The sequence below is a fragment of the Myxine glutinosa genome, chromosome 12 (assembly GCF_964187855.1).
Source record: "Myxine glutinosa chromosome 12, kmMyxGlut1.1, whole genome shotgun sequence".
NCBI classification, from domain to species: domain Eukaryota; kingdom Metazoa; phylum Chordata; class Myxini; order Myxiniformes; family Myxinidae; genus Myxine; species Myxine glutinosa.
In genome coordinates, this window is record NC_136272.1 from 29,528,644 (window position 1) to 29,600,732 (window position 72,089).

Sequence of the window (72,089 nt, forward strand, 5' to 3'; positions counted from 1 at the left end):
TTTCCCTGCGAGAGCGGGGGTTAGCCTTGCGGTCCCCATGACAATCTTCTCCATTTCGCCCTATTTTCTGCATCTCTCCTTTTTAACCCCCTTGCACATATTTCTTCTTCCACCATCTTCAACCAAGTCTTTCTCGGTCTTCCCCGGCCTCTACTTCCTTCTACATTCATTTCCATCACTCTTCTCAACCAGTCACTTTCATCCTTCCTCAACACGTGACCAAAACATCTCAACCTGTTCCTCGTTCACAGCATCAATCACAGGCTCTATTCCCATCATCTTTCGCAATTCATCATTTGTCTTCCTCTCTCTCTCTAGCCTGGTGTTGGCTTAGCGGTTAGGGTGCCGGCTTGGGATCCTAGGATCCTGGGTTCGAATCCCGATCGATTCGCTGAATTAACGCCAGGGGGGGTGACAGCCTGTCATCCTTCCGAGGTCGGCAAATTGAGTACCAGCTTGCTGGGATGAATGATCTCGGTGTGTACCCCAATTTAGAATAGGTACACTGTATCCCTGCATGTCGTTAGAGGCGACTGAGGGTTGGCGTCAGGAAGGGCATCCGGCCATAAAAAAAACAATGCCTCAAACAGGGAACCATGATTGTCATGGGGCCCGCAAGGCTAACCCCCGCTCCAGCGGGGAAAATGGCCTTAAAACGATCATTCATTCATTCATATTCTCTCAACGATACTCCACACATCCACCAAACCATTCGCATTTCCACCCTTTCCAGCGTTCGTTGCTGCTCTACATTCATTACCCATGTCTCGCTCCCATAAATCATAACACTTCTCACACATGCAGCATACACCTTTCCCTTCAGCTTCAACGACACTCCCCTCCTTGTCAGCACGCCACTCAGTTCCCGAAACTTCTTCCATGCACATCTCACTCCAGCAACCGTTGCCGAGTCTGATCCACCTTCTCCATTCAGCATGTCTCCAAAGTAGCAAAATGTTTTCACACCTTCCAGCTTCACGCCGTCTCCAAGATCCAACTCAGCATTTCCTCCATCTGCAGCTCCCTCTGTGCACACCTTACATTTGAATGTAGCTGCCACACTGGTTGATGACCCTCTCAGATAAATGGTATGCACGTGAATGCCACAGGATAAATGTCACAGGACTGCCCTTCGCGTTCAACGTAGACAACTCTTGTATGGTGCTGTTCTCTATTGCGTTCTCATCTTGTGTAATACTGCGCATTGTTATTTGCATATTCTGTATCTATTATCTTATTCTAATATCTACCATCGCTTTCTTTGTCTTGCAGATTGATTGTTCATCGTTGTTGCTAATGAACCTGCATTCAATTGATACATTCTTGTTTATGAACAATCAATCTTAATTGTTTATACTGTACTTGGCAGATGCAGATCGACGTCTTGGTGCAACTTGGTGTACCTGAACTCATCCATTTTAGAATACTTTCCCTTCCGTGAACACCTCTACACTATTGATGGCATAGTGGTCTACAAGGGGAGGATTATCATCCCACCGAAGCTACGGAAGCTTGTCCTTGAGAATCTTCATGCTGCTCACCAAGGAGTCAAGGCTATGACCACCCGGGCCAGCAGCTCGATCTTTTGGCCTGGAATCACTCCCCAGATTCATGAGATGCGCAATCGCTGCTCACACTGCAATCGGATGGCCCCATCGCAACCAAGCGCTCCACCTACAGCCTCAGCTGAACCTGCCTACCCTTTCCAGTACGTTTGTTCAGATTACTTTCATCACAAGGGTCGGAGTTATTTGGTCACCGTTGATCGTTACTCTAATTGGCCAATCATTCAGCTAACAACTGGCGGGGCACAAGGCCTAGTGAAATGTCTGCGGTCGAACTTCGCCACTTATGGTATCCCCGACGAATTGGCATCTGACGGTGGGCCAGAATTCACGGCACATGACACCCAAGACTTCTTGCGTCGGTGGGGCGTTAACCATCGATTGTCATCCACTGCCTTCCCACACAGCAACTGTCGTGCCGAGATCGCAGTCAAAACATCGAAAAGAATGATCACCGATAACACTGGTTCCAATGGTGAACTAGACACTGATCGGTTCCAACGTGCAATACTCCAGTACCGGAATGCACCGGATCAGGACACTAGGTTGTCTCCAGCCATGATCATCTTCAAGAGGCCAGTCAAGGACTTCATACCGATCATCCCAGGCAGATACTTGCCATCGGACACCTGGCTGGAAACACGCAACAATCGTGAGGAAGCTTTGCGCATTCGGCATGCCAGGGAGATCGAAAGACTCTCTGAACACACGACAAAACTACCTCCACTGGCCGTTGGGGACCATGTCCGGATCCAGAACCAGACCGGCCTGGAACCACGAAAATGGGACCGGACCGGAACCGTGATTGAGGTAAAACAATTCGATCAATACGTTGTCAAGGTGGATGGCTCCGGAAGAATCACTCTCCGGAATCGTAAGTTCCTGCGACGTTTTACGCCTTTCAGCATGACAACTCCCACTACGACTGGTAAAAGTGGCATGCTGCCAAGCGTTATGCCAAGTGTTATGCCAATCGTACCGAAATACTTAATGTCTGGTACCCAACCCATCGCCGCTCCAAGAGTCTGTCTCAATCCTGTTACCACTCCCCAGAAGGGTGAACCCCAACATGTCATTGCGCCGGGCTTACCATCACAGACATTCCGCTCCACTACCGCGATGACACCACCCGCGAGAGTCGCTAACCAACCACATGTGCAGACCACCGCCACACCTCCAGTCACTGCCTATTTCTGCCCCCTTGACGGTTCGGGTGATGATGGACCAGCTGGAGGGGACTCCGGCGTCGGACAGGGCGATAGTGAACCACCCACCGGAGACTCCCACAATGGACCAGGAAATCACGAACTGCCCTCAGAGGACTCCGACGATTGATCGGGTGGTGACGGGCCGCCCGAAGCGAATTATCAAACCACCAGCCCGATTCAATTCAGAAGAATATCAACTATAAACTCGTGTGATCCTTTTTCTCGGTCTCCAGTTTTCGTTCTATTCTGTGTCACAATTGAACGTTTTTGGGAAAGGGAGATAGACAACTCTTGTATGGTGCTGTTCTCTATTGCGTTCTCATCTTGTGTAATACTGCGCATTGTTATTTGCATATTCTGCATATTCTGTTCTACCATCGCTTTCTTTGTCTTGCAGATTGATTGTTCATCGTTGTTGCTAATAAACCTGCATTCAATTGATACATTCTTGTTTACAACGGACAAGTTCTTATAATAGCATCGTGTAGTGGGCAGATGGTGTTACTGCACCTGGGGTTATAGCTTGGATGGCTACGTTTTACTACATTCCTCCCAGAGTATAAAACCTTGCTAGCAAGCGATGTAGCAGTATGCATGTAATGCACGTAACACTAATCAGCAAACGGTTATGTAAGATGCGGAGGGTCGTAGGACTCCTGGCAGGATATTACAACCAGCCGAAACGATCGGGGCGACCGGGGATCGGGGCGATTGACGTCGACGACGGAGGATGCCCAGTCGGCGACTGGCTTTGGAGGCCAGATTTGAAATGTGGTTTTCCCAGGAAAGATCATGGCAGATAGTGAGACCCAAAAGCTTGAGTGACAGAACTTATTGGAGAAGATTATTCAGAAAGTGGATGGGAGGGTTGTCCAGTCGGTCTTTTCGGAGAGACGTCGTAAGAGTGTGAGATTTGTCAGGATTGAAAGACATGTTCCACTTGTTTGACCAGTCAGTGATTTTGTCCAGGTCTGCAGAGAGTGAGAAGGCTGCAGACTGCCGATCTGAGGGATGAGGAATGGAGCGACAGAGAGTAGAGTCGTCAGCAAAGAGATAGAGAGGATTTTCAAGAGAGTCAGAGAGATCATTGATGAAATGAAATGTTGGCCTCTGTTGACCTTTTGGCCGATGTTGACCTCAAATATACTTGGTGGTTGAATTCAGTGACCAGATATGCAAGTCCCCTTCAAATTTCAAGTCAATCGGATGAAAATTGAGGATTTTAGAAATTTCGCAAAGTTGGTGACTTTTGGCATATGTTGACCTTTTGACCGCAAAAACAATAGGCTTCTCAATTGGGACGACCTATACAACTTGGTGAAGTTTCGTGATGATCGGTTTGGAATTGTGACCTGTAGGCCGGTGACAAACAAACAGATTGTTTGTTGACCTTTGGCCTATCTTGACCTTTTGGCCTATGCTGATCTCAAAAATAGTTGGTGGTTGAATTCAATTCGCCGACATGTATATCCTATTCAAATTTCAAGTCAATCGGATGAAAATTGAGGATTTTAGAGATCAGAAAAAAGTGGTTGGCCTTTGGTCTATGTTGACCTTTTGGCCTATGTTGATCTCAAAAATAGTTGGTGGTTGAATTCAGTTCGCCGATATGTAAATCCTATTCAAATTTCAAGTCAATCGGATGAAAATTGAGGATTTTAGAAATTTGAAATGGTTGTTGACCTTTGGCCTATCTTGACCTTTTGGCCTATGCTGATCTCAAAAATAGTTGGTGGTTGAATTCAGTTCGCCGATATGTAAATCCTATTCAAATTTCAAGTCAATCAGATGAAAACTGAGGATTTTAGAAATTTGAAAAAAGTGGTTGACCTTTGGCCTATGTTTACCTTTTGAACTTTTGACCCCAAAAATATATTGGATTTTGTCGGACCACGAACTCTACTATTTGGTAAAGTTTCGTGAAGATCGGTTTAAAATTGTGTCCTGTAGGCAAGTAGAAGTGAGCGGACAGACAAACAAACAAACACACAAACAAACAAACACACAAACAAACAAACACACACACAAACACACAAACATGAGTGAGCTTGCTTTTGCAAAAATTGCAAAAAAAATTGCTTGCAAAAAAAGAAAATTTTTTGCCAAGTAACAAATAGACGGAACCACAAACGCAACCGACCAATATACTTGAAAAATCTTCGATTTTGCAAGTAACAAACGGACTCAAATGCAATACCCTCTCAGGCGAGGGTGATAACATAAACCGATGACAACACACGTTTGCTTTGGATTTCTCGATCACAAAACCGGATTGTTTTCACGTTCGAGCAATGTCTGACGGCCATGGTAGTAAGGTTAGTAGCAGTTGAGCGGAGTATGGTCCTTTTAAATTAAATGTACCACTTGATGTGTTTGTTTTATGTCTTAGTTTAACGAGTTTGGCCCTTTAAAGGAATATTGCATCTGAAAAACTGATCTTTAAAGAACGATGTATAAATAGGACAACCATGTTCACGGTGATGCGGAAGCCGGAAGCGGCTCGCAAGCCGAGACAATGGCTGAGGTGAGGTTTACCAGAATCCGTGGTCATCAGTCATTGACATCAAGTTATTGTTTGTTGAACACGTAGCTTGTGGATTAGTGCTGGTTGAGGGAATGCAACCTTAATAGTTAATGGCGCACTTTGTTCTGGCTGGCAGTAGGAATGGCGGAGGCTGTTTGTCTTATGTCTAACTATATTACTATAAATATAATTATGTATATCGTTGCACAGGCTCACGGCATGGACGAGCTGTCCTCGCAAGCTTTTCTGCTCACTAAAGTGTTCGTGCAGCGCGATTTCTCGCAGGGCACTGCCTGTCGGTTCCAGCTCAAACCTATCCCTGAACTCGAATCCCGGGTAAGTGGGGATATTCCATGCTCATTTCTAATCCATCTACCTGACTTTTTGATGATTATGGATAATAAGTAGACGAGGAAAGCTATGTTTGCCTTGTTCCGATGGTCGTTACACAAGTTGTTTGTAACAGGCTGGGCCAGGCATGACGTTGGACAATGTGCTAGGAATTAGTCATTTGTTCAGAATGCCGGCGATAACTTGCCTACTTCTCCATGAGACGATGTGGGATACGTCCAACAGCAACTACACAACACAACATGCATTTTAAAGTCCATTTTCCCTGCGAGAGCGGGGGTTAGCCTTGCGGTCCCCATGACTATCTTCTCCATTTTGCCCTATTTTCTGCATCTCCCCTTGTTAACCCCCTTGCCCGCATTTCTTCTTCCACCATCTTCAGCCAAGTCTTTCTTGGTCTTCCCCGTCCTCTACTTCCTTCTACATTCATTTCCATCACTCTTCTCAACCAGTCACTTTCATCCTTCCTCAACACTTGACCAAACCATCTCAACCTGTTCCTCTTCACAGCATCCATCACAGGCTTTATTCCCATCATCTTTCGCAATTCATCATTTGTCTTCCTCTCTCTCAACGATACTCCGCACGTCCATCGAACCATTCACATTTCCACCCTTTCCAGCCTTCGTTGCTGCTCTACATTCATGACCCATGTCTCGCTCCCATAAATCATAACACTTCTCACACATGCAGCATACACCTTTCCCTTCAGCTTCAACGACACTCCCCTCCTCATCAGCATGCCACTCAATTCCCGAAACTTCTTCCATGCACATCTCACTCTAGCAACCGTTGCCGAGTCTGATCCACCTTCTCCATTCAGCATGTCTCCGAGGTAGCAAAATGTTTTCACACCTTCCAGCTTCATGCCGTCTCCAAGATCCAACTCAACATTTCCTCCATCTGCAGCTCCCTCTGTGCACACCTTACATTTGAATGTAGCTGCCACACTGGTTAATGACCCTCTCAGACCACTACACTTTTGATGAACCCACTCAGCGCACATTGTACATTGAATGGAGTTCACTCCGACACCCTTCCTGCACACAGCACATGGCCACTTCCCAGTTCTTTCCACCTCACCACATACTTTACCACTTGCCATCACCTTCGTCTTTCCGATATTCACCTTCAGACCTTTTGTCTCCATACATTCCTTCCACTTGTTCATCTTTTCCTTCAGTCCATCCATACTTTCCGCAATCAACACCAGATCATCTGCATACAACAACTCCCACGGTAAACCCTCCTTTACATTCTGAGCCAGCACCTCCATCACAGCTACAAATAGTAGTGGACGTAGTACCGACCCCTGACGCACTCCCACCTTCACCTCAAACTCACCACTGTTCCCATCCTTCGTCCTTACAGCTGTGCGCGCTCTTTTGTACATTGCCATCACTACTCTGATCAACCATTCCTCCACTCCTAACTTCCTCAATGCCCATGTCAATACTTTGCGTGGAACCCTATCAAATGCTTTCTCCAGATCAACAAACCCAAGAAACAACTTCTTCCTCTTCTCCATGTACTTCTCCTGCAACTGCCTCACAATGAAAAGCGCGTCTGTCGTTCCTCTTCCTGGCATAAATCCAAACTGCATTTCGTCAATCTTCACTTTCTTCCTTATCCTCCTCTCCAACACCCTTTCCAATACCTTCATTCCATGCTCCAATAACTTTATCGCTCGGTACGAGCCACACTCCAGAGGGTCACCTTTCCCCTTGGGTCCAACAACGTCCAACAGCAACTGCCAGCAGATTTTACTTTTCTTGGCAATGGTTATCCTGGGTAGTTTGCAATTGCCTTCCTCGTAGTAGTTGGGGGCAGGAATTTGTAATTTGTTCAGGATGCTGGTAATATCTCTCACCCACTCTTCAAAGGATACTGTAGGTGTCGGACCTTTAACAACCACAAGGTAATGCTGGCAGGTGGGCCGCCTGTTTAACGCCAATTCGGATTGGGTCTGGATTCAAACCCAAGATAGATTGCTTGGAGACAATATATGGCTCATGGAGGAGCTAGAACGGTTCAGGACATGAGAACAAGGGGATCCATTGAAAGGGGTGGGGAGGGGGGAACAGTGCACCATCAGCAGGGGTGAGACAAAATGGAGGGAGACGGCGAAGTAAGGTATGAGGAGAAGAATCCGCACTGTGGCCACGCTAACTGTTTCCCAAAAACAATTGATACTGGAATTTTTTTTTGCACAAGCTTTGTTGCTTGAAACAGCACAAACCACCCACATGGCCCAACCAAAGAAATTCCAAGATTAACCCTAAAAACCCTTCCGAGCGAAACGGACTCACAGACACATGGTCACCAAGCACCTCATCGTCAACGATGTTCACAATAACCCAACAATGGTATGTCTTTAATACATTTTGCAGATAGATAAAAACCTTTTTGAGGATACCATCAGGACTTTGAACAAGCTATACGCAGAGGCGGAGAAGATTGGAGGGCGATCGTATCTGGAGAGCATTCTGGGTTGCTTGACTGGCTACACCATCTTCATGTGCATCGACACGCATTATGAAAAGGTGTTACTACTTGTAGAATTGAAAGTGGCTGACAACATGCATGGCATGCTGTTGCAATTCTTCATGGAGCCATATCACTGCTGTCACTTCCAGGAATTCCATATTTGTGTGTTTATTTTCTTCCTAACCTAGGTTCTCAACAAGATTGCGAAGTACATCCAGGATCAAAATGAGAAGGTGTATGCTCAGCGAGGTCTTCTGTTGACAAACCCCATTGACAGGGGTCTCCGAGTTGTATCCTCTTGCTGTTTGATTGGAAATTGTTACTTCAAATATATATACATATACATATATATTGTTACGGATCTCGGGGGTCGGCACTCCCCTTATCAAGGGGGGATTGATCCCCTTGTCCTTTAAGCTGGCCGTCCCGAGTCCTGGAGCTATGACGTCACTTCCGGTCAGCGCTGAATAGGGTGGTAGGCCGAATTGTTCCTATTACCTAATTACCAGCGCCTTCCGGGAAGCGAGGAAATGAGCCCCGCCCGAGCCGCGGCGTTGGTGGACACGCCGAGCGAAGCGAGCCGCGACTCAGGCCGTTAACAATGACTAACCCGATTCTGAGCGGTTCCTAATCGTGCCACAGGTACTCAATTGATAGAAAGGACGGATGCGATCGGATTAGGGAAAACCAAGAAAGAACAAGGTAATTTATTTACAAACCAAAAAGAAGAGGAAAGGAAAGAATGTACAGGAAGAAGAAGGACACAGGGCAGGCTAAACTACACAGTCTTAACTTACGACCCCAGACAAACATAGACACTCACACGGGGGTTGTAGCTGGTCGGGTGGAAGGTCCAGGTAGATGGTCCAGGCTCCAGTCGACTCCGTCCAGGCTCCGGTCCCGCGGGCGAAACCCGGCAGGCAGCTCTGCGTATCGTTGGACGCGAGCGGACCTTACATATAGCGGGGGGACTGGGATGCTTCAGCGTACTTAATAAATGGATGGTCGTGCTAAACGCACCCCCTCCAAGTCCTTTCAATGCACGCGCCTCCAACAAGTCCGTGAAAAGAAGAAGTCCCGGTGCGCAGTTCGTTTGTAGTGCGCGCTTCTCAGCAAGTCCTTTCACCAATCCTTTTCGCGCGAGTCCTTTGAAAGAAGTCCGTAAAAGGGCTTTGCGCTCGCGCTTATATAACGCGCGCCAAGATCACTCCGCGCTCCACAAAGGCCACGCCCGTCGGTGATCTTCCCTCAGCCCTGGTTGGCTGGTGGGGGCTTACCGGCCACGCCTTTGATGGCTGGTTGACGGGCCACACCTTGTTCTTGGAGTTCCGCCCCCTTTTTCCTCGGGCCGCCCGCATGGGTAATGGCGGTGCTTGGAGAGGGAGGTCGCAAAATGGCCGGAATGGATTGGGGACCTACTCTTATTTAATTGATGCAACGCAGATTCAACTATTGGAAACACGGCCTTAACTAAAACACATAATAATGAAATAACTGGAATTTCTAAGGTGGCCGACGTGTTGCTGTGGCCTAACTAAGGGTGCAACCTTTAACCTTTGTCATATTTAGGAGTTATTTATTTACAACAAGTGTGGGTTCTAAAACCACAACAATATATATATATATATATATATATATATATATATATATATATATATATATATATATATATATATATATATATATACATGTATGTATATATATATAGTAGGGTGGTCCAAAAATTTGAAGATTGGATTTTCATTTCTCCACAAGCATGGTGTTGGCTTAGCGGTTAGGGTGCCGGCTTGGGATCCTCGGATCCTGGGTTCGAATCCCGGTCAATCGCTGAATTAACGCCAGGGGGGTTGACTCAGCCTGTCATCCTTCCGAGGTCGGCAAATTTTGAGTACCAGCTTGCTGGGATGAATGATCCCGGTGTGTACCCCGATTTAGAATCGGTACACCGTATCCCTGCGCATCGTAAGAGGCGACTAGGGGTTGGCGTCAGGAAGGGCATCTGGCCGTAAAAACATTGCCTCAAACAGGGAACCATGATTGTCATGGGGCCCGCAAGGCTAACCCCCGCTCCAGCGGGGAGAAATGGCCTTAAAACGATCATTCATTCATTCATTCATTCACAAGCCTGCCCCTATTCCTATTGAAGAAAGTAGTTTGTGGTGAAAATTTGAGGTTGATTGGACAATATTTAGAGGTTGCTCAAAATGTTGACAAATTTTAATGAATAATGAGATACAGAATTTTTAGCATCATACATCAATTCATAGATAATTATCTATTTTCAATTACTCAAATTATTTATTATTGTTATTGTTTGTTTGTAAACTAATAAATAATTTTGTACATTGTACAATGTACATGTATGTTCATCGTTCATTGTTCATTCATATAGTCAAATTAAGATTAAAAACAAAACAGTAGATTAAACATTCATGTATTAATTTGACAATAAATCATTTATCGGAAAAAATAAATCATCCATCAGAAAATATAAAATATCTATCAGACGATAAAACAAATCTATCAGAACAATTAAAACAAAGTAAACATCAGAATACACATAATTTGAATGATTTTACGTAACATTGTTTTCAGAAACTTGTGTTTCAAAACATTGCCTACTTCTTTGACGAGATGGCTTTGGTTGACACTGGAAAGTTTTCACGATGAAGTTTCACGACTCTCAACACATTGCTTCTGCTCTTCATTCTTGGTCAGAGTGTCATGGAAAGTTTGGATGAGAGCAACACCTCGCTCAGCACAGTCATTGATAACCTTCATGCTGCGTATCTTCTTCTCAAGCTCTTGGTATGAGTTGTCTGTGTTCCAGAGGTGTGGCTCCTTTTCCAGAAAACTGAGTGATACTTCTTTGTCAGACTCTGAGATGACAACACCAAATAATTCAAGAGATCGACTTGTGATGTAGGTGTCCACTGAGTCAGAAAGCCTAAAGGCTTTAGCATCTATCCTATGAAGATTGTTTGGCTTTGGAGCCCGCTTGAAGTTCTTCACCATCTTTGCCTTTGTCTCATCATCCACCCAGCTATCAAAAAGAGCTAATGCAGCAAGGTGATCTGACAAATACCAGAGGTGTCTAGTGAATGCTTTGACAGCAGTCTCACGGACAACCATATCTGGGTAAGAATCAAGGGTTGAAAGAAGAAGCAAATCATTGAGAGGTGCCTTTGTGGGTAGCAGCGCCTCATGCCAGAATCTCGCATACACAAGTGCAACAAAAAGAGCAATCTGAGATTCCCTTCAATTCACGTGATGTTAGCTTTATTTGGTCTTTGAAGAGAACCATCTTGAGAGCATATATGGCTTTCATCATCCAGCGGGCATTGTGCATAGCTCCTGGGGCATGGAATTTCACCTCTCTGGCCTCGCATCCACCCAGAAATGTATGGCATAGTCTCAGAAGTTCTTCATAGTGTTACGTGCTCCTCCCCGACTCCCTGGTCACGGTGTACCTCCGAGCCCCCAGAGGAGTCACGGCAGAAAAATGTGTTATTCTGTGTGTCAAAGATCAACGGAGAAGCCACCCCAATTGTTACTCACAAACAAATATTGTATTAAGATCACACAAGAATAACAGTACAACAACAATAGTATTCAAAAGTACAATCAATATGTCCTATGATGGTACCATCAGTTTTGTAATATATAACTCACGGTGCTCCAAGTGAGTGAAACAAGAACATTCCCCAAAGTCTCTTATTCCCGGCTTCAAGACGAAGTTGATTCGCTCCAGCAATCGCCAGAACGATGTCCAATCGAGACCAAAATCCCGTGCGGATGGCAAGTACAGTCACACCGCCGAAGCTGTACAAAGGCGCCCTCAAGGCGACGGAGAGATCACACCCTCTGGTATGGACGAAGTAACCTTCTAAAAGCCACGTCACACACACGCCCCAGATCGACGTCTGAATGCGGTGAAAATGGTCGAAAAGAGACGAAACCGCGAGCGAAGCACAAGTCCTGCACGAGTCAAAATGGCCGACGACCCGCTCTTGAGACGTAACGGCCCGGCGTTAATTCTCCTCGGAATCCACCGCCAAAAACCTGACACACAGGTTGATCGGTCACAGCGATGTCAACTCGCAGGAATCCCTTTCCCGGAAACCCGAAAGTTCGCCAGTGACTCTTGCTCGCCAACGTTCGCTCCAGACCAAGAAGCAGCTATGCTTATTGTCCGACTCCACTTGCTCCGCCTTCTTTTCTCCCTCTTCCTCTTCGTCGTCCGGTTCCCGATCCGGTTTCCTGTTTCTTTTAACATTAACTTTTTAACCTTTTGAAAACAGTTCATGGACAATAAACCTTTTGAAAACAATAATAGTACATGGAATCAGAAATATTTACAGTGGATGCAAACCACCACAATGGAAGTGACGAATCCGTAACAATAGTCATCATGTTGGTGTTGTTCTTCGAGTGCAGCTGCATAAAAATGTATCGTATTCTGACGTTCAACAAGATTATCGGAAAATATTTTATCTTCTCCTACATGGAACCTCTTCCTGTCAATTAAAGGCCACTGTTTTTGAAACCTTGAACAGTCTGATCTCAGGTCCGCTAGTGGGTCGTATGACTTTAGTTGTAACATCAGAGAGCATTACTTCAAACACATGATGACGACATGCAATCCAGACAAGCTTAGCATCCAAAGCTGCTTCAGTGAGGGTACATGCTCCATATCTCAGCCCTGTGTTGGATGCATTGGTGTCAAACACTATGCCTTTCACCAACTGTTTGACATTCCACTCCTCAAGAAGTTGTATGCATGCATTTGCTTGTGCTTCACCAGTGCCTTGGGGAATTTTTGGGACTCCAAGCAACTTCTCGGTATTCATACCAGTTACAAGTATCGCTACCCGATCAACAGATTCTATGTGATTGCCAGTATAATCAGGGAGCAGTTTCCCATCCCAGTGTAGTAGGAGTGGGCTATTAAATGAGAAATTTGCCTTTTCTTCAGTGGCCATTATTTCCCTTCCACGAATTCGAGCATGATGAATTCCACTGCGTGACAGAGAAATGTCTTCAATGGTATGACTAGGAGATTGTGCAAAAGTACTGGCCACAAACATAGCATGCCAATCTGAGAGATTTACTCTGTCCAGAGTTACCACTATTGCTGGAGTGATCACATTGATGGGAGCCTTTTTCGCCTGTTTGGCAAAAGATGGACTTTGGAGTTTGAATTCATTGTCCCCTGAATCGGAGCTTTCAATCTCAGACTCATCATCATCATCATCAACCACAGCCGATGTTGATGGAACAGATTGCATTGCTGTTAGAGTCTCAGCAGCATGTTTCTTCTTTCTTTTATCTTCATTCTCAAGCCTGATATGCTTTCTGTTCTCCTTCACTGCCAGTGTGTTGTCCACAGATCCCATACGTGAACTTGAGGGATCCTCAAGCTGCATGATAAGGAATGCTTTGCCTTCTTCATTCGTCATTTTCTCAAGCGCATCATTTGGTGAGATATCAAAGAGGGATTGAAGATCATCTTTGAACATCTGCTCCTTCACTCTATAGTTTTCGAATGTCTTGGTTCTATTTTTCTTTACCAGTTTGTAGGCATCATACAACTTCAAAAGTTGGCGCTCACAGGAATCTACTCTCTGCACTGGAATTCGTGCTTTCTCCCAGTATGCACACACAGCTTGTACACTAAGTTTGGCACTTTCACGAACTGTATGGTGTTCTTGTATGTGATGGTACACCATTTTCTGCAATGTGTGTCCTTTGCTTGGTAGTCCCCCACATATTATTTCCTTTTCAGACTTGCCCAGCAACCAAACTGTGGAAGAGCTGCGAGTTTCTGCCATCTGAAAAAAACAGGATAAATTTAAAATGTTATTTTTTGAGCAACCTCTAAATAAGTTCCAATTGACCTCATATTTGGTTGATATGATCTTTATAAACATAGGAACAAGGGCAGGCTTGTGGAGCATGGATTTTTAATCGTATTAAATATTACATATATCTGTGGACCACCCTAATATATATGTATATATGTATATATATATATATACATATATATATATACATATATATATATACATATATATATATATATATATATATGTATATATATTGTTACAGACGTGGCTTGGATGTTATTTACCGAGCGGTTTTATGGTATGACCACGTCTGCACAAGTTACCCGATTGTGCCCGAACGTTGACTAGTCGCGCGATGCTGGCTCAATAAGAAAAAGAAGACACCCGGCTGGATTACAATAACACAATACGACACCAATGTTTCAATTCTCAAGACCTCCGGAGGAGATTATATTCGTACGGAAAGGTCAGATTACAGGGGCTAGAGGTATAATCACAGAAAGACAGGCACTTAGACACACTCTTATATTAACCCCGGACAGACGACAGACAAACGGGACAACGGCTGACTCACACGGGGGTTGATGACAGGAAAGCGGGTATCGATGGCTCCAGGTCCTCCTGGGCTCGGGGCAGGGTACAGTACGGTCCGGTCCGGTCCAAAGATGCGGGGAGGTCTCGTCGCGCTGGGGGTGGCGGTGGCTTCTCTCTCCAAGCTGAGGCGCATCTGACGTCACATCCGGCGCGGGGCCGCGTATATCCGGCGGGGAGTGACATGCCCTCGGCTCGTTAGCTCCGCCCCAGATGGAATCGGCACGTTGCTTCTCATTGGGTGCGTGGGGGGGTTCCTGGCTCCGCCCCTGACGAGGAGCTGACAGCCAGCCCCTTCGGGGTAACGCCGTGGAGCGCATGGTCATGGCGGGTAACCGAGCCGGTGTGAGGACGCACACTCCCCGCCCCTCTGTTGTTGTAGTCGTAGTTGTAGTTGTAATTGTTGTTGTAGTTGTTGTTTGTTGTTGTTTGGGGAAGAAGATGGGAGGAGGTATGGGAAAGGTCCTAAACTCACTACTGATGCCATATAATCACATTCTGGTGCAACGAAGAGTCATAATTAATGGAGACGAGGCCTTAACTGACATAGAATAAGAATAGCTAGGAAGATGTCCGAAAGTTGTCTACGTGTGGTGCGGTGGACCTGGGCACGACATTTAATGGGGGAATAAGGGGAAGGTCGGCTCTACTGATTGTTATTTACATGCAATGGGACTAGGGAATGGGGGATTGGGGAAAGTTGGGGAGTATTGGAGAAAACAGGGGAATATTTACAAGCGGATATGGAGGCCAAATTCCATATTCGCAACAATATATATATGTATATATATATATATGTATATATATATATATATTGTTACTGATCGCGGTTTAGGATGTTGTTTGCCGAGCGAAAGCTCCGCGACCGAACAGTTGTTCCCCGATTCACCCAGAACTTTGGCCGTATCGCACCGCAGCTGCCCAATCTGGAAAAGACTAAAACGACGAAATGCAAAGAGGAAAAGGAATAAGACGAGAAGACGGACAGAAGAGTAATTGGATTTATTATACAGACAAGCAAAAAGAAAGCAGTCACGTTTATTTACAACACATAAGACGCAGGTGACACAGTGCAAATACTAGCTTATACAGACTTAATTAAATACCCAGGGACAAGACACACAGAACAAACTCACGTACACAAGAAGGGTGGAAAGGCAGGAGGTGGATGGCTGGAGGGAGAGGAAGGTCCAAGGGGGTCCTGCAGCACGATCGGCGCGTTTAGCAGCCGCCGTTCCTTCGCGGCCCTGCTCAAAACCGCCGTCCAGGCCCCAAGCGGCTGTTGGGTGTTGTTGCTGCTGTGGCCGCCGCTTGCTTTGCCAGGACTCGTCTGACTCGTCTGGTCCAAACCCTCAACTCAACAACACTCTTGCACGTCTCCCTGTCCAACCACTCTTTCTCTCTTGGTCCAACCACTCTTTCTCTTTCTTGGTCCAACCACTCTTTCTCTCTCTTGGTCCACTCACTCCTCACCACCGACCCCCACGCTTCTTGCGCGCGCGCCTTTATAGCGCCTCCGGCGATCAAGCCGCCGGCCTTCAGGACACGCCCATCGGTGTGCTCACCTTGGCCCTGGTTGGTCACGCGACCCTCTGGCTCCGCCCTTGATGACGACGGGCGGGCACGCCCCTCTTCCCCGACCCGAGCACATGTTCAATGGTGGTTTTGGAGGGGATGTAATTGGCAATCGAGGCTTGGCAATGACGAAAGGGGGATGTGAAAGGAAATGGAGATTTTGGGGAGGGGAATGAAAGGGGATCTATTCTCTTTCACTGGTGCAATGGAGTACTTCAATTAATGGGAGACACAGCCTTACCCTAAAACACAGAATAAGATATAACTATCGAACAGGGGTATTCTATTATTGGCTGACGTGTATGCTTGTGGACTAATTATGGGATGCCCTTTCACCTTTACACAGCTCCAGAGGCAGGGGGCGCAGAATAAACAATAATAATAATAATAAAGCACACAATCAAAAAAATACAGTCCTCATATCTGCAACAATATATATATATATATATATATATATATATATATATATATATATATATATATATATATATATATATATATATATATATATATATATATACCAGCTTGGCTCAGCTCGCTACACTCGCCTCATTACAGGGGCTTGTTTTAGCTGAGGATAATGACTGTACCTGAATTGCTATGTTGTCATGATTTACACCAATCATAATACAAACAATTATTTTGCACAAATTTATTTGTAGTGTTTGTGATATTACATTTTAAAAGCAATTTAGGTTGAAGATTTAGGTTGAAACAAGAGTAAAATGACCACAGTGTGGTCACCAGCTGCGACGTGTAGAATCATGAGGATATCCGTTGCAATATGCGCTACCAAATTCGACCAGTCATTAAATTATACGCATGCACTAGCGTCTTTTTGTCTTTCAGTTCTGGTCTTGTCCTTTGTTTTGCGACGCAACATGCTTCATCAACTGATTACATATAATGTATGGACGTGAATGTTATTTCTGTTAATGTTAATTCATTAATGTTATTTATTAATGTGAATTCTGGGTGGCAGAGGGATAATTTGAAACGGGCTTGGTCGGTAGGGGAAGTCCGAGTGTATGCACATGCGCTATTCGATAAAGGCACCCCAACAACAAGAACAACAACGCGGTCCTCAGAGCTGCTCGTCGCAGCTAAAAATGCAAAAAAGAACCCCTTAGCACGTACATACGGGAGGGGTGCGTGCAGACTGGAAGTTTGGGAAGATTACACCTCACCACCAAGTAATTCAAAACACCTCACCACCAAGTAATTCAAAACACCTCACCACCAAGTAATTCAAAACACCTCACCACCAAGTAATTCAAAACACCTCACCACCAAGTAATTCAAAACACCTCACCACCACGTAATTCAAAACACCTCACCACCACGTAATTCAAAACACCTCACCACCACGTAATTCAAAACATCTCACCACCACGTAATTCAAAACACCTCACCACCACGTAATTCAAAACACCTCACCACCACGTAATTCAAAACACCTCACCACCACGTAATTCAAAACACCTCACCACCACATAATTCAAAACACCTCAGCACCACGTAATTAAAAACCTCAGCACCACGTAATTAAAAACACCTCACCACGTAAATAAAAACACCACCACCATATAATTAAAAACACCTCAGCACCATACAATTAAAAACACCTCAGCACCATGTAATTCAAAACACACCACCATGGAAATAAAAACACCTCAGCACCATATAATTCAAAACACAACAGCACCACATAAATAAAAACACCTCAGCACCACATAATTCAAAACACCTCAGCACCACGTAATTCAAAACACCTCATCACCACGTAATTCAAAACACCTCAGCACCACGTAATTCAAAATACCTCAGCACCACGTAATTCAAAACACCTCAGCACCACATAATTCAAAACCTCACCACGGAAATAAAAACACCTCAGCACCATATCATTCAAAACACCTCAGCACCACGTAAATAAAAACACCTCAGCACCATATAATTCAAAACATCAGCACCACGTAAATAAAAACCACCTCAGCACCATATAATTCAAAACACCTCAGCACCACGTAATTCAAAACCTCATCACCACGTAATTCAAAACACCATCACCACGTAATTCAAAACACCTCACCACCACGTAATTGAAAACACCTCACCACCACGTGATTGAAAACACCTCACCACCACGTGATTGAAAACGCCTCACCACCACGTAATTGAAAACGCCTCACCACCACGTAATTGAAAACGCCTCACCACCACGTAATTGAAAACGCCTCACCACCACGTGATTGAAAACGCCTCACCACCACGTAATTGAAAACGCCTCACCACCACGTAATTCAAAACGCCTCACCACCACGTAATTCAAAACGCCTCACCACAACGTAATTCAAAACGCCTCACCACCACGTAATTCAAAACGCCTCACCACCACGTAATTCAAAACGCCTCACCACCACGTAATTCAAAACGCCTCACCACCACGTAATTCAAAACGCCTCACCACCACGTAATTCAAAACGCCTCACCACCACGTAATTCAAAACGCCTCACCACCACGTAATTCAAAACGCCTCACCACCACGTAATTCAAAACGCCTCACCAACACGTAATTCAAAACCACAATTACGTTCTACTCGTGCAGTATTTATTTGTTTGTTTGTTATTTAATAATAGCTTATTATTTTATTAGTTAGTTATTTATTTATCTTATTTTTATTATTATTATTAGAATTTTTTTGTTTTTTTTAAAGTGATTCCTCACCTTTGAGAGATGTCGTCAGGCAGCTTAGCAGCATATTTATCGAAAATGGGGAACGGCTTGACAAAAGCGCCATTTTTATTTTGGTGTTCCATTAGACCATATACAATAGATTTAGGACCGGAGGCAAGAAATATACAGTGTTCTTCACCTTTTTATTGGACAAAAACCAATTATGTATATATTTTCAACAAGGAAGCTAACTTTTATTTCATTACATTCAGTGTTATTTGTAAAACTTATGCACGCCTGCATAATAAATCTAATGCTTCCATGTAATAATAATTAGTAATATAATACCGAGTGTTTATACAAATGTGTTATACTTGTGACTCGCGCACCTCTCATATATCTAACATGTACGCAACTACAAGGATGTAATGACAATATAGCTTTAGAACAGACAACATGTTGTTCAAGGTAATTTGTCCAGCAATTTATGTATTTACGATTTTAGTCTAACTCCAATAGTTGATGATTTATTTGCATAAATGTATTGCTCGATATTATGCTGTGCGAGTCGTATTTGCGCAAAAGTCAAACACTGTATAATGTATATGTCTTGCCTCCGGTCCTAATTCTATTGCATATGGTCCAATGAACCACTAAAATAAAAATGGTACTTTTGTAAACTCGTTTCCCCAAAAATTGCTAAGCTGCCTAACTAATGGGGCCAAAAACGATATATAGCATGACATTTCAAAATGTGACAAAATGTCATAATGAGTTATGACAAAACTAGGTGGATGAGTTAGTCAGGTTATAATAAGCTGATTAGATTTTGATGCAGATCCGTGGGGTATGAAACGTAAACTGTGTGTGTTGAACAGAGTGCCGTTCTCGTATCCATCTTGTCGACCCCATGTATCCTTTCCTCCCCACTACCCATTGTTTGTTCAAGTCTCCCTCTATCTTGTCCTTGAACTATGCTGTTCATGTTTTCCCCCCTCTCTCTGCTGTTCATGTTTTCCCCCCTCTCTCTGCTGTTCATGTTTTCCCCCCTCTCTCTGCTGTTAATGTTTCCCCCCCTCTCTCTGCTGTTCCGTTTGTCCTCTTCCATCCTGATGCATTCAGCGTTCTAGCTTTTCCATGAATCTTGACTCGTATGATAAAACACGTATGAGACTGCTTCCTTGAACAGGTATTTTCTCAGATTGAAATTTCCATTTATGAAGACAAGAATGCGAGCGGACCACGATGAACGAGGCTGGAGGATGTGTCAGTGTGTGTGTCATTGGCTCGTACGTGTAGATTTTGCTTTAACCATTCTTACAACTCGCACTTTCTGTGGAGCCCCAGGCCTGCAGCACCCATTTTGTTCCTGGTGTTGGAGCATTGGTTTTGGAGGGTATAACTGAACACCCTTGTGTGTTGGCAGTTTAATTTGCTGTCTGTGTTCATTTTTCGGGGAAGGGGGGAGGGGGGGGGGTGCATGGACGCTTCAGTTAAATTCCAAGATAATACATGGGAAAGTCTGCGGTGGTGGGTGGCTGAGGAATGCAGCATGCAATCGGAATACTTTATGGACGTTGGTGGCGATTGCTGCTTGTTGGGGAAGGGAGGGATAGTCGTCCGTTGATCAAAGCATGTGATTCACTCTGTATTTTTCACTCTGATGATCCATAACATTAGATGTGAGGAAACTGATTTGGGGAGGGGGAGGGTTGTAGTATTTCAGAGATCGCATGATTAATCTTGTTTTTCTATGGTAGTTTCACAATTGCATTATTTGGGATTGGGGGCAGTGGGGGAGGGAGGTGGGCTATGTTCGACCTTATTTTCTAATTATTTTTTATATTTGATTGCAGCTTTAGATTACCACATAGTATTTTATGCACAAGGATGTTAAGCTGAAATAAAATCTCACTGGACGTAAATTTAAATTTTCAGTATTTTTGTTCCTACCGAACGAAGGTGGACGGAGGCCGTTTTCACCCGTTTGTCTGAGCAGGATATCTCAAGTTATGGACAGGATCAGTGTGTGACAGGAACAAGCTGATTAGATTCTGGTTAAGATCCGGATACACATCTGGCCTATCTGTGGGATCCAAGATGTAAACTGTTAAGCCTGGCGGAGGTATGCGCTCTACCAGGTGTCCTAGTTACCCTGCACAAGCAAAGCAAAAAGCAGGTTTGAGCAATTGGTTTACTCCCATCTGTCTTCAAATGCCAGTTTATGATCGAGCATCAACATCTATCTATAATTCCAGTAATCTCTGTTTGTACGTTTGTCTGTGACCGCTGTTTCTCGACAACCACGGGTCCGATATACTTTTAACTTGCCAGGTATATTGCTGGGGACCCGAGGATGTGCCTTTTCAAGGTGTCATATTAATCGGACAATTACTTACCGAGCTATGTCCAAAAAACGATTCAACCAATCAGAGAGCAGCGAACTATCGCGTGTGCCGAACGTGGCGGACACACTCTGCCTCGGATGGCACATTTGAGAGCGTATTCATTTATTTCACGTTTGCAAACTATGTTGGCGCTATGTTGGCGTTAAACGATGTTTTAAAACTAATTAAAACCCCGGGGGGATTGTCACTGTACTCGCAAGCCGTTCGCCGTTCGCTTTGGCGTTGCGAATGGACCAAAACATTTCATGCACCAAACCATTTCATGTAAAGCGTTCGCCGTTCGCTTTGGCGTTGCGAATGGACCAAAACATTTCATGGACCAAACCATTTCATGTAAATAGAGGGGGGGATATAATTTTAGATATAGATATAGTACGGGCATGCCCTAGTCTATCTATAATTCCAGTAATCTCTGTGTGTTTGTTTGTACGTTTGTACGTTTGTTTGTCTGTGACCGCTGTTTCTCGACAACCACGGGTCCGATATACTTTAAACTTGCCAGGTATATTGCTGGGGACCCGAGGATGTGCCTTTTCAAGGTTTCATATTAATCGGACAATTACTTACCGAGCTATGTCCAAAAAACGATTCAACCAATCAGAGAGCAGCGAGCTATCGCGTGTGCCGAACGTGGCGGACACACTCTGCCTCGGATGGCACATTTGAGAGCGTATTCATTTATTTCACGTTTGCAAACTATGTTGGCGTTAAACTATGTTTTAAAACTAATAAAAACCATTTCATGTAAATAGAGGGGGGGGGGGGGGATTGTCACTGTACTCGCACGAGCAGATGGCGGAAGTGCCTGACCGCCAAGTGAAGTCCGAGCAACTCGCGGTCGAAGGTACTGTAACGGCGTTCGGGCGGGCGAAGCTGCCGGCTAAAGAACGCCAGCGGTTGCCAAGCTCCGTTTTAAAACTAATTAAAACCCTGGGGGGATTGTCACTGTACTCGCAAGCCGTTCGCCGTTCGCTTTGGCGTTGCGAATGGACCAAAACATTTCATGGACGAAACCATTTCATGTAAAGCGTTCGCCGTTCGCTTTGGCGTTGCGAATGGACCAAAACATTTCATGGACCAAACCATTTCATGTAAATAGAGGGGGGGATATAATTTTAGATATAGATATAGTACGGGCATGCCCTAGTAATTCCAATTTAACGTTATATTTTTTAACATGAATCTGAAAACAAACTACCGTTCAACTGCACTTTTGGCTCTGAATTCGTCCCCATCGCACATGAGTGAGATGTATAAAAAAATTTACTCTGTATATATGCCTATCTGGCAAGTGAACAAAATTGAGTCATTCCAAACAGGAAACCGAGTTTTTAAGGTTATTACAAAAGGCACAAACAGGCAGGAATAACTAATGCAGCATGTTAGATAGGGTGCTGTATAAGACGCTGCACGTACAGTGTGAACTTCCTTTTAAGCTCACCTGGAACGTAGTTCCGGAAAGCTTATATAATAGCGCGTCGTCAGTCCATAAACACTTGCAACTTCTTCTCTGAAACCACTGATGGGATTGTGACCAAATTTGGCACAAATTATAATTTTTGTGTTGTGACTAAAGTTTGTTCACGGCATTAAAAAAAAAAAATCAGTCAGGGGGTCTACTGGGGGGTCAAAGTGCGTTCAGGTTTGACCACCCCCCACCCACCCACCCCAAAATAGGAATTTGCTTTCTTCTTTGAAACTACACATTACAATGAAACTTGACCACAACCTTCATCACCCGTGTTGTACCAAAAAATTTTCACAGCAAAAAAATAAATAAATCGGAGTCTATTAAGGGGGTTTATAAGGGTCAATGTGAATCCAGGTTTGACCCCCCCAAAATAGTAATTTGCTTTTTCCTCAAACTACACACTATTTCGATGAAACTTGACCACAACCTTCATCACCCGTGATGTACCAAAGTTTGTTCACGGCATTAAAAAAAACTGCCCCTTTGGGCGTTTATGGGGGGGGGGGGGGTTGCCCCCCAAAATCGGTGTTTGCTTTCTTCTCAGAAACTACACACGCAATTCTGATGAAACTTAACCACAACCTTCATCACCTGTGATGTTCCAACATTTGTTCAAGGCATTGGAAAAATTGGGATCTGAGGAGGTACACGGAGATTGCCCCCCAAAATAGGTATTTTTTGGTTTGTTTAAAGTCTGATGATTATGTTAATATGATTATACATGCTGCTCTGTCTTCCTTCTAGAAACCATTCAAATTGGTTTGAAATACCTTTAGTCAGTGTAATATACTGTTTATTCTCCCAGGTGAGCACCAGGGGTATTGCCCCTATGTTTTCAAGATATCACACTGAAACTTGCATAGTTTATTTGTCTGCACATGCAATAGATGTGTATAAAATCTGATCAAAATCAGTAAAAGGTCAATGTCGTTGCCATCCAAAACATGTAAAACTCCTATTAGGGGGGCAATTAGAAAATGTATCTACCAAATTTGTTGTGCACAACATTCCCTCATGTAGAAAACTTGATAGGTCAAATTTTTACCAAAATGCAGTTTCCATGTCAACTATTGTTTATTTGGATTTCACGTGTGTTTTGGGAGGTTTTGGGAGGATAGGTTTTCACATGCTATGCACAACATCTCGTCTGTGAGCAGGATAGCTCAAAGTTGTGGATGGATTCAGAGGAAAATTGGAGAGGTTGGATGTGTGACAAGAACGAAATGATATTTTGGTGAAGATCTGGATTCAGATTCTGATACTTCCACCTGCCAACATTCAAGTGGGATAAGGCCAATCTCATTGGCACACTGGCATAAGAGAGTAGTTGGGTAAGAGGTTTGAGTAAGAGGTGTATTTGGGGTGTCTTAACGGGAGAGTCCTGGGCGGTGAACCTAATACTGGTGAACCTCAAGTGTCTTCGAAGACGGTGCCAGGTTGGAGCAGGTCGGTGACCATGGTAAAGATTCATGGCAAATTCCAGGGAGATATGAGCCAATACATGGTCATTCAAGCGGAGGATGTATCCAAATGGGGAATAGCATCTCCTTGCATTATCAAGTGTGATAGGGCCGAGTCTAGTGATCTCACAAATGGTCCTGTTTGAGACTAGGTCATCCCATCGAACCCAAGGATATGGCATTGACATCGCATATAAAAAGCTTGCAGGATATTGTGGTCCTTTTGGACATAGGAAGGACATATGATCTGTAAATGCGGAGCTTGATGGTAAACTAAGACGGTGCTGTTTCCATACAGCGGCTAGTTGCCCCAAGACAGTGCCAGCCATGCCAATTTGTCTACTCACATCAGGGCTGCAGTATCCAGATGAATGAATGTTGGAGCCCATGTGGGTGAAGTCGCTCACTGCCTCAACAACTATGCTGGAGATAGGTACTGGTAGGGGGGAGCATATGGGGGGGGGGGGGCAATGGCAGCATTCTGTACCTTGGTTTTTTGCCACGATTGCTTAAGGCCTAGACTTTTAGCAACTGATTCAAAGCAGTTGAACATGGCCGGCCAGTGGGCAGGGTCTCTCAAAAATAAGGAAGAGTGTGACAAGGCCAAATCCATTCTATTTTGGTGAAGATCCGAATCTGGATCTAAAAAAAGTTTTTGTTTTTTTTAACTAGCTCCTTGCAGGATCACAATGAATTCCAGACAGAAGGACCCCGTTTCAAAATTTGAGTTTATTTATTTGAAATAGATTTTCCACTTTCAATGCATTTATATTTTGGTTAAATAAAAACACACTTTCTGGAAAATGCAAGGCATATTATTATGTTGTACCAATCACACCCCGACTCGGTAATTACCCATTGCCTTATTTATTAACTTGTTTGTAAAGTCAACAAAATAGCAGGTGATGCAAACATATCCACAAACAAAATGAGTGCATCATGTTTTAAAAATTCACAGGAAGGGAACGATGTCGCATTCCTTGAAATGTTCAACGAATGATCGAGGAAGAAATGCATTGGTTTCCCCAAACACAACGTCGTCACGCTTCACACGAACACAGGTTACACTTACACACGCACACACACAAATATACACACAGACACACTCACACAAATATATACAAATCTACACACACATCGACACAAATATATACTGTACACACACACACACACACACACACATCTATACAAATCTATAGAAAGACGCACACCTACACAAATCTATAGAAAGACGCACACCTACACAAATCTATAGAAAGACGCACACCTACACAAATCTATAGAAAGACGCACACCTACACAAATCTATAGAAAGACGCACACCTACACAAATCTATAGAAAGACGCACACCTACACAAATCTATAGAAAGACGCACACCTGCACAAATCTATACACAGACACACAAATCACACACACACACACACAGCACATGTGCCCACACTCTCCCTTCCTCCCTCGCACATTGACAAGCAACTCTCCCATTATGCTGAATATCACCCCATCAATATACCATGGCACATGTAGTAGCATGGATGAAAAGTGGGCACAGGCTTGAGAAAGATGAGGTTAGTAGCAAAATGGTTACAAATGCACTGGAAACCTCTTTAATTTATCAAGCCTCATGGAAAAACTTGATCAATGTATGGAGAATACACCATGGTCGTGGAAAGGCCGTACAATCCTTACATCAAAGCGCGGTATTATAAAATGACAAGAACCTTGGGCACTTCATTGGTATAAACATTTCAGTAGTAAAAGATGAAATATTGACGGGTCACAAAATCAGCTTACACTCCAGCATCTGGTCTGCCTTCCCAAGCGGCTTCTTTCTGCTGCGTGGCAAGTCTCCGCTGTTCTGAAAGGGAAGGGGAGAGAAGACCATGGACAGTGCTCAAAAAGTGATAATATTCTCAAATCATCCCCCATTCAAACCCATGATCTTTTCTACCCCCATGAACAACTAACGCCCCTTCTCCCACACAGAAACCTCTTACCCCACGTTTTTGTATACGTAGTCAAGGCTCATGGAAGAGCGAGTACACTGAACCTATCAGGAAACAACGGGGCAAAATGAACAGTAGAGAGAGATGGAGGAAGAGGGAAGGGGGGGGAGGGGCTTAACAGCAGAGCCGAAGGACAACACAGAGGGAGACTTGAAAAAACAATGGGGGGGAGGGGAGCATGAAAGGATGCATGGGGTGGAGAAGACAGTAGCCAGGGAGAGACAGCAAGGAGTCAGGGACGTCCACTGGGAGAAAGGATTCTGTTAAGCAAATGATGTCCAGGCTGCCAGTATCAGCCGGGATCGAGAGATCTGTCAAGTTGGATGGGAGGCCTCGGATATTTTCGATCCACACAGTGATGGACACGGGAGGATGCGTTATGAGAGGGAGAAGTGGGAGGCTTGGAGGACGTAGTCGGGGGAGGGTGAGGCTGGGAAGGTGAGGGCTGGAGGGGAAAATTGGAGGGAGCAGGACAGGGGGAAGATGGGATGGGGGAAATTGCAAGGGGACGTGATAAGTGGAAAGATAGGTGCTGTCGTGGCAGGGGGGAGGGGCAGGAGGCCGAGAGATGGCAGGACGAGGGGGAAGCGTTGAGGGGTGGGTTAGGGGAAAGCTTAGGAGATGGGCGAGGGGGAAGCTTGGAGTGGGTGGGGCGAGAGGGAGCCAGGAGTGTGTTGGGTGAGGAGGAATGCAGAGAGGGGGGACATGAAGTGGAGGGAAGCTGAAGTGGAGGGAAGCTGAAGAGCGGGACACCTAGGAGGGGTGGGGTTGAAAGGACACGGGCTTGTAGGAGCTGTCGGGGAGGGTGCTGACATGGAAGAGTTTGACACTGTAAAAGAACGTGAAGCGGATTTAGTTTGTGTGGTGATAACCTCTAAACTGAACTTCTCAAGATTCCCATAAATTTAAAAATTCCTAAGATAAAGACCATGGGAATGAGTTGTTGACGCCATGGAATAAGATCGTGCTGCAGAAACCGGAGGATGACTTTCATAATTCAGACCAAATGCTTCAATGAGAGACAGGTTTGCAAAACGTGCCTTGTGAAGGAGGAAGAATAGATTGTGATGAAGAACACGTGGTGTGCTGATGCCAGTTAAATAAGGGAATTGAACCACTTTAATAAGTTTTTTAAAAAGCTTTTAAAGGAAGCGACAACAAGCCTTTTCTTGAATATGAATGAATGAATGAATGAATGATCATTTTAAGGCCATTTTCCCCGCTAGAGCGGGGGTTAGCCTTGCGGGCCCCATGACAATCATGGTTCCCTGTTTGAGGCAATGTTTTTATGGCCGGATGCCCTTCCTGACGCCAACCCTTGGTCACACTCTTACGATGTGCAGGGATACAGTGTGCCTATTCTGAATCGGGGTACACACCCAGCAAGCTGGTACTCAATTTGCCGACCTTGGAAGGATGACAGGCTGAGTCAACCCCCCTGGCGTTAATTCAGCGATCGACCGGGATTCGAACCCAGGATCCTAGGATCCCAAGCCGGCACCCTAACCGCTAAGCCAACGCCAGCCTTGGAAGCCTTTTCAGGAAGGCCACGGAAGCCAGGCCACGCCTTTTCTTGAAACAAGATAATGAGAAAATGATAGGGGAATAGGAGAGATATACAGGAAGTAGAGGTGAAAGGCAGAATCGGACCGTGTCAAGTGAAAGAGGTTTTTAAAATTATTTATTTATTTTCATCGAGAGGGAATAGGAAAGTGTTGAAAAGAAAGAAAGGACAAAAATTTTGGAAGAAAGAAAAAAGAAACAGGACGACAAGACAACCTCACAGCCGAGATTATTAAGCACCTACTGTATCCGAGAAGGCCAAGGCTGCATGAAAAAAACCGAATTCAAAAGATATTGGCAAGGTACGATTTATCACGGAAAAGTTTCGATGAAAATACAAACAGCACACAGAAACGCAAATATCACAGTGGGTCGCCATTGCAAACCCATTGCGCATTTTGTGATAAAAGCACAAAACTTGGCACAACGACAGACATCGCCTTCATAAATTGTGCAGGCCTAAATCATGAGCGGAAAATAAATCGAGGTGGAGCTTCATCATGTTCATCTACCAGAATTTTTTTTATTACTGTGACATGGTCAGCACGGAGCAAAATTACACAGTCCTTAAAAGCATTTGATAAATCAGTCAAGCTGTCAAACCATGTGACGATGGTGCTGAATATTGAGTGCAGTCCGCATCAGACATCGCAGTAAATTCTGTTCAGAACCTCAGGCCTCACTATTGTCACAGTCATGGTCATGGTTCTAATCATGTTTCACTGGAGGCCATGGGATCAATTCTGCAAATCCTCACCCTCACACAGCTGTTCATCCAAGTGCAGCCTTTCTGCACTTGCAGCGCTTCACACACACACCCCTTGCATTTGCAGGACACAAACTCCTAAGAGGTCTGGCCCGCATCGGGTAGTGTGATCCAGTGTGGCTCGAACAGTCCGTCATTGGTCTTGGTCCACCCCCCAGCTCGTCTGTGAAGCCATTTCCTAAGATGGTTGCCAAGGCCGTTAGAGGCCAAATCTGTGATGCCACAATATCCAGATTTGTTCATAATATATTAATCTATCCCGTTGCCCAATTTAGTGCTTTTATCACAAAATGCAAAATTGGTGTAAATATTTGGCTATCGGGCCCCACCAAACAGAAAAACACGACAGATCTGGTTCGGAAAACTTAACTTTGATTCAGGTGGATGGAACTTTATATCCGACCGACACGTGGACAAACTGAACCAGAAGTCAGCCTCTTTTCAAATTTCCAGTTTTTCCTTCCTGAGAGTTTGCTTTTGTACCCATCTTGTGCAGCCCATGCATCCTCCCCCAACCCACATCCCTTGTCCGTTTTCCTCTGTTTTGTCACTCAACCATGACATTGGTGTTTCCCCCCCCCCCCCCCCCCCTCTCTCTCTCCATACTGTTCCTTTGGTTCTGTTGCGTTCCCGATCCATTCTGTGTTCTAGCTCTGCCACGAGCCTTGACTTTCTATACAAATAAATTGATTAATTAAATAGCAGAATTTGAGTTCAACATTGCTAAATTTCCGGTACTGGCAAGGAAAGCACTCGTACCTCGAGCCTGCTTTAGCTGTTGCTTCTCTCTTTCATGCTTCTCACTGTTCACGTCTGGCCGCTTACCCAGCGCCCGAGCGACGAGCCTGGATGCGAGAGCTGCGCTGGTCGGTGGCCGAGGCTTCACAGGCTCGAGAAAGTCTGGAAGCAGTGAGGAAAAAAGAAAGTGGTGATAATGGGCGGAAAGTAAACAATGGAACTTTGAGCTTGTTATAGTGATGATCGGTAATGAACTAATAATGCGCAAGCAACGACAACAGCAACAAAAAGAAACAATGCTGAAGGATGGTACAGACCTGCATAACAGGCCTGGAGTCTCTGTTGTGATTGCTTGCTAGCCTGGGAGATGGGGCACGTTTGCAACATGGCCTGTGGCAACCTCAGCCCTTCACGAGCTGCAGAGAAGTGAACGCACGCAGCCTAACAACAGTGCACAAGTCACGAATAGAGTCAAAGCCCCTTTTGAAATTGCCATTGCATTGATGAAGTTGAACAAAAAAAATGTTTTGAAGTTGAACAAAAAGTAGCTGGATTTCTCCATCTGTCCATCCGTCTGTCTGTCTTTCTGTCTGTCTGCTGCTGCGTTTTGCTGGGACGGCATTACATCTAGCGCTGGGCTAGGCCTTTACAGTGGTGCATTATTCAGGACTCGATGAGAATTGCAGTTTGAAACTTGAAAAAAAAAAAAAGCGACGTAACATCTGATCCCAGGGAACATAAAACAAATTCTAAATATTGTTTTTTGGCGAATCAGTGTGCGTATTACTAAAATTAACGCTGGGTTGGTAGCTGTAAACAAAACACGACACACATTGACTGTCAACAAGCATTACGCCTAGGTCCCCCGTTGGTGAAGTGATGTGAGTTGACAAAGTGGAAGACGCAAGGCGGCCATCTTGGATTTTGACGTGGCGACCCAATTTTCAATAGCGTTCTTCCTTATGCCTAGATACACCCACACACCAGATTAGAAGTTAGTAGTTCGTTTATTGTCCCCCGTCGCACCGCGGAGCGAAAGGGGGACTATGGCTTTCCCCTGCATGCGTCCGTGCGTGCGTGCGTAAGCGAAGGACCGAATTCTAATTTGGTGTGTGGGTGCAACCCACGTCAACTTCAACTTCCACGACGGACAATAAGACTCCTTTATTATTATTAAAAGTTGGTACTTCGCTTATTTTTCAAGATATTCCGCTCACAAGGTTCAGACATACATGGCGGCGGCCATCTTGGATTTTGACGTGGCGACCCAATTTTCAATCGCGTTCTTCCTTGTGCGTAGATACACCCACACACCAGATTAGAAGTTAGTAGTTCGTTTATTGTCCCCCGTCGCACCGCTGAGCGAAAGGGGGACTATGGCTTTCCCCTGCATGCGTCCGTGCGAACGTGCGTAAGCGAAGGACCGAATTCTAATTTGGTGTGTGGGTGCAACCCACGTCAAAATCCAAGATGGCCACCGCCATGTATGTCTGATGCCATGTATGTCTGAACATTGTGAGCAGAATATCTTGAAAAATAAGGGAAGTACCAACTTCTAATCTGGTGTGTGGGTGTATCTACACATAAGGAAGAACGCTATTGAAAATTGGGTCGCCACGTCAAAATCCAAGATGGCCGCCGCTATGTATGTCTGAACCTTGTGAACGGAATATCTTGAAAAATAAGCGAAGTACCAACTTCTAATCTGGTGTGTGGGTGTATCTAGGCATAAGCAAGAACGCTATTGAAAATTGGGTCGCCACGTCGAAATCCAAGATGGCCGCCACCATATATATGTCTGAACCTTGTGAGCGAAATATCTTGAAAAATAAGCGAAGTACTAACTTCTAATCTGGTGTGTGGGTGGATCTAGGTGTAAGGAAGAACGCTATTGAAAATTGGGTCGCCACGTCAAAATCCAAGATGACCGCCTTGCGTCTTCCACTTTGTCAACTCGCATCACTTCACCGACGGGGGACCTAGGCGTAACGCTTGTTCTTTTTAATAAATTTGCAAAACTTTCTAAAATCCTGTTTTTTCTTTGTCATTATGGGGTTTTGAGTGTAGATTGATGAGGGAAAAAATGAATTTAAATGATTTCAGCATGAGGCTGCAACATAACAAAATGTGAAAAAAGTGAAGGGGTCTGAATACTTTCGAAATGCACTGTATATATATATCAGAGCCTGGTGTTAGCTTAGCAGTTAGGGTGCCGGCTTCGGATCATTGGATCCTGAGTTTGAATCCCGGTCGATCGTTGAATTAACAACAGGGGGGTTGAGTCAGCCTGTCATCCTTCTGAGGTCGACAAATTGAGTACCAGTTCACTGGTAATTCCCTGTGTGTCGCAAAAAGCGACTAACAGGGTTGGCGGCAGGAAGGGCATCCGGCTGTAAAACATTGCTTCAAAAATGGGACCACAGTGCCTCAAAAAAAGGCCAACCTCCGCTCTGCGGGGAAAAATGGCCTCTGAAGGCGGTTCCTTTAAAAATATATATAATAATGTATATATATCGGCAGTGGATTCAGCACAGTTACTCATTTGCTGTAGGACACGCTGCACTATCATGCACCCAAGTGGACAGGAAGTAACGTGCCTGCAGTTGCACTTGAAAACACCCCGAGGACATGTGAATGGTCCACCCACTTGACCACAAATCCTTTGGTCCTGGAAAAATGAGACATTAAAATATAGTGATCTAAAGAAGGGGGAGGAATGGGGAAGGGACATGCAAGCAAAGAATCAGGTAACCCTGCAAGCACGGTCATGGATGCAAAACAGGCACATGTTAGGCCAAAAATGCAAATCAGTTTAACGAAACCCATAAATCCAGCTACCTTTTCTGACGTAGCTTTACGCTAACGTAGCCTTTTGCTTACGAAGTTTGCTTGAACAAACATTGGTACATCACGGGTGATGAAGGTTGTGGTGAAGTTTGATTGAAATTCTTGGGTAAAATGCCAGGGCATAGAAAAGGCCCCTTTATATAAGGGTATGTGCCATGTGGCAAAGTATAGAAAAGAATGGACATTCCATAACTTGTAGAAAATGCCAAACAATACAAAATAAGGGGCAGTCAAAAAATATCGTGTGCATGCTGGACTACCCCCCTTGTGTTCTGAGGAGGAACCAAGTAATTGCTCTAGAAAAGTTCATATAAAGGGGTGCCAATTTGATTCATTCAGCTGCATGAAGAAGTAAATGTACTTTATTTGCCAGATGTAGGGCGCCCCTTTATATGAACGTTTCAAGAGCATTACTTGGTTCCTCCTCAGAACACAAAGGTAGTCCAGCATGCACACGAGATTTTTTTGAAAACACCTTATTTTGTATTGTTTGGCATTTTCTACAAGCTATGGAATGTCCATTCTTTTTTTATACTTTGCCACATGGCACATACCCTTATATAAAGGGGCCTTTTCTATGCCCTGGTATTTTACCCAAGAATGTCCATTCCTTTCTATACTTTGCCACATGGAACATCCATCTATCTATAATTCCAGCAATCTCTGTGTGTCTGTCTGTGTGTCTGTGTGTCTGTGACCGCTGTTTCTCGACAACCACGGGTCCGATATACTTGAAACTTGCCAGGTATATTGCTGGGGACCCGAGGATGTGCCTTTTCAAGGTTTCATATTAATCGGACAATTACTTACCGAGCTATGTCCAAACAACGATTCAACCAATCAGAGAGCAGCGAGCTATCACGTGTGCCGAACGTGGCGATCAGACTCTGCCTCGGACGGCACATTTGACAGCGTATTCATTTATTTCACGTTGGAAAACTATGTTGCCGTTAAACTATGTTTTAAAACGAATTCAAACTGCGATTAAATTAAAACGATTCATCCTAACTGCGATTTGCGAACTTCCGGACAGTGAAGACTGTCCGGCAGCACGCTTTCCGGCAGCCAATCACAGAACGCTTTGTTGCGTAGGCGTGGCCGATGTGAGACGAGCGGAGCTGAGCGCGTTACGAGCTGACCGCCATTACGGTACGTAATTCGATTTCTTATGCGCATTATTTCTCCCAATTCAGTCAGAGCGAAGGGCGGAAGCGAAGAGCGTTGTATTTTTTGTTTACGGGCGTACGGGCGGGGTAGAGCGTACGGGTAGCGTTTTTTTTTTTTTTTTGGCAAGGAACGGGCAACCACGCGTTTGTGCACGCGATGGCGATTGCTTTACCAAACTCCGGAAGCCGTTCGCTTTGGACCAAACCATTGCATGTAAATAGAGGGGGGGGTTCTGTGGTCGTTGCGAATGGACCAAACCATTCATGTAAATAGAGGGGGGGGGGTTGTCACTGTACTCGCAAGCCGTTCGCCGTTCGCTTTGGCGTTGCGAATGAACCAAACCATTTCATGTAAATAGAGGGGGGGGATATAATTTTAGATAGATATATAGTACGGGCATATATATAGTACGGGCATGCCCTAGTATATATAAAACACAGTTTGTGTGTGTGTAATGTTACCGATAGACTCCTAAACGGAGAGGCTCACGTACTTGATATTTGGCACAGACATGGCCATTGAGCCTGGGAAGGACATGGCCTACCTAAAAATATTTGACGAGATCCATATTTTTTATTCATATTTACCTCAGCGCATTTCAGCGAGGAATATTATACACGGAATCTGACCTGGTGGCAGAGCAGCGCGCTGATTCGCTCAGAGCGATCACATGATGTTCCATCCCCGCCGCCAGACCATTGAACATAAAACACAGTTTGTGTGTGTGTAATGTTGTAATGTGTGTAATGTACGGGTCTCCCTTCCCCCGCCCGGCAACGCCGGTACTGGAGGGCGTCACAGGATCAGTGAGTCTCCAAAATCCGCTTCGTGCTGTTGCGAAGATGCAGGACGATGTCGCGATTGTTGTGCTGCTCTCCGACCATGAGAACTGCAACGTCATTGTTGACTGACCCTCCCCTTCCGTCCTCCCCTCCCCCTCCACCCTACCCCTCCCCTTCTCCCCTCACCCTCCCCCCTACCCCTCCCCTTCTCCCCTCACCCTCCCTTTTCCCCCTCCCCCTCCCTTTTCCCCCTCCCCCCTACCCCCTACCCCTTCCCCCTACCCCCACCCTCCCCCCACCCCTCCCCCTACCCCCACCCTCCCCCCACCCCTCCCCCTACCCCTCCCCCCCTTATCCCCTCCCCCCCTCCCCCCTCCCCCCTCTTCTCCCCCCCCCTCTTCTCCCTTCCGCCCCCTCTTCTCCCCTCCCCCCCCTCTTCTCCCCTCCCCCCCCTCTTCTCCCCTCCCCCCCCTCTTCTCCCCTCCCCCCCCTCTTCTCCCCTCCCCCCCCCTCTTCTCCCCTCCCCCCCTCTCCTCCCCTCCCCCCCCTCTTCTCCCCTCCCCCCCTCTCCTCCCCTCCCCCCCCGTTCCCCTCCCCTCCCCTCCCCCGCCCGGCAATGCCGGGTACTTCTGCTAGTCCCATATAAAGGAGGCCTTTTCTATGCCCCTGGGATTTTTCACAAGTTACATTTTAAATACGAACAAAATGCATTTGTTCATCATACAAGATTCTATTCAAGACAATATAAAAGACTTGAAGAAGTAAAGGGAAAAAAATATTCAACCCAGGCAGGATTTGAACACAATCCCCAGCTTGGGAGTCTGATGCTTTGTCTATTAGGCAATTGAGCCAGCATGGTAGAATTGTTTTTTGTTTAAAAAAAAAAGATATTTGAAAGTGTGTATATATGTATATTTATCTATCTATAATTCCAGTAATCTCTGTCTGTCTGTACGTTTGTCTGTGACCGCTGTTTCTTGACAACCACGGGTCCGATATACTTTTAACTTGCCAGGTATATTGCTGGGGACCCGAGGATGTGCCTTTTCAAGGTTTCATATTAATCGGACAATTACTTACCGAGCTATGTCCAAAAAACGATTCAACCAATCAGAGAGCAGCGAACGATCGCGTGTGCCGAACGTGGCGGGCACACTCTGCCTCGGATGGCACATTTGAGAGCGTATTCATTTATTTCACGTTTGCAAACTATGTTGGCGTTAAACTATGTTTTACAACTAATAAAAACGAATTTGCGATTCATTCGCTTTCCTGCGCGTTTGTGCACGCGATGGCGATTTCTTTACCAAACTCCGGAAGCCGTTCGCTTTGGACCAAACCATTGCATGTAAATAGAGGGGGGGGATTGTCACCACTCGCAAGCCGTTCGCTTTGGACCAAACCATTTCATGTAAATAGAGGGGGGGGATATAATTTTAGATATAGATATAGTACGGGCATGCCCTAGTCTATCTATAATTCCACTAATCTGTGTGTTTGTTTGTTTGTCTGTGACCGCTGTTTCTCGACAACCACGGGTCCGATATACTTTAAACTTGCCAGGTATATTGCTGGGGACCCGAGGATGTGCCTTTTCAAGGTTTCATATTAATCGGACAATTACTTACCGAGCTATGTCCAAAAAACGATTCAACCAATCAGAGAGCAGCGAGCTATCGCGTGTGCCGAACGTGGCGAACACACTCTGCCTCGGATGGCACATTTGAGAGCGTATTCATTTATTTCCCGTCGGCAAACTATGTTGGCGCTATGTTGGCGTTAAACGATGTTTTAAAACTAATTAAAACCCCGGGGGGATTGTCACTGTACTCGCAAGTCGTTCGCCGTTCGCTTTGGCGTTGCGAATGGACCAAAACATTTCATGGACCAAACCATTTCATGTAAAGCGTTCGCCGTTCGCTTTGGCGTTGCGAATGGACCAAAACATTTCATGGACCAAACCATTTCATGTAAATAGAGGGGGGGGATATAATTTTAGATATATATATAGTACGGGCATGCCCTAGTATATAAAACTAGCTGAATGCACTCGGCGTTGCCCGGGTTCTTTTTGAATGAATTTAATCTTCTGTACTAAAAAAGGAATAAAATGCGGCCTTGCGAAGCAGCGGAGTTTGCCTATCCGGCCGTGGCCGCATTTCGTTCATTTACTACTATAATTCAGCTTTTACTCGCGGCCGCAGAAGACTGACTACTATAATTCAGCTCAGCTTTTAATTGTGAAATGGGCCTAGCCCGGCCGAGGCGGCCTCGACCGGCTTCGCCACCTAGCCTATAACCTTCCCGGGGCCCGTCCCGACATTTTTTGTTTCAGAGGTTTCCTCCTATCTTTCACTGTTCAGGAGATTAGTGCGTGCAGACAAACAAACCAACAAACAAAAACTTTCTTTTATATATATGTAGATATATAGGAGATAGATAGAAGAAGAAGAAGATATACCAGTAGAAACCGAGAAACTAATTTTCAGTCCTCATGTCAAAGTCGCATACAGAGAAACCATCGCAAAAAAAGGAAGGGGCGCTTTGTGCCTCCCTTGATTTCCATACAATAAGCAATTTGATGTGGTACAATACTCATGATGACACTGAAATTCAGGTTTAAGAATAATTACGTTTTAAATACAAACAAAATGCATTTGCTCATTGTACAAGATGTTTATTTGCTCATTATTCAAGACGATATGAAAGATTTGAAAAAAGTAAGGAGAAAAACAGTCAACCCAGAGAGAATTTGAACCCACAATCCCCAGCTCAAGGAGTCTAATGCTTTATCCATTAGGCCATTGGGCCAACACGTTAAATTTGTGAAATAATACTTTGAAGAGTTATAAAGTGTGTATATTTTTTATATATTAATTTTTGTATATACAGACTTGGCATTTAATATGGAATATATTTTTTTTCTTGACTTGGGTTTACTTTCTGAACTCAGTATATCAATCTGGTGAGTTTCGTTTACACTTTGGTGATTTATTTGTTGAAAGAACCATGTCACTGATTGTCTGTCGCAGCAAGAAGTCAACAACAGGATTATATCACAGGTGGCGTGGCAAAATGTACGGACAGGTGCATTTGATGATTGGCTTCACAGTCGGGTATGCAAGGGTTGTTGCGTTCTGTATTAGTGGAAAACAACTGCTGCACGTCTCCAAAAGTTATTGCCGCTTCCTCTGGAGATGGTCCGTCAACTCGACAATGCTGTTTGTCATGGAGTGGTGGCTTTACGAAATTACGGCATGAAACAGCGTGCTATTGCTCGGCAGTATGGCATCACTCAAGGTCAGGTGTCAAATATCCTGAAACGAAATGCTTAGAGGGGTGTCCCTACTCCAATACCGAGGCCAGGACGTCCCCGCAGAACCACAAGGAGGGATGATCGCCAGCTGCACCGCTAAGTCCGCAATGGCCGTACCAAGTCAGCTAATCGGCTTAGGGCTGAGTGGCAGCAACTGACAAATGTGCCTGTATCCAGAAGGCTAGTCAACCAACGACTGGTTCAAGCAGGCTATCGTGCCAGGCGTCCCCTGAGAAAGCCACGCCTGACCAGACAACACCGCCAGCGCCGATTGCAGTGGCCCAGAGAGCACCGTCAATGGCAGCCAGGACACTGGAATCACGTGATCTTCAGTGACCAGTCTAGATTTCTGGTCTATCATCAAGATGGCCGCGTCCGAGTGCGCAGACAAGTGCATGAAGCCTGCAACAAAGATTGTATAGTGCCAAGAGTCCAAGCTGGAGGTGGTGGGGCGACTGTTTGGGCTGCTTTTCATGCAGGGGGCAAAACTGACCTGGTTGTTCTGAATGGAAACCTGAACCAGTTCAAGCACAGGGCCATTCTGGAAGAAACATTGCTTCCATTTGCTCGTGCAGCCTTTCGAGGAAACTTTGTCTTCAAAGATGACAATGCACGGCCTCATCGTGCTCGCATGATCGAACACTTTCTTGCTGACCGTGGTGTAGAGCATATGGAGTGGCCTGCCATGTCCCCGGATATGAATCCGATAGAGAACTTGTGGGCAGAATTAACGCGTCAAATTGACAACTTGGACCAGCAGCCTGCCTCTGTGCGTGAATTGCAGCAGGCTATTTGCACTGCATGGCAAGCGATTCCTGTCCAAACCTTGGCAAATCTTGTGAACAGCATGCCTCAACGTGTACGTGCTCTCCTGAATGCTTGTGGGGGTTACACGAAGTACGGAACTGTAATTTTACTGTCCGTAATTCCAGTCGTAATTTAACTTTTGTTTTTGTTAAAAAAAAATTTGGCTAATGTGCAAAATAAAGAGATACTTCTGGAAAACGTACAGAAGTTTAACACAGTACTGTCCATGAATTGAGTTCGATATCAGTTTACATCACTTTCAAGGATCAATTTATTTGCTTCGAAATGTCAAATGTGGTTTTTGTTTCTTTTAAAGGTCACATTAACAAAATCTAGAATAATTTCAACATAATTCCAATGAACTTTTGGTTCTAAGACATCTTGAAAAGTAAGTTCACCCCCACAAAAAAAATATTCCATATTAAATGCCAAGTCTGTATATACATGTGTGTGTGTGTGTGTGTGTGTGTGTGTGTGTGTGTGTGTGTGTGTGTGTGTGTGTGTGTGTGTGTGTATGTATATATATATATATATATATATATATATATATATATATATATATATATATATATAATCGTTAGATTAAATAAGACGCGGACGTAGCTTCAGGACGTTGATCTTTAATTGTCGACCAAGCTTTCGACCAACAAAGGTCTTCTTCTGAGTCAGCCCCAAGTTCAACGGAAGTCCGTTGAAGACTTCCGAAGACTTCCGTTGAACTTGGGGCTGACTCAGAAGAAGACCTTTGTTGGTCGAAAGCTTGGTCGACAATTAAAGATCGACGTCCTGAAGCTACGTCCGCGTCTTATTTAATCTAACGATTATATATTCAATACAAATGAGACGCCCTGCTCGTACTTTGGAGTTTCTACTATTTCTTACAGTTATATATATATATATATATATATATATATATATATATATATATAGATATATATATATATATATATATAGATATATATATATATATATATATATATATATATATATATATATATATATATATAGTGTTGTGGATATGAGGACTGTATTATTTTTTATTGTGTGCTTTATTATTATTATTGTTTATTCTGCGCCTCCTGCCTCCGGAGTTGTGTAAAGATAAAAAGGGCGTCTCGGTAGTTATTCCATGAAACACCACATTGCAGGACCCGATAAAACCCTTGTTCAGTAGCTTATATCTTATTATGTGTTTTAGAGTAAGGCCTTGTCTTCCATTAAAATGACACTCCATTGCACCGAGTAAAAGAGATAGATTCCCTTCATTCCCATTCCCAAAAACCTCCATTTTCCCCTTTCGTAATGGCCAAGCCTCAATTTGGCAATTACATCCCCTCCAAAGCCGCCATTGACCATGAGGCAGGGTTGGGGAAGAAAGGCGGGTCTCCACCTCGTCATAGAGGGGAGGAGTAAGTTGGCCCCGCTCATCCAACCCAGAACGAGGGGTTTGGCTTGAGAGGGCGGAGAGAGAATGCTTGGGGGAGGTTCGCAAAGGGTGAAGGGCGGGGCCTATATAACCCGCCGCGGGGCGCTCCCGGGAGAGACAAGCAAGAGAGTTGCAAAAAGGTCCAAGGCTGAGCTGAGCTGCGTGGTGAGGTGCAAAGCAAAGAGCTGGGTCGTCAGCAGATGAGCTTTTACGAGATGAGCTTTTAAAAAAAGGAGAGACAAGCAGATGAGTCCAAGAGAGTTGCAAAAAGGTCCAAGGCTGAGCTGAGCTGCGTGGTGAGGTGCAAAGGAAAGAGCTGGGTCGTCAGAGCAGAGCTGAGTTGTGAGGTCCAAAAGCAGAGGTCATCCAGGGAAGCGCAAAAGCCTGCTATTCGTCACCTTGCTCGCCAGCGGCAGCGTCTACAGCAGCAGCAGCAACAACGCTCGCCAGCCGCTTAGGGGCCTGGACGGCAGTTCGGAGCAGGGCCGCGAAGGAACGGCGGCTGCAAAACGTGCGGATCGTGCTGCCGGACCCAGTGGACTTTCCTCTCCTTCCAGTCAATCCACTCTGCAATTCCCCGCGTGAGTCTGTGTCTTCGTTTGTTCTGTCCTGGGTATTAAGTAAGCCTGTTAGATAAGCTAGTAATTTGCACTGTGTCGCCTGCGTCTCATGTCCCCTGTAAATAATCGTGACTGTTCTTCTTGCTTGTGTATGTGTACATAATAAACCCCGTTACTCTTCTGTACGTCTTCTTCTTCCTCTTTGCATTCGGTCGCTTTAGAGTTTTCCAGATTGAGTATCTGTGGCGCGATACGGCCAACGTTTGGGTGAATCGGGTGAATCGGGTTTAGTCGGGGAACAACTGTTCAGCCGCGGTTACACCACCGCTCGGTAAAAAATAACATCTAATCCGCGGACCGTAACAATATATATATATATATATATATATGTATTTAATTTTAAAGCAAAAACGACAGCACTTGTAGTGCATTCAGAAAGTATTCAGACCCCTTCACTTTTTTCACATTTTGTTATGTTGCAGCCTTTTGCTGAAATCGTTTAAATTCATTTTTTCCCTCATCAATCTACACTCAATACCCCATAATGACAAAGAGAAAACAGGATTTTAGAAAGTTTTGCAAATTTATTAAAAAGAAAAAACTGAAATATCACATTTACATAAGTATTCAGACCCTTTGCTATGACACTTGAAATTTAGCTCAGGTGCCTCCCATTTCTCTTGATCATCTTTGAGATGTCTCTACACCTTGATTGGAGTCCACCTGTGGTAAATTCAATTGATTGGACATGATTTGGAAAGGCACACACCTGTCTATATAAGGTCTTACAGCTGGCAATGCATATCAGAGCAAAAACGAAGCCATGAGTTCGAAGGAACTGCCTGCAGAGCTCAGAGACAGGATTGTGTCGAGGCACAGATCTGGGGAAGCCTACAAAAACATTTCTGCTGCATTGAAGGTTCCCAAGAGCACAGTGGCCTCCATAATTCTTAAATGGAAGAAGTTTGGAACAACCAGGACTCTTCCTAGAGCTGGCTGCCCGGCCAAACTGAGCAATCGGGGGAGAAGGGCCTTGGTATTAGAGGTGACCAAGAACCCGATGGTCACTCTGGCAGAGCTCCAGAGATCCTGGGTGGAGATGGGAGAAACTTCCAGAAGGACAACCATCACTGCAACACTCCACCGATCTGGGCTTTATGGCAGAGTGGCCAGACGGAAGCCTCTCCTCAGTGAAAGACACATGAAAGTCCACAGAATCTTGTTTCTCACAGTCTGAGAGTCCTTAAGGTGCTTTTTTTGCAAACTCCAAGTGGGCTTTCATGTGTCTTTCACTGAGGAGAGGCTTCCGTCTGGCCACTCTGCCACAAAGCCCATATTGGTGGAGTGTTGCAGTGATGGTTGTCCTTCTGGAAGTTTCTCCCATCTCCACACAGGATCTCTGGAGCTCAGCCAGAGTGACCATCGGGGTCTTGGTCACCTCTCTTACCAAGGCACTTCTCCGCCGATTGCTCAGTTTGGCCGGGCGGCCAGCTCGAGGAAGAGTCCTGGTTGTTCCAAACTTCTTCCATTTAAGAATTATGGAGGCCACTGTGCTCTTGGGAACCTTCAATGCAGCAGAAATGTTTTTGTAGGCTTCCCCAGATCTGTGCCTCGACTCAATCCCGTCTCTGAGCTCTGCAGGCAGTTCCTTCGACCTCATGGCTTGGATTTTGCTCTGATACGCATTGACAGCTGTGAGACCTTATATAGACAGGTGTGTGACTTTCCAAATCATGTCCAATCAATTGAATTTACCACAGGTGGACTCCAGTCAAGGTGTAGAAATATCTCAAAGATGATCAAGAGAAATGGGAGGCACCTGAGCTAAATTTCAAGTGTCATAGCAAAGGGTCTGAATACTTATGTAAATGTGATATTTCAGTTTTTTATTTTTAATAAACTTGCAAAACTTTCTAAAATCCTGTTTTCTCTTTGTCATTATTGGGTATTGAGTGTAGATTGATGAGGGAAAAAATGAATTTAAACGATTTCAGCATAAAGCTGCAACATAACAAAATGTGAAAAATGTGAAGGGGTCAGAATACTTTCTGAATGCACTGTATGTGGAATTTGTTTCGAAAGCCATTAACTAGACCAATTGGCCGATTTATATTCCAAGTTTCAGCTCGTTTCAATGTATAGTCCTTGAGATATGAGCGCCAACACATTTTGGTCGGACGGATGGATGGACAGACAACAAAGTGATTATGAAGGTTTTCTAAATATAATACAGACTTGGCATTTAATATGGAATATTTTTTTTTCTTGACTTGGGTTTACTTTCTGAACTCAGTATATCAATCTGGTGAGTTTCTTTTACGCTTCGGTGATTTCTTTGTTAAAAGAACCATGTCACTGATTGTCTGTCACAGCAAGAAGTCAATAACAGGATTATATCACAGGTGGCGTGACAAAATGTAGGGACAGGTAAATTTGACGATTGGCTTCACAATCGGGTATATAAGGGTTGTTGTGTTCTGTATTAGTGGAAAAAAACTGCAGCACGTCTACAAAAGTTATTGCCGCTTCCCCTGGAGATGGTCCGTCAACTCGACAATGCTGTTTGTCATTTAGTGGTGGCTTTACAAAATTCCGGCATGAAACAGCGTGCTATTGCTCGGCAGTATGGCATCACTCAAGGTCAGGTGTGAAATATCCTGAAAAGAAATGCTCAGAGGGGTGTCCCTACTCCAATACCGAGGCCAGGACGTCCCCACAGAACCACAAGGAGGGATGATCGCCAGCTGCACCGGTCAGTCCGCAATGGCCGTACCAAGTCAGCTAATCGGCTTAGGGCTGAGTGGCAGCAACTGACAAATGTGCCTGTATCCAGAAGGCTAGTCAACCAACGACTGGTTCAAGCAGGCTATCGTGCCAGGCGTCCCCTGAGAAAGCCACGTCTGACCAGACAACACCGCCAGCGCCGATTGCAGTGGGCCAGAGAGCACCGTCAATGGCAGCCAGGACACTGGAATCACGTGATCTTCAGTGACGAGTCTAGATTTCTGGTCTATCGTCAAGATGGCCGCGTCCGAGTGCGCAGACAAGTGCATGAAGCCTACAACGAAGATTGTGTAGTGCCAAGAGTCCAAGTTGGAGGTGGTGGGGTGACCATTTGGGCTGGTTTTCATGCAGGGGGCAAAACTGATCTGGTTGTTCTGAATGGAAACCTGAACCAGTTCAAGCACAGGGCCATTCTGGAAGAAACATTGCTTCCATTTGTTCGTGCAGCCTTTCGAGGAAACTTTGTCTTCCAAGATGACAATGCACGGCCTCATCTTGCTCGCATGATCCAACACTTTCTTGCTGACCGTGGTGTGGAGCATATGGAGTGGCCTGCCATGTCCCCGGATATGAATCCGATAGAGAACTTGTGGGCAGAATTAACGTGTCAAATCGACAACTTGGACCAGCAGCCTGCCTCTGTGCGTGAATTGCTGCAGGCTATTGTCACTGCATGGCAAGCGATTCCTGTCCAAACCTTGGCAAATCTCGTGAACAGCATGCCTCAACGTGTACGTGCTCTCCTGAATGCTCGTGGGGGTTACACGAAGTACTGAACTGTAATTTTACTGTCCGTAATCCCAGTCGTAATTTAACTTTTGTTTTTGTTAAAAAGAATTTTGGCTAACGTGCAAAATAAAGAGATACTTCTGGAAAACGCACAGAAGTTTAACACTACTGTCCGTGAATACTCCCTGTACTGTGAATACACAGTACTGTCCCTGGTGTTGGGCTAGCGGCTAGGGTGCCGGCTTAGGATCCTAGGATTCTGGGTTCGAATCCCGGTCGATCGCCGAATTAATGCCAGGGGGGTTGACTCAGCCTGTCATCCTTCCGAGGTCGGCTAATTGAGTACCAGTTCACTGGTAATTCCCTGTTTGTCGTTGAAGGCGGCAAAAAGGGTTGGCGTCAGGAAGGGCATCCGGCCGTAAAACATTGCTTCAAAAAGGGGACCAAAAAACAACAACTACCACGGTCCCCGAAAAGGCCAACCCCCGCTTTGCGGGGAAAAATGGCCTCTAAACGGTGGTTTTTGTCCGTGAATTGAGTTCGATATCAGTTTACATCACTTTCAAGGATCAATTTATTTGCTTCGAAATGTCAAATGTGTTTTTTGTTTCTTTTAAAGGTCACATTAACAAAATCTAGAACAATTTCAACATAATTCCAATGAACTTTTGGTTCTACATCATCTTGAAAAGTAAGTTCACCCCCTCAAAAAAAAATTCCATATTAAATGCCAAGTCTGTAGTAATAATAATGACATTTATTTTATATAGCGCTTTTCAAGAAGCCCAAAGACGAAATATAACTCAAGAATGCATAAACGGACGTTGCTGAAATTTGGAACATATTACCTCGATGTACACAGCATTTACTTCTGAAATTTGCAGCCGATTTCGTCCAGTAGAAGCCGAGAAAGGCATTTTCAGTTCCCATGTAAAAGCTTAATTTTGAAAAAATTAATGTAAAACATTTTTTTAACATTTTGCTACCTAGGAGACATTCTGAATGGAGAGGGTGGATCAGACTCGGCAACGGTTGCTGGAGTGATATGTGCATGGAAGAAGTTTTGGGAACCGAGTGGCGGCGTGCTGACGAGGAGGGGAGTGTCATTGAAGCTGAAGGGAAAGGTGTATGCTGCATGTGTGAGAAGTGTTATGATTTATGGGAGCGAGACATGGGTAATGAACATAGAGCAGCAACGAAGGTTGGAAAGGGTGGAAATGCGAATGGTTTGATGGATGTGCAGAGTATCGTTGAGAGAGAGGAAGACAAATGATGAATTGCGAAAGACGATGTGAATAGAGCCTGTGATTGATGCTGTGAAGAGAAACAGGTTGAGATGGTTTGGTCATGTGTTGAGGAAGGATGAAAGTGACTGGTTGAGAAGAGTGATGGAAATGAATGAAGAAGGAAGTAGAGGACGGGGAAGACCGAGAAAGACTTGGCTTAAGATGGTCGAAGAAGAAATGCGGACAAGGGGGTTAACAAGGAGAGATGCAGAAAATAGGGCAAAATGGAGAAGATTGTCATGGGGACCGCAAGGCTAACCCCCACTCTAGCAGGGAAAATGGCCTTAAAATGCCTGTTGTTGTTGTTGTTTGTTGTATGTAAAAGGGGGGTCTTGTGAAAAATGTGAAGCCTGTTGTTGCCTGTTGTTGTTGTTGTTGCCTGTTGTTGTTGCCTGTTGTTGTTGCCATCAAAAATGCCTGTTGTTGTTGTTGTTTGTTGTATGTAAAAGCTGCATACAGAGAAACGATCCCTTATATAAAAGGGAGAAAGGAGGGGTGCTTTGCGCTTCCCTTTGATAGTTTATGAGGTTTCAAAGAAAAGAGCAAATACCTATTTTGGGGTGCAACCCCCCGAGTGGACCCCTCATGGCCCGATTTGTTTTTTATGTTGTGAACAAACTTTGGTACAACACGGGTGATTAAGGTTGTGGTCAAGTTTCATCGGAATTGCGTGTGCATATTCTCAGAAAAAAAGCAAATACCTATTTTGGGGGACAATTCCCCATAGACCCCCTCAGGACCCGATTTTTTTTTCATGCTGTGAATAAACTTCGGTACATCACGGGTGATGAAGGTTGTGGTCAAGTTTCATTGAAAGTGTGTGTAGTTTCAGAGAAGAAACAACAACAACAACATGCATTTTAAGGCCATTTTCCCTGCTAGAGCGGGGGTTAGCCAGAGTTTAGTTTCAGAGAGTTAGTTTAGTTTAGAGAAGTTTAGAGAAGAAGTTTAGTTTAGAGAAGTTTAGAGAAGAAGTTTAGTTTAGTTTAGTTAGTTTAGTTTCGAGAAGAAGTTAGTTTCAGAGAAGAAAGCAAATATCTATCTTGGGGGGTCAAACCTGGACCCACTTTGACCCCCGGTAGACCCCCTTAGACCTCGATTTTTTAAATGCTGTGAACAAACTTTAGTCAAAACATAACATACATCATTTGTGCCAAGTTTGGTCGCAATCCCATCAGCGGTTTCGGAGAAGACGTTTCAAGTGTTTATGGACGGACTGACTGAGCGCCATCGCATAAGCTCCCCTGAACTTCGTTCCAGGTGAGCTAAAAAAAAAACACTTTCAAATATCGAGAGATATGGTAAGCATCTTTTCAGGTCCCAAACTGGAACAAACATCTGCAAAATCCCTTCTTGTAAAAGAGGTCAGAAGGTGGTGAGCAAGAAAATTACAAACAATTTCCATCTTGGTAAATGGGGATGCGACTTCACCCACCGGAACGGGGAAAAGGCTTGAATGATGTCCTCAGTTTTAGTGTCGGGTGAGAAGTCGTAAATTTCAATCACGTGATCAAATTCCGAATCGGTGAATGTTGGCTCCTTCGGTTGGAAGGCAAGGTAGTCGATGTATGCATGCTGCAGCTTTACTTCGTCGAGGCTCAGGCCATCCATCAGCTGTAAAGATCCACAGAAGGAGAGTCAGTGCATATGCAGACATGCACTGGGCAAGCAACTTTCAAGACGGACGATCTTACCTCTTCCATGAGGTGTGGTTCCAGACATTCACCATCGTCGTCGAACATGGCTTCCCAGCTCTGGTCCTCGTCCTCCTTTTCACTTTCCTCTTTTACCACTGCAGTATTATCGTTAACTTGAAGAGAAACGCTGCCTCCCCCTTCAGATTCATCAGGGACTTCATCAAAACTGATAAAGTTTATTTCTGCCGAGCCTTCATTTCCCAGTACGCATTTGGAGTCCGATGTCGTTCCACAAATGGCCGAGGAGAACCGATTGGGCGGTTCAATGTGTTCAACATAGGAGCGATCACCTGTCTGGCATAATTTCACACTGTCGTCCGAGAGGTCAACTAAAAGCTCAGAATATTGTCTCAAATTTGTTTGTTTGTCCTCAAATTCGTTCACAGTAGTGTCACAACTGTCACATGGTGAATGTGCTGCAAAGATATTCTGGTTGTCTCCTGCACGTTCACAACTTTTTGTTGTACTTTTGTCAGCTCCAGCCTCAACGTATTTATCCTCTGCATTACTCCAACCAGACTCCATGCAACGAATAGGTGGCAGGTCCTCAACACATTCCGCAGGTGTCTGGTTTACAAAAGGTGAATCGGCGCATCTTCCTAAGTCGTCGTTCACAAACCCAGCTATAATGTTGTCCTGCTTTAAGGTTCCATGCAAATCGCCTGCATCCATCACTTGCTGGAAGCTTAGTTCGCCAGTGTCAGTGCCTTCAGCTGCAACCACAGGCAGGTTCACACTGGGCTGGTGTTGCCTCACACTGGGCTGGGCTTGTCGCTTCGCCCTGGGTACGTAGAGCAGTTTGTCGGGTCGTTTCTTGCGCTGCTCCATCGTACTCTGTGCACCATATCTAGAATTGCAGAGCCAACAGAATGAAAATAGCATTGTTACACAATCTTCTACTTTAATGAACTTACATATCATGCAACCTGAAGACATTTCAACGCAAAGAAGCATTGTGGCATTTCATTCATACAATACTCCCCTCATACACTGAGATCATTCCTAAAACAGAGGTCATTCCCGAAAACAATGACCTCAAACTAATCTCTGAACCCACCCACATTCCTGACTGCTCCTCCAATAGCTCCGACAAGGCGTATCTTTCTCACTTCCAAAACAAATCTCGAAACTAATATCCTTACAACTTGCTGCACCTGGTGGATTATACGAGCTCTGGCAAGACTCCCGTTTCCCCGCCGATCCTTCCACTGTAGCAGACTAAATGACTGAAACCATCCTTCTAGGTATGTATTTTCACATGCGAAAAAGTAAAACGTCTCGCCACCCCCCACCCCCCCCACAACTTTCCCACCCCTCTCACCCACTCCCCCCCCCCATCCCCCCCAAGTGGTTCTCCAATCATTGTACTTCCTCTGTCTCCTTGATAGACTGCCTCTAGAAAGCCTGGAAAGCTTCACCTTAATATCATAGTCGAAGAGCTAATGTGGCTGCCCGCAAGTGCACCGTATCCGCAGCCAAAGCAGATTTTATCCAGTACTAGCAGGAGTACACGGCGTCGCCGGGCGGGAGGTGGGGGGGTTGGGGTGGAGGGGGAGGTTGGAGGGGAGGGGGGGGTGGGGGGAAGGTGGGGTGGGGGGGAGGGGTGGGGAGGAGGCAGGAGAGGGAGGGGTGAGGAAGGGAGTGGGGGAGTGGAAGGGGGTTCATCACCTTTTCGTTGAATCTATGCTGGTGAATGTGCGGTTCACCACGTTTCTGAGTTAAGTGTGATGCCGATCAGGAAGAAGCCTCACTACCAACTTCGTAGACTTCTGGAATCGTTTGATTTATTTGTGTTCAAATGTCTGGTGATTGTTTTGTATTTATTTATTGATGCGAATGTGTACTTGCATATAACTGTCATTAATTTTAAAAGGGTTAGGTCCTATTGAGCGATTTTTTTTTAATCCAAAAAAACGAACTTTTTTTATTTCAGTTTTTTTTTTTTGGCCTAAAACACTCCCAGGCACTCACTGATGAACCTCTGAAAGTTTGACGAAGATCCGTTCAGCCATATCTGAGAAAAATGGTATCACAGACAGACACACACACACACAGACAGACAGACAAACAGCTCTCTTATATAGTAGATATCTACGACAAGCTCTCCTCTCTATCAAACTGCAGTCGTGCCTTCTAGTCTTTGACCAAGCACATCTCCACCACCTTCGATGAATCATCTTTTCCTTCTCTCATCAGCCCTGATCGTTCCGTCTCCAGTTATTCTAAATCCAAAGCCAACATATTGGCCTCGTAGTTTGTGAAAAATTATACTCCGGACGACTGCAATAGAATTCCGACTGCTTTTCACAAATATAACTCCCTTATGCCTGTGATCGGATTTTCCACTCGAAAAGTTCGCCATACCCTGCTCTCCCTCGTCACCAACAAAGCGAATGGTCTGGATGCCATTCTTGACGTTGTCCTCAAACACTCTGAACCCGAACTTGCTCCTATTTCTCCAAGCTTTTCTACCTTTGTCACCCACCCAACTCATCCACAACTTTTTGAGATATCATGTTTTATATTGTTTTTGGCCCCATCTCTCAATGGTGAAGAATCACTTTTTTTAAATCTCGGATCCGGATCTTCACCAAAATCGAAACAATTCGTCTTTGTCATGCGCCCAACCTGTCCATCAAGTTTCATCCGAATCCGTCCATAACTTTTTGAGATATCCTACTCACAGGCAGACAGGCAAACAGACAGACAGTGGTGAAAACATAACCTCTGCCAACCTTTGGTGGCAGAGGTAAAAAAAAAGATAGCACTTGGATAGAAAAGACCAATACTTATGTAGTACACAGGTCTCGAACAACCACGTACAGCAGCTGAGTTGCAGAATGAGTTCGAGACCGATGAGGGATAGCCCTTCCCTTTGTCTGCACCACAACGACCCTCCGGCTGTCTCCCTTGCCAATAGAAAAACTCGTTAGGTCATTTCCCAGCTCCACTGTCCGATGGATCAAAAAGCGCCAACGCGGGTTCAGAGGAGGAAAGACCAGCACCCTGATGCAAGAACAAAAGGTGTGGGAAGGTAATCACTTGCTTGAGAGTGGAGGGAGGGGAGCAGGAGGGGGGAAAATTAATGTATTTAGCTCACTGTCATAAAATGGATACCTTTGAAATACAGTACGAGTATAGAGTACCTGCGCCTTGTGCTATCACGATATATTGACCCCACACAATCCAGGGAGATGAACAAAGCAAGATGCTGACATACACAAGATTTTTCAGCTACATAAGAGGAAAACCCGATTAAGAAGAATTTTAGATAATTGGCATACATAAAGAACTACGTTGCCTGACCATAACTTCCTCCTTTCTTGCATAAACATAATTTCAGGTAATCTATATTATAAAAGGAGCCATGTCTGTTTGTCATCCCTGCCTGGATGGATGTCGTTAGACTTGTGGCCATCACTAACTGGGTGTATGTGGTTAGACTTGTGGCCATCACTAACTGGGTGCACGTGGTTAGACTTGTGACCATCACTAACTGGGTGTACGTGATTAGACTTGTGACCATCACTAACTGGGTGTACGTGGTTAGACTTGTGGCCATCACTAACTGGGTGTACGTGGTTAGACTTGTGACCATCACTAACTGGGTGTACGTGGTTAGACTTGTGACCATCACTAACTGGGTGTACGTGGTTGGGCGTGTGGCCATCACGAACTGGGTGTATGTGGTTAGACTTGTGAGCATCACTAACTGGGTGTATGTGGTTAGACTTGTGACCATCACTAACTGGGTGTACGTGGTTAGACTTGTGACCATCACTAACTGGGTGTATGTGGTTAGACTTGTGAGCATCACTAACTGGGTGTATGTGGTTAGACTTGTGACCATCACTAACTGGGTGTACGTGGTTAGACTTGTGACCATCACTAACTGGGTGTACGTGGTTAGACTTGTGGCCATCACTAACTGGGTGTACGTGGTTAGACTTGTGACCATCACTAACTGGGTGTATGTGGTTAGACTTGTGACCATCACTAACTGGGTGTACGTGGTTAGACTTGTGACCATCACTAACTGGGTGTATGTGGTTAGACTTGTGACAATCACTAACTGGGTGTACGTGGTTAGACTTGTGACCATCACTAACTGGGTGTATGTGGTTAGACTTGTGATCATCACTAACTGGGTGTATGTGGTTAGACTTGTGACCATCACTAACTGGTTGTACGTGGTTAGACCTGTGGCCATCACTAACTGGGTGTACGTGGTTAGACTTGTGACCATCACTAACTGGGTGTACGTGGTTAGACTTGTGACCATCACTAATTGGGTGTACATGGTTAGACTTGTGACCATCACTAACTGGGTGTACATGGTTAGACTTGTGGCCATGACTAACTGGATGTACATGGTTAGACTTGTGACCATCACTAACTGGGTGTACGTGGTTAGACTTGTGACCATCACTAACTGGGTGTACATGGTTAGACTTGTGACCATCACGAACTGGGTGTGCGTGGTTAGACTTGTGGCCATCACTAACTGGGTGTATGTGGTTAGACTTGTGGCCATGACTAACTGGGTGTATGTGGTTAGACTTGTGGCCATCACTAACTGGGTGTATGTGGTTAGACTTGTGGCCATCACTAACTGGGTGTATGTGGTTAGACTTGTGACCATCACTAACTGGGTGTACGTGGTTAGACTTGTGGCCATCACTAACTGGGTGTACGTGGTTAGACTTGTGACCATCACTAACTGGGTGTACGTGGTTAGACTTGTGACCATCACTAACTGGGTGTACGTGGTTAGACTTGTGGCCATCACTAACTGGGTGTACGTGGTTAGACTTGTGGCCATCACTAACTGGGTGTATGTGGTTAGACTTGTGGCCATCACTAACTGGGTGTACGTGGTTAGACTTGTGGCCATCACTAACTGGGTGTACGTGGTTAGACTTGTGACCATCACTAACTGGGTGTACGTGGTTAGACTTGTGGCCATCACTAACTGGGTGTATGTGGTTAGACTTGTGGCCATCACTAACTGGGTGTACGTGGTTAGACTTGTGGCCATCACTAACTGGGTGTACGTGGTTAGACTTGTGACCATCACTAACTGGGTGTACGTGGTTAGACTTGTGGCCATCACTAACTGGGTGTACGTGGTTAGACTTGTGGCCATCACTAACTGGGTGTACGTGGTTAGACTTGTGGCCATCACTAACTGGGTGTACGTGGTTAGACTTGTGACCATCACTAACCATATGTACGTGATTGTACATGTGCCCATCACAAACCACGTGTACGCGGTTGTACGTGTGATCATTGTACATGCCACGGGTTGTACCTGTGAGAATCCTTGGCGACTTGTATCCGAAACGCCTCCAATTCCGTTGACAAATTAATCTCAAACTCGCTCTCAGCAAACGCCAGCGTGCCTAAAATAAAACACGTCAGAGTACAAACTGCACAAACATCAAATCGCCGTTGGCGTTGTTGTATTTAACGCCTATTCGTTTCAAACACATGCTCACTAACAGATCGTTTCCTCGACACTTATCTTTATCTTCCCCTACTTACTTTTTCCTCTTAAGTTCTCATGGTATTTTGATTTATTCGATCCAAATAATTATAATGCGGTGTCCCGGCCAACTACGGCTTCCACGTTAATGTAATCGTATTAGTATTACATTAGTTGTGTGGAACCGGAAATGCTTGCTCGCAGTTTTGGAGTGTGAAGGTGGAGTTCCGGCTCGGGGGAAGGCGGTGTGTGCACGGGGTCGTTGAACATGAACATGATTCCGGGTGCTGCAATAAATGATTGTTCTCTTTGACATCGCCTCGTGATCTATTCTGCATCAGAACTTTACAGTTAAGACCGAAAACAGCACGCACTATTTTTAACACAAACGTGTGAAACTGCTGCGTATTATGCTGCCATGGTGTCTATACCATGTACAAAACTATACACATGAGTACCGTACGTGCGGAAAAGAGTATCGCTTCTTTACTGAACGATATTCCTAAGCATTAACAAATCAAAGTTGTTAATGGCGCAAGTAGGATGGATCTAGGATATTGATCTTGAAAGGGTTTAGAAGTCATACACAAAATACGCGCCCCTTTGAGTAGTGGATGAGTGTTTTCCGGAGCAGCGCGAGCAGGATTTTTTTTTTTTTTTTTTGTATACAGAATCGAGGCTCGTGAAAGAGCTAACATTTATCACACAAACAAAGCAAACAGACAAACAAAATATATAAAAAGAAGGAGCGGTAGACAAGATGGGGAGAGAAGGGGAAGCACCCAAACAACATTTGAGAGCAAGGATAATAATAATAATGCATTTATTTTATATAGCGCTTTTCAGGAAGCCCAAAGACGCTTTGACAGAGTGCAAACATAATGCATAGCAATATCGGGAGATTTGTGGGAGGGAGAGGGCTTGGGGGGAGTAGGGCGGGAGTAGGCGTGGGAAGGGGTGGGGGAGGGGGAGTAGCGTGGGAAGGGGTGGGGGGGGGGGGAGTAGGCGTGGGAAGGGGTGGGGGGGGGGGGGAGTAGGCGTGGGAAGGGGTGGGGGGGGGGGAGTAGGCGTGGGAAGGGGTGGGGGGGGAGTAGGCGTGGGAAGGGGTGGGGGGGGGAGTAGGCGTGGGAAGGGGTGGGGGGGGAGTAGGCGTGGGAAGGGGTGGGGGTGGGGGGGGGGAGAGTAGGCGTGGGAAGGGGGTGGGGGGGGGAGTAGGCGTGGGAAGGGGTGGGGGGGGGAGTAGGCGTGGGAAGGGGGTGGGGGGGGGGAGTAGGCGTGGGAAGGGGTGGGGGGGGGAGTAGGCGTGGGAAGGGGTGTGGGGGGGGGAGTAGGCGTGGGAAGGGGGTGGGGGGGGGGGGGAGTAGGCGTGGGAAGGGGGTCGGGGTGGGGAGTAGGCGTGGGAAGGGGTGGGGGGGGGGAGTAGGCGTGGGAAGGGGGTGGGGGGGGGGAGTAGGCGTGGTGCGAAGGGGGTGGGGGGGGGGAGTAGTCGTGGGAAGGGGTGGGGGGGGGGGAGGAGAAGTAATAAAACACAAGAGGACACCAAGGACTTCCAGGAAAGAAGTTGGTATTTCAAAAAAGTGGATCTGGGGTGAAATTAGCAGGGGTAGAAAAAATCAAGGTTTTGGATGGGGGAAGATAAGACATGGTGGTGGACAGCTGTTTTAAAGACCTGGAGGGTGGAGTGAGATTGAAGAGAGTGAGGGAGTTTGTTCCAGAGGCGGGAGAAAATAGGAACTAGAACGGGCACTCGGTAGAGCGCATACCTTCGCCGCAGCTACTGTTCTGTACTTGGCATGGGAGTGTAGGGAACAGAACAGTGAACAGTTTGGTGCTGATTTCATGCAAATCGGATAAGAATTGACCGAGTTATGACAAACAAGATCGGGCATTGAATTCTGAACATTTTGGCATTAGTTACATGCCAATTGGATAAAAATGGACCGCGCTATGGTAAAAATACGATTTTGACCTTTTCGTGACCTTGACCTTGACCTTTGACCCGATTGCTCCCAAAATCTAATCAAATGGGTCCCGTATAATAACCAATCATCCCACCAAATTTCATGCAATTCGGTTGAATACTTTTTGAGTTATGCGAATAACATACACACACACACACAGACATACAAATAAATACACAGCGATCAAAACATAACCTTCCGCTTTTGCGAAGGTAATGAAGGAGTGAAGGTGAGCAGAGAGTCTTGATATTGGCAGTTTAACCATAAGAGGGTTGCAGGCAGATCTTGTGTGACCTGTAGGAATATTTAGGGGACAGAGCCCAGACAGAGCTGGGGAGTGGGGGGGGGGTGGGGGGCAAGGCCGGAGAGGAGCCGGTAAAGACGGAAAGACCACCAACCTGCCTGCGGTGAGTGAGTGAGTGAAAGGCTCTCCGAGTTAGCTTCATCGCGGGAGATTCCAATGATTCTGAAAGCTTTGGTTTCAACATTGTGAAGACGAGCTAGGTGTGAGGCAGGAGCACCAGCCCAGAGGGGAAAGCAGTATTCCATTGAGCTGCGGATGAAAGCCTTGTATGTGGTGAGGAGCTCAGGTGCGCCAAGGAAGGACTTCGCACGACGGAGGATGCCCAGTCGGCGACTGGCTTTGGAGGCCAGCTTGGAAATGTGGTTTTCCCAGGAAAGATCATGGCAGATAGTGAGACCCAAAAGCTTGAGTGACAGAACTTCTTGGAGAGGATTATTCAGAAAGTGTATGGGAGGGTTGTCCAATCGGTCTTTTCGGAGAGACATCGTAAGAGTGTGAGATTTGTCAGGATTGAAAGACATGTTCCACTTGTTTGCCCAGTCTGTGATTTTGTCCAGGTCTGCAGAGAGTGAGGAGGCTGCAGACTGCCGATCTGAGGGATGAAGAATGGAGCGACAGAGAGTAGAGTCATCAGCAAAGAGATAGAGAGGATTTTCAAAAGAGTCAGAGAGATCATTGATGAAGACCCGAAAAAGCAGAGGGCCCAGAACACTGCCTTGGGGAACCCCAGCCTGAACAGGAGGAGGAGATGAGAGAAACCCATTCAGGGCCACACGTTGACGACGACTAGAGAGGAAGTCCGCCAGCCATGCGTGGAGATTTCCATGGATACCAACAGAGGAGAGTTTGGTGAGCAGAGCTGGGTGCCAGACCGTATCGAAGGCACGTGATATGTCAAGAGAGACAGCTCTAATTTCCTGTTTGGCATTGAGGACCTCCATCCATTGTTGAGAAAGCAGAAACAGCATGTCCAGAGTAGAGTGACCTGGTCTGATGGTGATCCAGATTGGAGGGGGGACACCCACACACGGGTTAAGCGGAGTTGTGTGGACCTCATTTGGGAAGTGTGGTTTTGTAAGTCTGCTTTTGTATATTAATCTACATATTAAAGGAGCAGCAGTTTTCTGGCCGTCTGTTTTTCTCTTTCCGCCCGTTGGTTGGACAGCTGGCCTGACTCCACCCACAACGTCATTAGTGGGAAGGCTGACTCCACCCAGCGGCATTTTGATTTTCATGCAGTTGAGGCCGAACGCATCGTGCACCTGTCATATTCACAATCGCCATCCATGCCCAACCTATACATTGCTAAAACATAAACTTCCGGGAGCATGCAAGGTAGCGCTTCTTGGCTATACACCGCTCAAAAAAGGGATTAATTTTTTTCCGCAAAATTCTGTTCTGTGGGTCCTTGACAGTATGCATAAAATGATAGGATTTTGAATGTGTATGGTAGGATTTTGAAGTGAGTGGGAAGTGGAAGTGAGAAAGATCCGCCGTGTCGGAATGTGTATGATTTGAATGTTTCATGCATAATGACGTCATAATTCGACAAGTACAAAATTTCATTCAATCAAGATGAAATTTGTTGAGCGACATCAAGGAATACATTAGTGGAGTAAAACAAAAAGAAAAGATGACGTCATCGGTCACGTGGTTCAGCCGCCATATTTGGTTTAACACAAAAGCTTTAAAAAAAACACATCCTGGCGAGGGTCTGCAATCTCTGATTGCTCTTTCTTGTTTACTTATGTGTATAAAAGGACATTAGCTGGGGCACATAGAGAGATTTTGTGCTATTGTCGAATTCCCAGTCGAAATCCGCTTCCGGTCCGGTCTGGAGAGGACGCTGGCGTTACTTGTTCGCCGCTTCTCCGACTGGGTCATTGTATATACTCTGCTTTTCTGCGAGTCGTGGCGGCTTTTTGGCCGTTGGGTCTGCCCTCTGCTCGGTCCCGGCTCTGCTCCTGGCTCTTCCACTGTTTCCTCAGGCCCGCTCCCGTTATTTGTGGCCGTTGTTTGCAGCTGCGGTCGTTTGCCGCTGCGGCCTTTGCTGTCTTGATTAGCGGCTGCGGTCGTTTGCCGCTGCGGCAAGGCCTACTCGTCCTCCTCAACCTTGGCCTCTTACTCGTCCCTTCACTCCTGCCTGGCATGGCTCTAAGGTACTCCGCCGCAAGGCTTCTTCTGCTCAATACTCACTCCACACCATCATGCATCTCTGCAATCAAATCCCACGGACTCCTGCGACGACCCAGATACATTCATAGAGGCTCCGGTCGTAAGTTTGTTTTTTTACAACCAGGTCACTTCATTCCCGTACTCTGGTCGGCTCAGCGCGCTCCCACTCATCGTCCCGGCGCACCTGGTCACAGCAACGCACACGATCGCACCTCCTGTCTGCAAACCCTGGCTAAATCACCTGAGTTCATCCCCACCGTACAAAACAACAAGCTCACCCTGTTCAATACCCGGTCCCTCAACAACAAAAGCCTCATCCTGAACGACTACATTCTGGAAAATAAACTGGACTTTCTCTGTCTCACTGAAACCTGGCAACAACCTCTGGACTACTTCTCACTCAACCTCTCTACACCGATATTCTTACATCAATAAACCACGCTCAGGGGGGCCGAGGTGGTGGAATTGCCGTAATTCACCGACAGGACATCAAGACCAGCCTCATCTCCATCTCATCTGTTCCATCATTTGAACACCTGGCTTTTAAACTCTCTGGTCACACAGTCAGTCATGGCTGTCGTCTACCGCCCTCCCAAACCACACACATCATTCCTGTCTGACCTTTTTATATATATATATATATATATTTTTATATATATATATATATATATATATATATATATATATATATATATATATATTGTTGCGGATATGGGATTTGGCCTCCATCCATATCCGCTTGTAAATATTCCCCTATTTCCCCAATACTCCCCAACTATCCCCAATCCCCCAGTCCCTAGTCCCATTGTCTGTAAACAACACTCTGTAGCCCCGACCTTCCCCTTTTTCCCCCATTAAATGTCGTGCCCAGGTTCACCGCATCTCACGTAGACAACTATAGGACATCTTGCTAGTTATTCTTAGTCTATGTCAGTTAAGGACTCGTTTCCATTAATTCTGACTCTTCGTTGCACCAGAATGTGATTGTATGGCACCAGTAGTGAGTTTAGGACCTCCCAATACCTCCCCGCATCTCTTCCTCATGGAACTACAACAACAACAACAACTACAACAACAGCGGGGGGCGGCGCGGCGGCGGCGCGGGGAGTGTGCGTCCTCACTCCGGCTTGGTTAGCCGCCATTGCCCATGTGCTCCGACGGGGTTACCACACAGGGGCTGACTGTCAGCTCCTCGTCAAGGGCGGAGCTCGGTAACCCCCCCGCACCCAATAAGAAGCGGCGGACCGATTCCATCTGGGGCGGAGCTAACGAGCCGAGGGCGTGTCACTCCCCGCTGGATATACGCAGCCACTTACCGGAGGTGACGTCAGATGCGCCTCAGCTACGAAGGAGAACGGACGCCACCTCCAGCGCGACGATACCTACCCGCATCTTTGGACCGGACCGAGTCGATTCTGCCCCTGAGCCAAGGTGCACCTTGAGCCATCGATTCTGCCCTTCCTTGCCATCAATCCCTGTGTGAGTCAGTCTTGTCCCGTTTGTCTGTGGTCTGTCGGGAATAAGATAAGACCGTGTATAAGTGCCCACCTTTCTGTGCTGTACCTCTTGTGCCGTGTAATCTAAACGTTCTGCATATCCCATATTATATCCTCCTCCGGAGGTCTTGAGAACTGTACCCCTGGTGTCGTGTCATTTAACCCAGCCGTTGTGTCCTTTCCTTCATTGATCTAGCGTAGCGCGATTCGGCCAACGTTCGAGTATAATCGGGTAACTTGTGCGAACACGGCGGCCATTCCGCTCGGCCCAGCATAACATCTTAATAAGTCGTGTCCGTAACAATTGGTGTCGGGAAGTGGGATCGGTCCCGGAGCGCGTTTCACGCGCTCGAAATTATAACAGCGAAATTTGATTGTGTTTTACAAAAAAAATAAAAACCCGAATTTTGAAAGTCGCGCTATGGCAGATCAAGACGGCTGGGTTCCGGTAGAGGAGAGTGAGGCAGGGTCGATCCAGGACCAAATTGAGGGACATGAGGAGAGCGAAGCAGTGAGGGTAGCAGGGTCGCAAAATGGCGTCGTCGCGCACGAGGTTGCGGGCGCGCAAAATGGCGCCTCGCACATAGCTACGGCGGCCGCACCCGCTGCACAAGTGGGAGGGATGGCCCAAATGCAGGCCCTCATGGAGCAATTTATGGCGCAAATGCAGGCGTCCCTCAAACTGCAGAGTGAGCAATTAGGGGTAATGGGGAACCGGATGGATGCTCAGGGTGAGCGATTGGAGGGCCAAATGGGGGTAATGAGGGACGAAGCGAGGGGTACCGGTGAGGAGTTAGACAATGGGATAAAAGAGGTAAAGAATGGGTTAATGGGGGTAGAAAACAGAATGGCCGCTCAAGAGAATCAAATGGAAGGGATGCAAAAGGGGTTAGAGGGGTTAGAAAACAAGATGGAAGGCAAATTGAGGGACATGAGGGACCAAGCGGAAAGGGAAGTTAAACAAATGGGGCAGCAGATAGAGGGGGTCAGAATGGGGGTAGAAACTAAACTGGATGCTCACAGGGAGGAAATGGAGCAGATGAGGGTGGCATCTGGGCAGGAGATGCAAGTGATGGGAGAGGAGATCAGAAGAGGGGTGAGTGAGGAGGTCGGAGGAGTGCGCGAGGAGGTGAGGCACTGTAAGGAGCGCATGGAGAAGGAGGTGAGAAAGGGGACTGTAAAGTTACAAGGGGGCATAGAGGACCTGACGCAGGAGGTGGAACAGCTGACGGAGGGACAAAAAGGACTAACGGAGCAGGTTCAAAGGAACACTGCGGTATTAGGAGGGTTAAAAGCGACACAGAAAGAACTGAAAGATGACTTGATAGCGACGAAGAGGGAATGTCAGATGGTACGTGAGGGACTGACAACGAGGTTGGACGAGGTGACAGAGGTAATGGAGACGAAGGACCGGCAGGTGAGGACGCACATGGAAACGGTCAAGGTAGCCTTGGAGGACGAGCTTGAGGAGACGTACCGGGAAATAAAAGAGGTGAAGCAGAAATTAGAAGAAGTGGAAGAAGGGGTGAGCGAAATTAAGAAGCGACGGAGAGGGGATAAGAAAGAGATAAAAGAGGAGATAAAAGAATTGGTCCAAAGTCTGTGTTCGGATCGTGATGATGTGCTCATTAACCGGATGAGGGATTCGCAGGTGATGGAGGAGAAGCGAAGAGGAAGAGGACCCGGTGTAAGTGGTGACCAATATGGTCGTGCGTATGATGCGCCAGGTGATTTAAGAAGCTTGGGGGTCGAGATGGACCCGGGTGTTCGTGAGAGGCCGTTGGTGAAGTGTGCGACAGGTCTGGAGTGCGAAAAAGGAGGTGTGCGAGAAAGTCCGACTCTGGGGTGTGTGAGGAAAAAGTGCGTGCCAAGGAGTGAGGGTGCTGGCGAGAGTGAGTCGGTCGTAGCGCGTGTGCGAGGGAGCACATGGAAGCGCGGTGTGGTGTTACAGAGGGTGTGACGGGAGAGTGTGCGCAAGAGTGTGCGCGAGAAAGGTGTGTGACGGACAGGTGCATGGGGAAAGAGTGCGCTGTCAAAGGCAAGGAAGAATGCACGCCGGTGGTGAGTGTTACAGAGGGTGTGACGGGAGAGTGTGCGCAAGAGTGTGCGCGAGAAAGGTGTGTAACGGACAGGTGCCTGAGGAAAGAGTGCGCTGTCGGGAGTAAGGGTGAGTGCGTTGTCAAGAGTGGTGGTGAGAGTAGTGAGAGTGACAAGGAGCGTGAGTTGGTTGTGACAGGTGAGCGAGGATGTACACCTGGAATGGAAGGATGCACACCTGGAATGGTAGAGCGTGAGTGGGAATGCACGCTGGAATTGGTAGTGAGGCACGTGGTTGGGTGTGCGAGTGAGAGCACACCTGTGATTGTCACAGAGGAGGTGACCGCGGAGGGGGCGCGAAGAGGTGTGTTGGTGAGGTGTGCGAGCGGCGAATGTGTGCCAAGGTGTTCGGTGGTCAGGTGTGTGACCAAGGCTGGGTGTGGAAGAGAAGGTACGACGAGGAGCATGGGAACGGCTGGAGGTATGAGCAAGAAAGGGGTAACGTATGCATGTAAGCATGCAGGTGAAGCATCGACAGTAACCGGGTTAGAGGTTAGAACGACTTATAGCCGAATCGGGCCCTCGGTGCGTGCCGGGCCTCGCTTTGAACGGCCGCGTCCGTGCTCCACTAGGCGGAGCTGGCAGCCCGATAGGAAGGGTCGTCATGGCGACCACTTTCTATTGAGACGTGCCGGCAGGTCGAGATCGAGCCATGGGATGGCTCCGTGCCGAGATGGTGCGAGGGATCTCGGCCCGGGTAAACCTCCTGCCCTGCACCGAATGCGGGACGTGTCCAGCCGCTGGCACCAAACAACCCGCATTCATGGCTTGGCTTTACGAAGCCGGGCTTTGGACAGGAATTGGCGCACCGAGGCATTAGTGAGTAGACTGTGTGATGAGGTTAGTGTTTTGGCCCCAAAATTAGAGAAAAACAAAAATTGATGATTGGCAAAGGAGTGGCAGTAATGATTGGCAGATGATGGGTAGTGATTGGCAAATTTTTGATTTGTTGAAATTTGATGTGCAAAATTAGTAGTGAGCGATGGGCCTGGTGGGTAAGGGTGGCATCCCTGCCACCCTTCCCATAGTGGGGCAAATGCGCTATAGATTATGGGGTGTATGGCAGTGAAAACTAGCCTGGGTGGGTTAGGTTATATTGATAGGGATCTAGCGAAGATGACATTAGGTGACGTTAAGGTTAGTTAGTGACTGATACCTGTAGTGGGGACGCAGGTAGATTAGGGTGGATTATAATGACGAGGGAGCGCAATCGTTTAAAGGGACGACTGGGAAGCGCAAGTTTCAGAGGGGAGTAGTTAGATGAGATGATGCTGTGTGAGAACTGGACAGGTGTGTGGAGCAGTGTATGAGTAGTGAGTGTTGTGGATCAGCGCGAATGCGCTTGGGGAGAGAAGGGTGCAGGTGGCACCAGGTGTGAGAGCACAGGTGTGCAAGTGCAGGTGTGTGGAATACATGGAGCAGAGAATGGGTGGTGTGGAGAGAGTTGGAGTAAGTGGTACGGAGTGGTGTGCATGGTGCGAAGGTGTGGATGGGGGAAGAGTGGACCCCTTTCACGAGTACCCGGGGCGGGTAGTGTAAGTGTTAGGTAGAAGGTATAGGTAAATTGTGGTTGGATATTGGCATTTGTGGTGCGGTTGCAGAATGGTATTGTGGATGGGTGCATTAGTGTTGTGGAAATGGCTGGGTGTGTAGCCTGTTAGTGTGTGTAGTTGGTTGGGCACTCCACCACTGTGAGGATGTCGGCCAGGTGAGGCCGCAGGTGGGCTCTGGGAGCCGGTAGAGTTGTGGATGGGGCCCGAGGATCCGGAGGACGGACCCGGGTAGCCCAGTGCCAGAGAGGGCACCGAGTGGGGAGAGCGCCAGAGGGCCTTCCCCAGGTAGATAGGTTAGGGTAAGGAGCAGGTAAGCTCGGAGGCAACTGCAGTGGTGGAGGTGTGCAGGTGGGTAGACCTGCTGGGAGAGCTAAACGTCGCAGCCCAGAAATTGTGCGAGGGCACCGGGAGATGATCGGGGGAGTGAGACCCCAAATTGAAAAGCACCACAGTTTGGTCAATGGGAATTGGTTTTTAGAACCCATAGTGTAAGAGGGCCAATGGTTTGGCAGGAGAAAGACCCCGGGTAATGTAAAGTTGTTAAAGTCATTTAGGAAATAGTTAGGATTGATGAACCTGTCGCACCATACGCAGCCACTTACCTGAGGTGATGATGATGACTCCACACCTGTGTTTTCTTTGTTTTGTGTTGCAGGAAATAAGAATTGCTGGTTGGATTTGTGAGACGCATCATGACGTGGATGAGACATTGGGGTGATTCCATCTCTCCCTCCTTAGGAGGGACTGATGATGAATTGGTGATGGCAAATTATGATGTTGAGTTGGAGATGGCAAATTTTGTTGAGAGTTGAAAATGGCAAATTTGATTGGTTAGGAGGGAGAGAAGACGAATTTGGTTTATGGGAGGAACGGGGAAGACAGTAGGGACGTTTGTTGATTTGTAAAGTAGATGTTTATGGGTAGTGTTGTGTTTTGTGGATACAGTAAGGGGTAAGGGAGGGGCAATGTAGGTTACCTGGTGGGGAGGGGGGGGGGGCGTACGGTAGGAACGTACCTGTCTCACCTGGTTCCCATGTGCCCCCAGTGTGCATTACCTTATATTGCGTGCACTTTTGCACCCTTACCACGTTACTCACTTGTCTTCTTCTTTTGTCTCCCACCTCCGAGGATCTGGCTTTGGGGCAGAGAGAGAGGAGAGAGAGGTGCTGGCTCCGCAGTTGTGGGCCTGTACTTTCGCTGCTTGCTGCCTGGATCGATACACCATATGGACCGCAATTTTTGTGGCCGCCCACCATGGACCGCAGTTCTTTTGCGGGCAAGCACCACCCGTTGATGGACCTCTGGGTCAACGTGGCACCTATGCCATAGAGGTGAACCACTATAGTTGGCCCCCTGACGGCCACAATTTAAAAATGGACGCGGTTGGCGCTTTTCTTTATTTCTAGGGAAGCCAGAACACCAAGTGGGCTCCAAGGCAAGACCAGCGGCAGAACATCGGCCGGCTGCGACACCACCGGTGATTGTTGAACACTTTATTGGTGCACCGGTTGGTGCTGACTGTACATTATGGGGTGGTGCTTGGATGGGGTGCTCTGCACATTATTAAAGGCCGTAAGGCCACAGGGCACTCGTGGGTTGGTGTATCGATGCTGGCATGCGTGCGCTGTCTATGCATAACATCTGCATGTGTTCCTCCAAAAACAGGTCCTGGATCGTAGTGTAAATATCAGTGTAGTCTTGTGTAAATAATGCTCCCTACCGGCTGTATGTTTAGTTTGAGGATTCTTTCCGCGATTCGGTTATCCTGTGGGTGTGTTTCTGTGAGGAGAAGGGTGCAACGTCGCAGGGGGACATATTTACTCATTTGTGAACATCTGTAAAACTGTCGCACTCAGGGTAGAGTTAATAGTAGAGGGAACTACATCTGAGTGCCACACTAAAGTAGGTAAAAATTTATCGGGTCGGGACGCCCCGAGGTAGAGAAGGGTGCAATGTTGCGGATATGGGATTTGGCCTCCATCCATATCCGCTTGTAAATATTCCCCTATTTCCCCAATACTCCCCAACTATCCCCAATCCCCTAGTCCCTAGTCCCATTGTCTGTAAACAACACTCTGTAGCCCCGACCTTCCCCTTTTTCCCCCATTAAATGTCGTGCCCAGGTTCACCGCATCTCACGTAGACAACTATAGGACATCTTGCTAGTTATTCTTAGTCTATGTCAGTTAAGGACTCGTTTCCATTAATTCTGACTCTTCGTTGCACCAGAATGTGATTGTATGGCACCAGTAGTGAGTTTAGGACCTCCCAATACCTCCCCGCATCTCTTCCTCATGGAACTACAACAACAGCGGGGGGCGGCGCGGCGGCGGCGCGGGGAGTGTGCGTCCTCACTCCGGCTTGGTTAGCCGCCATTGCCCATGTGCTCCGACGGGGTTACCACACAGGGGCTGACTGTCAGCTCCTCGTCAAGGGCGGAGCCCGGTAACCCCCCCGCACCCAATAAGAAGCGGCGGACCGATTCCATCTGGGGCGGAGCTACCGAGCCGAGGGCGTGTCACTCCCCGCTGGATATACGCAGCCACTTACCGGAGGTGACGTCAGATGCGCCTCAGCTACGAAGGAGAACGGACGCCACCTCCAGCGCGACGATACCTACCCGCATCTTTGGACCGGACCGAGTCGATTCTGCCCCTGAGCCAAGGTGCACCTTGAGCCATCGATTCTGCCCTTCCTTGCCATCAATCCCTGTGTGAGTCAGTCTTGTCCCGTTTGTCTGTGGTCTGTCGGGAATAAGATAAGACCGTGTATAAGTGCCCACCTTTCTGTGCTGTACCTCTTGTGCCGTGTAATCTAAACGTTCTGCATATCCCATATTATATCCTCCTCCGAAGGTCTTGAGAACTGTACCCCTGGTGTCGTGTCATTTAACCCAGCCGTTGTGTCCTTTCCTTCATTGATCTAGCGTAGCGCGATTCGCCCAACGTTCGAGTATAATCGGGTAACTTGTGCGAACACGGCGGCCATTCCGCTCGGCCCAGCATAACATCTTAAGTCGTGTCCGTAACAATATATATATATATATATATGTTTTTTTTTTTTTTCCCCTATACTGAATCGAGGCTCGTGAAAGAGCTGACAACCACGAGGGAAAGACAGCACAGGGGGACCACGAGGGAAAGACAGCACAGGGGGACCACGAGGGAAAGACAGCACAGGGGGACCACGAGGGAAAGACAGCACAGGGGGACCACGAGGGAAAAACAGCACAGGGGGACCGCGAGGGAAAGACAGCACAGGGGGACCGCGAGGGAAAGACAGCACAGGGGGACCGCGAGGGAAAGACAGCACAGGGGGACCGCGAGGGAAAGACAGCACAGGGGGACCGCGAGGGAAAGACAGCACAGGGGGACCGCGAGGGAAAGACAGCACAGGGGGACCGCGAGGGAAAGACAGCACAGGGGGACCGCGAGGGAAAGACAGCACAGGGGGACCGCGAGGGAAAGACAGCACATGGGGACCGCGAGGGAAAGACAGCACATGGGGACCATGAGGGAAAGACAGCACAGGGACTCCTACAAAGACTTCTCCTACTTTCTGACCCAGCTCTGTTCCCTCTCCCCCTCAATCCTCCTCCTCGGTGATTTCAATACCCACATGGACTCCACAATAACCACTGACTTCACTGATTTACTCACCTGCTTTAACCTCACTCAACATGTCAACTTTCCTACCCATAACCATGGGCACATTCTGGACCTTGTCTGCTCTACTGGACTAATTTTGCACCATCTCTCTGGCTCCGACCTCACCCTCTCACCACTTAGCCATCACGATGACCATCAACATCCCCACCCCAGCACTAAGGCATTATCGCACTATCAAATTCCATAAGCTAAACGCTCTTTCACCTACCTCATTCTCATCCACCCTCTCTGAAAAAATGTCCACTTCTCCCTTCGTTGACCTCAACACCCCTTCTGACCTCACTGACTACTACAACCACACTCTCTCCTCCTGCCTTGACAAGCTTGCGCCAGTGAAAACCAAAACAGTTTCTTTCACCCATTCTGCTCCCTGGTTTACCCCTGAACTCCGCCTAATGAAAACTCGTGCTCGCCAACTTGAAAGACTCCGCAATAAAACAGGTCTCACAATTCACTCCCAAGCCTACAAGGACCACCTACAACACTACAAAGATGCCCTCTCCCACGCCCGCTCCGCCTACTACTCTCAAATTATCCACTCTGGCTCTGGAAACCCAAAAGCACTCTTCTCTACAATAAACAAACTCCTCAGCCCCCTGGACACCACCACCCAGTCATTCACAGTAGACAACTGCATCTCCTTCCTTTCATTCTTCCAAAGCAAAATTGACAACATCGACAGCAGCTTAACCACCACCGCACCTGCTCCCCCTCAAACCACCTGCCCCCCCTTATCCTGCCAACCCCTGTCTCAGTTCTCCCCAGTCTCCCCTACTGACCTCTCTGAACTCCTCATAGGAATGAAAACTGCCACCTGCACACTTGACCCCATCCCCTCCAGCTTTGTCAAGGCCTCCCTTCCTGCTCTCTCTCCACTTATCACTGCAACAATAAACTCCTCCCTGCCTACAGGCATCGTCCCACCATCCCTCAAAATTGCTGCTGTTACCCCCATTCTGAAAAAACCTGGACTCAACCCTGACACCCTAAACAACTTCAGACCCATCTCCAACCTACCCTTTCTGTCAAAAGTTTTGGCACGTGCTGTAGCCACTCAACTTAAGCATCACCTCTCTGCCAATAACCTGTATGAAACATTCCAATCCGGATTCCGCTCCAACCACAGTACTGAAACTGCTCTCCTCAAAATCACCAACGACCTTCTCTCCTCTGACGCTGGCAACCTCGACCTCAGCGCCACCTTTGACACCATCAATCACACCATCCTCCTCACCCGACTTGAAACCACCTTTAACATTACCGGCACTGCCCTCTCTTGGATCAAATCATACCTCTCCGACAGACGCCAGTTCATCTCCATCAATAACTGCAAATCCCCCACTGCTCCCCTCCCCCAAGGTTCAGTTCTTGGCCCCCTCCTCTTCATCCTGTACCTGTCCCCCTTTGGTCACTTAATCCGCCGTCATTGTCTCCAATTCCACTGCTTCGCCGATGACATCCAGCTTTTCATCTCCACCGCCACCCACTCTATCCTGACAAACTGTATCACTGAAATAAAATCCTGGCTTCAAATCAACTTCCTCAAACTTAACTATGATAAATCTGAAATAATCATCATTGGCCCAAAAACGCTCACCAAATCCACCCATAACTTTGCCCTCAACATCGACGGTTTCCCAGTATCCACCTCCCCTCACATCCGGAATCTTGGCATCATCTTTGACCAAACCCTCTCCTTCGACAAATACACTAAACAGATCACAAAGACAGCCTTCTTTCACCTGAAAAACATCGCCCGTCTCCGTCCATCCCTCTCCTCCACGGCTGCAGAAACCCTCATCCACACCTTCATCACCTCCTGTCTGGACTACTGCAACAGCCTCCTCTTTGGTTCATCCTCAATAATCATCAATAAACTCCAATACATTCAGAACTCCGCTGCCCGTCTACTCACCCATTCCCGGACCACATCACCCCCGTCCTTTACAAGCTTCACTGGCTCCCCATCCCCCAGAGAATCCAATACAAAATCCTCCTCTTGACCTACAAAGCCCTCCATAACCTGGCCCCATCCTACCTGACTGACCTCCTCCTCTCCAGACACACTCCCACCCGCAACCTCCGCTCTGCTGGTACCAACCTCCTGACCCACCCCCCCCCCCCCCCCCCCATGCGGACCAAATTCAGATCCTGGGGGGACACTGGACAGGGCCTTCTCCATCGCTGCTCCCACCCTCTGGACTCACTACCTCACACCATCAGAGACTCCTCCTCACTCACCACATTCAAAACATCACTCAAGACCACCTGTTCAACACTGCATTCAACATTTAACCCACAGCATTTAACCCCTGACTATCTCTTCTCCTTCTCCTTCCTTTTGCTTTGATTATTTACCTGTTGATTTTTGTCTTTTTGCACTTGTTTTTTTGTACTCTGTCAAAGCGTCTTTGGGCTTCTTGAAAAGCGCTATATAAAATAAATGTATTATTATTATTATTATTATTATTGTTGTGTGCTTCTCCCTCTCCATACATGTATGAATAAATGATCCAATTCTTGTTATATTCGAGACCTGATTTAAAGTTGAATTTTCTTCCACAGGTGGACTAATCCCTATTTCCGATATTAATTCAGGATCGTAGTAGATAACTAAAGGTCACAGAGACGGAGGTGGTCAGAAAACGTTGAGCTGGGTGGTCCTTAGCAAAGTTAACGTGCCCATATGTTGTTGGGGAGAGCCATCTTGTTCAGACTTTATCCCTGTGTTGTTCGTCATATTTGCAGTGGAAAATGGCTTTCATTCAGAATAAACATTAGACATTGTAACATTTCATACTTGTCTTGTACCTTAACAGATATGATTGTATCCGGAATAAATCATTTCGAAGATGTTCTGTGTTATCATGCAAGTGAAGGCTATTTGGAAGGGGGAGGGGGGGGGGGGGTGGTTGGGTACTTCCTCGGGGGTAGTTTTGTGTAGTTGGGGATTCTCATGCATGTGCGACTTATAAATGCCTGCAGATGTAGAGGAACGAAGACGAAGTTAGAAAACTGATTGGAAAGCCAAAGTAACTTGACAAAACAGGTGAGCAACACTCAAAAACAAGTTATTTAAGAAAGAAATAAAGAGTGCTGAACTTACGCAATATATGGAACAGATTTCAGGGGTTCAGGCGGACTCATGTACTGTCAGAATGTCTCTTTACAAGAGTGGGCTCCATTGGTGAGTTGCTGTCAAAAAGTCTTTGCATAAAAGGTTAACAAAGCCAATAGACTGAAATATGCCCAAGAATATCAGAGTTGGGATGATAAATCAGTGAGGGGAAGGCACTTTGAAGTGACGAGTCAAGGTTTGAAATTTTTCAAACAAAGAGAAGGCAGGAAGGAGAGTTTGTGAGAAGTACAAGGATGTGTGTCTACAGCCTACTGTGAAGCACGGACCTGTTCAGGTTTGGGGATGCTTGGTGAGACGTGAAAGAATAATGAATGCTGACCAGTACAAGCACATCCTGATCCATCATGCTATCCCATCAAGAGGCAAATTGGCGACGACTTTGTTTTCCAGCACAACAAGGCCAAACACATTACAAATGTCGTTAAAACATATTTACAAAGAAATGGAGAGTCAGGAACTCTAAGTATTTGAATGAGTCCTGATCTTATCAGTGAAGCTGTCTGATTATTTGGACAAGAAAAAAAAGAAAGAAAACAAGCAAAATCAGAATAATTATAGGAAACATTTCAGAATGCCTGGAATTCCCAACATAATCTCTCCAGAAACTGCAGGAAAGAATTCCAAAACGGATATCTGCTGTTTTCCATGAAACGTTATCACACCAAATATTGAAATTTCATGCATAATATTGTAAGATATAATTCATTTTTGGTTCTTTAACATGATCATAAAAACAACTTTTATCAAAGCCTGACAATAAAAATAGGAGCACATTCCTGAAGCTCACTTGGATCAGAAATAGCTGTCAATGACGTCATAAAATATCGAAATTTTGTTCAGGTGCAGAATCTGGTCACATGATTGGTGGAATGGAAGCCCTCCCGATGCTGATTACAGCGATACGTTTCCAGGGTCCAGGTCATGTTTTTACAGGTCACATGTCATGTGTTTGTCTGAGCTGCTGATGCAACGCCCCCTGTAGGTTGCAGGGGGGCAGGATTTTTTTTTTTTGCGTTTTCGACCCGATTTCAACCCCTCAATGAGCGCAGATTTTGAGACAGTCAATACAGCTTCATTAGGCATCATATATGAAGCTTGGGGCCAAGCTTCATCAAAACCATGTTTGGTTCAAGCAATAATGATTGAAGTGTTTACAGACTCACTGACACCCACGGACACTACTCAATCGCATGAGCTCACCGGACTAAACTACAGAGCTAAAAATGATTATTTCCAAGATAGCCTTGGACTTTCGCACAGTACTGTATATACAGATACATATACGTAGTGTGTTCAAAAAGTATCCGACCTTTATTTTTCGTGCGTAAAAAAAAGAAGCTAGGGAGGCGTTGATTGGTGCACGTATGTAGGCGATCCTAATGCGCACACGTGAATTTTTTCCCACCTGCAGAAGCTGTCATTCGACGGCAGACCGCCGATGAGTGAGGACATATAAGTGAGCGCCGTCGGATTTTCGTTTTTGACAAAATGACGGAAAAACTTGAACAACGCTACTGCATCAAATTTTGTGTTTCATCAAACTTGCAACTTGGTTTCTGGGTCGTACCCATAAACCCAGGACTCATCGCCAGTGATCACTGTGTTGAGGAAGCTGGGATCGCTGTTCACAGTCTCCAGCAGCTGTGATCTGTGCGATCTCCAAACGGAGTTGCTTCTGCTCAATCGTTAGCAGCTTTGGTACGAACTTCGCTGAGATTCTCCTGAAGCCCAAATCTTCCTTCATAATGGAATGAACGGTGTTGAATCTTGCGGATCATTTCCACTTGGGAATCGCCAAGCTTTACACAAAATTTGATGCAGTAGCGTTGTTCAAGTTTTTCCGTCATTTTGTCAAAAACGAAAATCCGACGGCGCTCACTTATATGTCCTCACTCATCGGCGGTCTGCCGTCGAATGACAGCTTCTGCAGGTGGGAAAAAATTCACGTGTGCGCATTAGGATCGCCTACATACGTGCACCAATCAACGCCTCCCTAGCTTCTTTTTTTTTTTACGCACGAAAAATAAAGGTCGGATACTTTTTGAACACAGTAGTACATATACATAATCAGGTTGCTTAGTTTCAATACATCATCCCTTTATCTTACCAATTCATACAATGAGAAAATAATCCCGAAACCTTTCTGGGGGAGCAATAAATCAACCAGCAGGTTTTTGACCATGAATGTTAGGAGTGTGGGGGGTGAGAAGGAAGGAAGCTTGTAAACTTAAACATAAAACTTGCATTCATACACATAAAATCATGGCATAGAAAGGAAAAATCATGGCATATAAAGCAAAGAATGGATTATTTGCATATGCATTAATGGAAGAGGATAGAGGTACAGTACTTTGCAAATGTTTATTTATTTATTTTAGTCAGGCTTGTGTCGGAACACCACTTTAGACAATGGAACGTATCAAAATATAAGTTATGTATACCACAAAACAGTACATATAATACATGACTCTGCATAAAAATCATGCATACAAAGTCATTTGGTATTTTGGTTGACCTGGTTTTTCTTTTCACAAAGTAATGGTTCATACTGGAGAGGAAAGGCCAGAAATGAGAACTCATTTCAAAAGCAGCCAATTACAAAATGAAATTGATGGCGAAACTCCAAACGCTCTCAATACAGTGCTACTCGTACGTGATAATCTGCTTCGCCTCAAACTTTATTAACCGTCAACAGTAGCGTTTCATTGTAAACGCCAACCGTTATTATGTAAACAATAAATGGTTCATGCACAGAGCACAGCTCTCCTATACATCACCAAAAACCATATGTTCCAAGGTCTCCTCAAACCAAATTGACGACGTCTGCCACTCGTAAAGAAGCAGGAGGTCCCAGACCACCAGTGTAACGTTGCATCCACAGCTTTCGTTTCATCGCCCCACAAGGTTCACAGCGAGTTTGACAGGGCACGACACAACATTCTAAACACGTTTTGAATGCTGGTGACTGCATCTGTTGCAGAGAAACTGACTGTCTACGTCACGAAACAAGAATGCGCCAGTCTGTGACGAATCCTGAAAGGAATGCGTCCCTGTTAATGCTGTTAATGGTAAGCTGTTAATGGTAACCGTGTTCTTTTTGGGCAGTGAAAGAAGCTGCGAAAACAACAACAACAAAAATACACGAGTTACTTGGTACATTGCAGGACAGTACTGCTGCACTGCCACAACCACGTCCCAAGGTCAATTCATTTGGAGCATATATTTACATAGTTTTGCATAATGACATCAACTTGATATGCTGAGCCATCATGGTGGGGAGCATGGTCCAAAAATGGCTGTGTTATGGTACAGTAATGCAAGGCTAATAAGGTATCAATTGCCACAGGTCAGTCCTGTCTCCGTGACATAAAAGCGTGTATGTGTGGCATGCGTGAGTGCGTACATGGGTGTGCGTGAGCGTGTGATCTCCCCTGTTGCCTCATTACTTTGATCATTGATGGAAATGTTCGGGGGCCGAATGAAAAGTTACATTATAACGCAATTCAGAGCAAGCATTGATGCCTCTGGCCCTGCTCCGGCCAAGTCTGATCTTCAAGGTTGAGCTAGCTCTACA

The 72,089-nt window shown here is 46.2% G+C and overlaps 3 protein-coding genes across 6 annotated transcripts in view; 1 reads left to right on the forward strand and 2 right to left on the reverse strand.

Moving 5' to 3' along the window:
• Positions 1–5,210: 5,210 nt before the first annotated feature.
• GOLGA7 (golgin A7) lies at positions 5,211–20,750 on the forward strand. The gene is made up of 5 exons (XM_068132899.2): positions 5,211–5,297; positions 5,508–5,633; positions 8,039–8,191; positions 8,324–8,425; positions 20,027–20,750. Exons 1-5 carry the CDS (start codon positions 5,289–5,291, stop codon positions 20,072–20,074), a joined length of 438 nt encoding a protein of 145 aa, XP_067989000.2. The 5' UTR covers positions 5,211–5,288; the 3' UTR covers positions 20,075–20,750.
• A 4,124-nt stretch (positions 20,751–24,874) lies between these two features.
• Positions 24,875–52,346, reverse strand: LOC137438024 (uncharacterized). 3 transcript variants are annotated; one of them, XM_078766657.1, is made up of 9 exons: positions 52,292–52,346; positions 51,949–52,039; positions 49,461–49,643; positions 46,635–47,484; positions 46,376–46,554; positions 31,834–31,904; positions 29,554–29,652; positions 29,258–29,398; positions 24,875–26,021 (listed from the first exon to the last, which is right to left on the reverse strand). In XM_078766657.1, the coding sequence occupies exons 4-9, from the start codon at positions 47,463–47,465 to the stop codon at positions 25,954–25,956; spliced, it is 1,389 nt and encodes a 462-aa protein (XP_078622783.1). In that variant the 5' UTR covers positions 47,466–47,484; positions 49,461–49,643; positions 51,949–52,039; positions 52,292–52,346; the 3' UTR covers positions 24,875–25,953. The 3 variants fall into 3 exon arrangements, with proteins under 3 accessions (XP_078622783.1, XP_078622782.1, XP_078622784.1); XM_078766656.1 differs by having other exon boundaries at positions 52,182–52,337; XM_078766658.1 differs by lacking the exons at positions 29,258–29,398; positions 29,554–29,652 and having other exon boundaries at positions 52,182–52,337.
• An 18,516-nt stretch (positions 52,347–70,862) lies between these two features.
• Positions 70,863–72,089, reverse strand: part of C12H10orf88 (chromosome 12 C10orf88 homolog) — an 11,520-nt gene continuing 10,293 nt past the window's right edge. The window contains exon 7 of one of the 2 annotated variants that reach the window (XM_068132887.2): positions 70,863–71,629. In XM_068132887.2, coding sequence (XP_067988988.2) covers positions 71,578–71,629 — 52 coding nt within the window. In that variant the 3' untranslated portion in view covers positions 70,863–71,577. Of the gene's footprint in view, positions 71,630–71,939 lie in introns of those variants that run through there. The other variant, XM_068132886.2, reaches the window with a different exon arrangement.

Excerpts from the sequence above, each read along its gene's own strand:
- LOC137438024 (XM_078766657.1), bottom strand. The coding sequence starts at position 47,465 with ATGGAGCAGCGCAAGAAACGACCCGACAAACTGCTCTACGTACCCAGG. Across the intron at positions 46,555-46,634 it reads AACCACACCTCATGGAAGAG|CTGATGGATGGCCTGAGCCT; the intron begins GTAAGATCGTCC and ends GGATCTTTACAG. Across the intron at positions 26,022-29,257 it reads ACAGCTAAAGCAGGCTCGAG|AACAGCGGAGACTTGCCACG; the intron begins GTACGAGTGCTT and ends CTTCCCTTTCAG.
- GOLGA7 (XM_068132899.2), top strand. Across the intron at positions 5,634-8,038 it reads TCCCTGAACTCGAATCCCGG|ATAGATAAAAACCTTTTTGA; the intron begins GTAAGTGGGGAT and ends TACATTTTGCAG. Across the intron at positions 8,192-8,323 it reads TCGACACGCATTATGAAAAG|GTTCTCAACAAGATTGCGAA; the intron begins GTGTTACTACTT and ends TTCCTAACCTAG.